This window comes from Mus caroli, chromosome 15, assembly GCF_900094665.2.
Source record: "Mus caroli chromosome 15, CAROLI_EIJ_v1.1, whole genome shotgun sequence".
NCBI classification, from domain to species: Eukaryota; Metazoa; Chordata; class Mammalia; order Rodentia; family Muridae; genus Mus; species Mus caroli.
In genome coordinates this window covers 71,912,971-71,982,667 of record NC_034584.1, presented here as the reverse complement: position 1 = coordinate 71,982,667, position 69,697 = coordinate 71,912,971, and the positions used below count along the sequence as shown (strand labels likewise).

At 50.2% G+C, this 69,697-nt stretch overlaps 3 protein-coding genes across 4 annotated transcripts; all 3 read left to right on the top strand.

The window, feature by feature from the left end:
- Window positions 1-11,683: 11,683 nt before the first annotated feature.
- On the top strand, window positions 11,684-23,890 carry Eif3d (eukaryotic translation initiation factor 3 subunit D). The gene is made up of 15 exons (XM_021183377.2): window positions 11,684-12,089; window positions 14,210-14,342; window positions 14,577-14,622; window positions 15,370-15,506; window positions 16,043-16,128; window positions 16,614-16,686; window positions 17,766-17,878; window positions 18,785-18,917; window positions 19,613-19,760; window positions 20,337-20,467; window positions 20,948-21,033; window positions 21,136-21,265; window positions 22,808-22,950; window positions 23,109-23,392; window positions 23,769-23,890. Exons 2-15 carry the CDS (start codon window positions 14,220-14,222, stop codon window positions 23,780-23,782), a joined length of 1,647 nt encoding a protein of 548 aa, XP_021039036.1. The 5' UTR covers window positions 11,684-12,089; window positions 14,210-14,219; the 3' UTR covers window positions 23,783-23,890.
- Window positions 23,891-26,228: 2,338 nt separating this feature from the next.
- On the top strand, window positions 26,229-42,409 carry Foxred2 (FAD dependent oxidoreductase domain containing 2). Its single transcript, XM_021184008.1, has 9 exons — window positions 26,229-26,378; window positions 26,849-27,349; window positions 29,314-29,565; window positions 30,290-30,556; window positions 30,715-30,881; window positions 34,169-34,334; window positions 35,383-35,624; window positions 36,888-37,058; window positions 39,521-42,409. Exons 2-9 carry the CDS (start codon window positions 26,850-26,852, stop codon window positions 39,751-39,753), a joined length of 1,998 nt encoding a protein of 665 aa, XP_021039667.1. The 5' UTR covers window positions 26,229-26,378; window position 26,849; the 3' UTR covers window positions 39,754-42,409.
- Window positions 42,410-53,585: 11,176 nt separating this feature from the next.
- Window positions 53,586-67,756, top strand: Txn2 (thioredoxin 2). 2 transcript variants are annotated; one of them, XM_021183901.2, is made up of 5 exons: window positions 53,586-53,690; window positions 54,629-54,891; window positions 57,935-58,058; window positions 65,558-65,695; window positions 66,802-67,756. In XM_021183901.2, exons 2-5 carry the CDS (start codon window positions 54,629-54,631, stop codon window positions 66,913-66,915), a joined length of 639 nt encoding a protein of 212 aa, XP_021039560.1. In that variant the 5' UTR covers window positions 53,586-53,690; the 3' UTR covers window positions 66,916-67,756. The 2 variants fall into 2 exon arrangements, with proteins under 2 accessions (XP_021039560.1, XP_021039561.1); XM_021183902.2 differs by lacking the exon at window positions 65,558-65,695 and having other exon boundaries at window positions 53,587-53,690.
- The last annotated feature ends 1,941 nt before the right edge of the window (window positions 67,757-69,697 follow it).

Sequence of the window (69,697 nt, the reverse complement as noted above, 5' to 3'; positions counted from 1 at the left end):
GACTGCACGGCAGATGGAACCAGCTAAGCAGGCGAGCTGACAACGCAGGAAGCCCTGTACCAATGCTAATGCTGTTGCTCATATTAAGATTATTTATATGTGTTAACACAGCAGTCATAAGCGCCAGTGACTCACTTTTAAAGGGTATCCGATGCTTTGAATTGCAGCCCTGGAGCTGGCTGTTTTCCTGAATTGAGCAGCAGCGCCATCCTGTGGCCATATTGTAGAATGCATGACCTTCTGATGGGCAGCCCTGAGGTACCCCGTGGAGGGGAAGCCGATGAGGTCACATTAGAACAAATACAAAGGAAAATCAGTGAGACACCGAGGAGAGACCTATTCACCCCTGGAGACAATTTTTGTCAGGATATGTGTCATAGGAGTTTGAAGCGATATCGAGAACGTTTCTCTACATAGTTTAAGAGAGAAACGGCGCCCAAAGGGCAGCCCAACATGCTCAGGTCTAGCCAGACCCTGCAGAAAACGCTAACGCTGTTCATTCTCCACCTGAGAAGACTTGAACGTGCCTTGTTGCTTGCACACGGTGTGACCTTGAGTGCCGTGACACTTGAATCTCGGGTTTTGTTGTTTTGGTTTGGGTTTTTTTTTTCTTTTTTCTTTTCTTTTTGAGACAGAATCTATTGTAGCCCGGGTTGGACTTCAGCTCATTTACATAATTATAATGAGCTTCTGATCGTCCTGCCTCCACTCCCACCACCCCCAAGTGCTGGAAATACAAATGGGCATCACTGCGCCTAGCCTCCCACTCTTACATCAAGCTCTACTGAAGGGGGTCTTGATGGGAGTCTGACACACAGAAATGGATCACGCCTGTAGTCCTGACACCCAGGAGCCTGAGGCAGGAGGATGGATTCAAGTTCAAAGCTAGTGAGGACTACGTGGTGAGATCCTATCTAGATACACAGACTGGAGAGTGGAGCACGGCTTCACTCCTCTTGTGCACAGCGTCTTGCTTCCCTCACATCCCCCAGTCCGGCCTTTGACCTTGACACCTTCTAGAAGAAGGGGGCCCTTGGTCTCTGCACCTACAGCTCTCCTCACAGCCAAGCTCAGAGGATCAAACACGCTTTCAAAGGTCCAAACCTAAAAAAAAAAAAAGGCCATGTGCCCTAAGAGGGACCAGTGGGGCAGGTGTGGGGATGGGCACTTTCAAGGCCTCTGTTAAACAAATGGCACTAAGTCTTCTGGAGAAGGTGGCTCTTTTCCAACTGTCATAGTGACCCTCAAATGTCTGTAGTGTCCACAGGCCACTTTGTCAGTGTTTGGCCCTTGTTCTGTCAAGCCATCAGACTCCCAAGTCCTGTTGGCACAGGAAGACACAGGTTCAAGGAGAGGAAATGGCTAATCAGAGGTCACACTGCCAGTGAGTAACGGGCACAAGCCTTGTGTCCAGGCCCCAGACCTTCCAACCTCTAAGAAACCCAGAGCCAGGGAGGCAGGGCCCTAGCTGCTCCAGTTCCAGCCTGCAGAAGGCTGGACAGCCACAAGCAAGCCATTGGCCTCAGCTCTCCGTGCAGATGTCCCTGCCATCTCTGACTTTGTGTCCTTGGTCCCTCTCCTTGAGCCATAAAGAGGAGGGCATTGAGCCGTAGCTGCAGGTTTTGCAGAGCAGCAGCTGTGGCTCTTCTCCCTGGAGGAGCTTTTTCTGACCGCCCTGGCTGAGTTACTGTCCCTCTCGTAGCACCCACGGCACAGCACTGCAATTTATCTGCTAATCCCCAGAGGACCTCGGGGAGAGCATACAGGAATCTGAGGAAGTCTGGGACTGGAGTGATAGGGGGTGGTGGGGACTGCAGCACATTTGTAAGCCCCAGGCCGAGGGACAGGTCCTCTTCAGATATCAGGAATGACTGAGTAGTCTGGCCAGATTTTAAGGGAATCCCTACCAGGAGGTGGTGGTGCACACCTTTAATCCCAGATCTCAGAAGGAAGATGGATCTCTCAGAGACCAGGCCAGCCTGGTCTACATAGTGAGTTCTGGGACAGCCAGGGCTATCTCCAAAAACAAAGAGAGAGTGACAGAGAGAGACTATACCAAAACCTGATTTATGTGTGAAATACAGAATTTAGATGTAAACTCAAAGTATACTTCATAGCTAGGAACATGGCTTAGCAGTAGAGCATTTGCCTGTCATGCACAAGATCCTGGGTTCAATCCTCGGTACCACAAGATAAACAAGTTTGTAAGTTATAAAATGCATTTCACGAAGCACCTCTCAAGTCTCATATCCCTAGCATGAGCTACGTCTCCTCCCTAGACTCTGGGCTGCTCAGGGGCTTGAACTAAGTTGTTGGCTGCGGATGACCAGTGATTGCTTTTAGAATCTCTTTTCAAGATTGCGCCCCGGGCAAAGTTCTACCCAGGCTCCAGTCAACCCGCTGACCTGGACTCACTGTCTGAAAAAAAGTCACCATCCTCTGACAAGATTCTCACCCTCTCCCTGAGAGAGGAGCATTCCAATTTCTTGCGTTCTACAGACAAGGTTCTGAGGACCTTATAATTTGCCCAAGGTCACGTGGTTACTAGAAACCTGGGTCCAAACTGAGCCCCTCACACGTGTAAGAAGAAGATCCCCAAGTAAGGTCTTGCAGTTACTTGGCCTTCATGATTAGGCTCTGCACAAATCTGTCAGGAGAGTGGGAACCAGGTTACATACCACAGCAAAGATGAGGCCAGCCTTGTGCTGCTCAAAGCAGGACTAATGCCCAGCGAGGGGGCCTTCTTAACCCGACCCAGCACAGCCAGATAAAGCCGACGATGGCTTGCCTTTGGCCTCGGGACCCCGAACCCTGCTTCCAACAGAGAAAACTGTGGGAGGCCTGGTTGTTGCTCATCCCACTGAGACGGTCCAGCTCTGTAAACGAGCTAGATGGTTCTGAAGGAAGTAGGGATCTATTTTGTCCCCTGTCGTCAGGGCTGAGCATCCTGATATATCTTGGGCATAACAGAGAAGTGGATGGCTCAGCAGTTGGAGAGATGCCCAAAAGGCAGGAAGTGGGGAGGATGGCCCAACAGGTGCCTCTCTATTCTGAGCACGGTCCTGTGATGGGTGAGTGTACATCCAGCTGAAATAAAAAATAACTTTCAATACCCGTCACCGGCGTGGATGGCCAACAGCCTCCCTTTCTCCTGAGGACAAGGACTGCGCTCCAAGGCTTTGCACCCTTTTGCATTGGCAACTTTGACTGTTTTGCTGGGGCAATCCACCCACCCTGAGGCTGAGGTGGGCTGGTGAACTGAAAGCTTCTCTCTGCCTGCATGCAGCCTCCCACGGAAAGAGTAAATGCTGCATGTTTCTGGGCTGTCTGCCTGGGCACTGTGTCCTCAGCCCTGAGTCTTCTGTAAGGACAGAGTAGGACAGAGTTCTGAACTCAGAAGAGGGACAGGAAAAGTATCCTGAGGGAGAGGGGGAGACAGAGTCTCTCCACTGAAGTCCTGGTGGTCTGATTTGCTTCAAAGATTTAAATTCATTTTTAATGTGGGTGTGGGTGTGTAGGAGTGTGTGTGTGTGTGTGTGTGTGTGTGTGTGCGCGCGCGCGCGCAACGCAGTGTGCATGTAGAGGTTAGAGGACAACTTGAGAGGACTCAGTTCTCTCCTTCCACCATGTGGACTTGGGGAATCAAACTCAGGTCATCAGACTTGGCAGCAAGCTCCTTAACCTACAGAGCCATAGTAGCCAGCCCTAGAGTTCTCAATTCTTTGGATGGCAGAACATTTTCCAGTGGGCTGACCTCATTGCTGATGAACTCTCGGTGAGTCCCATGAAGAACTCCATAAGTCTTGGGTCTTTTCTTCAGCAAAAAAATATATAAACATTCACACTGTGTGGGCTTTGACATAGATTCTACCTACTATCCACTTTACCCCAGGGGCATAGCCAAATGCTCACCCAGCCTTGTGAAGAAGTCCTAGCTTCAGAGTTTGGGGACTTTGATGCCGCAAAGGAGTAACACCTTAGTCCTAGTGGCCTGGGCTCAATTTCTAAATCACCTTGACTAGCTGTCCTTGAGCAAGGCCCTCCTCTTAGAGCTTTGGTTTTCTCATTAATTGAAAAACCTACCCCGAGAGCCTTAAGAAGAGCAGAGGAGATACAGGTTGGCTCTCTATAAGTAGGGCTGCCCACATCAGCAGTCCCACGACACATCAGTGAGTCTGCTGTAGAACCTGGGGCCTGTCTGCTTAGGAGGCCGAGCCTTTCAATTAAGCGAATAAGGCTGGCACATAAATACCAGATCTGTCAGTAATGAAGAAAAAAGTCTAGCCACAGGGCAGCTGAGACACTCTGTCACCCTGACTAGTCCAAGTACCATGACACCTAAAGAGCTAGGAGATTCCCCAGGCTCACAGGGCTGATTGGCAGGAGAGATCAAATTGACTAGTAGCTTTAGCCCAGGAAGTGTTTGTCTACAGACCAGCATATGTGCCCCCCACACACACACACTTCAGAAGCACAGCCTTCCCAGGAAACAGTGATGCTAGAGCCATTGGAGCTCATGTCCTAGACAATGGCAGATGGCTCCATGGCTGTCCTGATACTGAGGGGACACCTTCTTTCACACTGGGTTGCTTTTCTCATTTGAGGCAGCTCGCACACTGTGTCCACAACCTGAAAGCCAGAGAGATGAATGGTGATATTCCACTCACTTCTTTTTATTGACACCAGGCCTCTAACCCAAGGGGGTGTGGGGGATGCATCTTTACAGTGTGTCCTCCTAATAAGTGCCCGACAGACACCCCCAAAACACCCTGAGGCTCTAGATCCTGTCATCAGTACTGATCACAACACGTGCTTTCTCTAAAGGGGATACCAGCTAAGAAGCCAAGGCTCCCTAGATGTGCTCTGGCCCCAGTCCAGCCTCCTCCCTGGGAGGAACTCCTGATAAGCTACTGTGTCCCAAACCACTCAGTCATGCATTTGCAGACAACCAAACTGATGATTCTTAGGAAAAGCCATATTATATAACCCCAAGCAACACCGCCTGCGCCACCTGCCCTCCAGGGCCTTGTACCTTACACAACATGACACCTTAGTCTCTTTTCCTATGCTAAAACACTCTAGCAAAAGTAACTCCAGGAAGAAAGGACTTACCTTAGCTCACAGTCTCAGGTTACAGTCCATCATGGCAGAGGAAGTCAAGGTCTCATGGGTTTGAAAGGACTGGACATGGCGAATCTACGATCAGAAGAGACCAGGGAATGTGCCCATGCTAATGTTCAGTGCTCTCTCTATTTTATACAGTCCAGTATACTCAGGGTACAGTCTCCTTCGTAAGCTGGGCCTTTCCACAGCTGTTAGTATAATCGCGATGATCCACCACAGCCCCGTCAGAAACCCATCTCCCAGGTGACGGTATTGCACCGAGCTGACAGTTAGCACGGCCTTCACAGCACCAGTCTTCATCCCTTTCCTTTGACTCTGGAAAACTGTTGACTCACTTGTGACCTCAAGAACCTGAGAAACTGCAGAGGCTACGTGGCAGAGGGTGGGCAATGCAGCTTCTGGCTTTGAAGTTACCAGCGCCCACATAAGTGGTCTGACCACCCCAGGACGCCATATTGAGGATGCTCAGACACACATGGACTCAACACACCGGCAGACTCATAACCAAATGGAGGGAGGGAAACAACCATTATCTGTCAGCTACTCTATCTCTATCAACTTTAACCCAGCAGCATCAGACACAGCAGGCCAGAGTCTATCAGCCAGTGCTCCCAGGCCCCAGCCCATGGGAACTGAAAGGCCAGGACAGGCTGGTTGCTATTTAAGTGACCAAATTTTGGAATGGTTTGTTGCACTGTATAAATTTCTATTTATTTTTTTTTAAAGATTTATTTATTTATTATTATATGTAAGTACACTGTAGCTGTCTTCAGACCCTCCAGAAGAGGGAGCCAGATCTTGTTACGGATGGTTGTGAGCCACCATGTGGTTGCTGGGATTTGAACTCTGGACCTTCGGAAGAGCAGTCGGGTGCTCTTACCCACTGAGCCATCTCACCAGCCCCTAAATTTCTATTTATGATGGCAGACCTGGAGGCAGAGGGAGCCAGCTAGGGACAGAGGAGGATATGACCTTCAAGGGTTCACCCTCCATGATCAACATGCCCCAGTCAGATAGATGCCATCTCTGAAAGGCTCCACAGCCTCCCAAAATATTGCCACCATCTGGAAGACACAAGCCTGTGGAGAACAGTCCAGGTTCACACGCTCACACACTACAGATAGCAGAACCTAGGGTGACCACATATTGTGGGAATTCTTTCCATGGGAGACATAAACAAGGATGTACCCACTCCTTATAAGGCCTCAATAACAAACAAAGTTTAATTCCACCAAAGTCTACCCTGAGGAACCAATGAGTTGCTGGGCTTGCTTACAGAGCATGGGCCACCTCAAAGTGGCCTCACCCCAACATGGATGACAACTTCCATACAGCTGCATAGATGGAGCCCACCCCTACTCCTTCCTTCTAGCCACCTTCTATGACCTAGCATCACCTGAGTCCATGAGGCCACCTACACTTAGAGGCAGAATCACCTATGGTCCAGGTATTGGAGAGAGCAGCTGGAACCTCAGGTGAAGGTCCCCACCTCCACCTCCACAGGTAACAGACTGGATATCACGGGTCTCTGGTAAGTAGTCACAACTGCTCTGGTGCTCAGAAAACAGCACTTTATACCACCACTCCCCACCCTGGACATCTTTTTCCTAAAGCAGTCATTCACAGTGATATGATCATGAGATATTCTTTTCAACTGTTCTAATCTGGTTGATAAATTATATAGTTGTCCTTCATTAGGCCAAGCCATTCCCCTCACAACCCAGAATGACAGAGTACAGGACACAGCTTGAATGCAGATAGTTCAAGAAATTGATGCTCGGGCTGGAGAGATGGCTCAGCGGTTAAGAGCACTGACTGCTCTTTCAGAGGTCCTGAGTTCAATTCCCAGCAACCACATGGTGGCTCACAACCATCTGTAATGGAATCTGATGCCCTCTTCTGGTGTGTCTGAAGACAGCTAAAGTGTACTCATATAAATAAAATAAATAAATCTTAAAGAAAGAAAGAAAGAAAGAAAGAAAGAAAGAAAGAAAGAAAGAAAGAAAGAAAGAAAGGAAGGAAGGAAGGAAGGAAGGAAGGAAGGAAGGAAGGAAGGAAGGAAGGAAGGAAGGAAGAGATAGAGAGAGGAAGGGAGGGAGGGGGACGGAGAGGAGATGGAGGAAGGAAGGAGGGAGGGAGGGAGGGAGGGAGGAAGGAAGGAAGAAAAGAGAGAGAGAGAGAGAGAGAGAGAGAGAGAGAGAAATTGATCTCCGACCCACCTACATGGTGAGTTCTCGTGGGCAGCCTAGGCTTTGAGTGGTCAGGGGACTCCTGTAGGTATTGGCAACTTCAGAGCTGGAAAGTGAATTACCCACTCACCACCGTGCGGCCTCAGAAGCCTGTCAGCATTCTTCTATTCCAAAACTGAGCTCTGGTTTCTTGAACTCTGTATGTGATGCCGGAGTGTGGGGGCAAGAGGAGGGCAATAAGAAAGAGCATCGGGAATGAATGTGATCTGATCGATGTGTGCTCGTGTGCATGTGTAGAGATGTTATAATAAAGGCCACGGTTAGACAACTGCTATGCACCAGTTAGCACTTTTTTAAAGATTTTTTATTATATGTAAGTACACTGTAGCTGTCTTCAGATACTCCAGAAGAGGGCATCAGATTTCGTTATGGATGGTTGTGAGCCACCATGTGGTTGCTGGTATTTGAACTCAGGACCTTCGGAAGAAGCGCTCTTAACCACTGAGCCATCTCGCCAGCCCACCAGTTAGCATTTTAAATACAAATTTCAAAGCAAGAGCCAAGCATGATCGCTCACACACATCATCTCAGCACTCTGGAGGCTTGAGGCAAGAGGATTACAAGTTCAAGGCCAGCCTGGACTACAGGAGTTGAATCAGCCCCTAGACATGCCAGAATGTCTTCTTCCACAGATGACACATGCATGCCACCCATAGGACACTCCTATGGAAACCCCAGAGTTCCCTTCCCATTGAATTTCAGCCCCTGAGCCCAGCCCATAGAAGTCACTGGAATTGTTCACAGTGAAGAGTCTATGTGTGGGAGGGAGAAAGTGAGAGGCAGAGGGCACAGAGATAAGAACCATACCACCCAGGGAAGGCCTCCTCCACCACACCACCTGGGAGATTTAGAGTCCATAAAACCACTGTCTAATTCTGCATCTGATGCCTGCCCTGTGAGCCATCTACCCAAATGCTCAGAGCCTCCTTCTCCATCTATTAGAAAACTCATAGAACGGTCATTTTAAAAGTCATTTGTGGAAAGCACTTAGCACCTTGACTGGAATACAGTCAGCCCTCGGTAAATGCTATATCCCTACAGCACTGTAGGTTCCATTAGAACATGCACTTCCCTTATCTAGACAGATGTTTTATCAGAACAGAACAGTATGGCACAGGCTGGGCACTCTCACTTCCAGATGTGACTTGTAGGGATGCATAGGAGGGCCTGGCAGGCTCTTACAGTTTACTTCCATCAGCATGGGAGTTCTCTGAAACAAGAATCAGTTCTGCCCAGCGTTAAACATGAGATCCTAATGCAAGGGGGGAGCTCTTAGCCATTCAGAGAGAATATCTTCTTGTCTACTGTCTCCAGTCCTTTCATTTCTTTACTTAGTCAACAAATCCTTATTAAGTGCACACTCTGTGCCTAAGGTTCCATGTACTGCCAGAAACACGAATCAAGTAAGAACTCCGGTAATACAAATGTCAAAAGGACAAGACACCGGGAGACGATAGGATCAAGAGTAGACACCTGCCTTGTTTGCCTGCTTTCCGCTCCTGGTCAAACATCACTTTTTAAAATATTTTTAATATGTATAGATGCTTTGCCTGCATGTATGTCCATGCACCACTTCCATGTTTGCTATCCACAAATGCCAGAAAAGAGCATAGGATCCCCTACAGCTGGTTGTGAGCCAATATGTGGGTACTGAGAACCAAACCTGGGTACTCAGAAAGAGCAGTTGAGCCATTTCTCTGACCCCCAGATGTCACTTCTTAGGAGACACCCTCCCTTCCACGCCAGTCTTCCTCTCATTTCACACAGAACACCCCAAGGGGATGAAGCACACCTCTCTCATTTGCTAGAAGAAACCCTGATGGAGCAGGTACAGGGAGTGTCTGCCTCTCATACCTTTTGGCCAAGTGTAAAGTTTATATTAAAGCCTGCTAAGCTGTGCTAGTTTGTGGCACATGTCTTTGATCCCAGCACCCAAGAGGCACAGGCAGGTGAATCTCCATAAACAGGAGGTCATTTTGATCTACATAGCAAAATCTGGGCTGGCCAAAGATACAAATTGAGACCCTGCCTCAAAATAAATAAATAAATAGAATGATGTAATCATAAAACTCGAGGCTTTGAAACATAAATCCCTATGCTAACCTTAACCATTATGAGCCATAATGAGTTCTTTACTCAATTTCTCAAGGAGATTTTGTGCCTTTCCAAGCTAGACAGACTGTGAAAAACCTTTTACTAAAAAAGGCCCCAGTTTCCAACTTTCTGACAAGAATGTAAACTTTGGCTTGAGACAGGGTCTCATATAGCCCAGGCTGGCCTTGAACCTCAGGCTGAAAATGGCCTTAACTTCTGATCTTCCTATCTCTACTTCCTGGGTGCTGAGATTACCAGTATATACCAACATGCCTGGCTTACTCAGTGCTGGGGATCAAACCCAGGAGGGATGTAGACGAGTCTTTTTTGTTGTTATTTCCTGTCTCTAAAAGCAGGTTCTAACCGCCTTAGGTCCACAAAACACTTCTTGGGCACACTCTAGAAAAATGCCACCCCACAAGAGTGACACAGAACTGCAGAATTGCAGTCGGGAGGAGGTGTGGCAGGGACCCTCATGAGAGAACAAGCTGCGTGGTGTGCGGAGAATGAGGCAGGACCCTCCAAATCGCTCTCCATTTGAGAGAGCAGAACAGCTGGGCCACAACAGGGGAAAGATAACTAAACTCCAAGGACAGGCTGCAGCAGATGGCCTCTGGGAGCCACGGCAAAAAGAAAGGGGAAAGGAGAGAGGCATGATGGGAGCAATTCAGCAAAGATACATGCCTCTTTATATTTTAAGGCATTTTGATTTTCTACTGACCTGGGTTCTTGCTATGGAGCCCAGGCTAGCTTCAGGTCTGCCCAGGCTGGCCTCCCGTTTGCAGCAATCCTTGTGTCTTGAGTTTTCAGGTGTGGGGAGCTCAGGATCAGCTGGGCAATTCAGTGAGAACTTGCTTAACAACTGTTTAAGTCCGAAGGATGGCTGTTTTCAAAGCAAGTGACTTTTCTCACAATCTCCAACTTCACCAGCTTCTGTCGTTATAATCGCTCCCCTTCAGTTTCAGAGTAGAAGGATCCCAGAACATGCTGCTACTAACTCTTAAAGACATATACACGATAGGACCCAGGCAGTGACAGTAAACCTTCGGGGCAGAAAGAACAGCAAGTGTGGGACCTGCTGAGAGAGGAATGAGAGCAGGGTTGTGGTGGCCACAGCAGAGGTTGTGCAGAAGGGCAGGGAGATGTCAGGCCACAGGAAGCTAGTCCTGCTTCCGTTAAGCTTCCCTCGGAAGTGTGGGAAGAGCTTTGAGCATCCTGAGGAGCAACCCACTGGGAGTATGAATGGTTCAAACAATGAGGGAGATAGCACTAAGAGGGGAGACAGCACTCAGGTGCGGCTGAAGTTACAACAGACAGGCTAGTCACGAATGTGGTGGGAAATATAAATTAATGACGAGGACCCAGCAGGATCCACCAAATCCAGGGAACACAAACTGGGGAAACGGGAAGGCAAGCTCATTGGTAAGTTAGTGAAATGGGTAATCCCACCAACATTACTATTTCCAACACAGGTAGAGGCCAAATCACCTGATCAAGTTCATCCAAGCGATATCCGCGGTAAGGACTCGAATGTGGAAATGTTCTTTGACAACCATTTATTTTACAACTTATTATCTAGCATTTCCAGTTTACATTAAGGGAGGAGGGGAGAGAGATGTCAGATATGAAGGCCATAAAACTACACCTGGCTGACCCTGGACAGCACATGTGTCTAAGATGTGGTTTTTTTTCTTTTTTCTTTTCTTTTTTTAAAGATGTATTTTCTAATCAAGGAGATCTGCTGAGAAACAATCAAGGAAACATAGACAGCAGGCAGAAGGGACCAGCTTTAAAAAAAACACCCATCCCGAGTCTCTTTCCGGGTTTCACAACTGCCTGGCACTCTAAGGCTGCAGGGGGTGGAAGATGCCAAGAGGTCACACTGACCCGCACCCTGTGAACTGTGATGATCAATTAAGAAGCAGCTTGGATAGCCCCGATCTGAATATCGATTTAGAGCGAGGCACTCTAAATCTGCTTTAAAAAATAGCGACCAGAAATCTCGGTTGAAAGACGCTTGAGATCTGTGGGACAAAGGTTGGAGTCCTGGCGGGCACCCCGAAGCTCTAGCAACCCTGCGTTGGGGCCACAAGTGACAAGCACACGAAACGCGCCGGGCCACCCTCCAGATAACGATGAGCCAGACCGACAACCACGCTGGGGCCAGCGAGCGCGGAGGGGCATTGTGGGAGGCAGAGTAGGCGAGCCTGGCGCGAAGCATTATGGGACACCGCGGGGACAGCTCCGACTCCCCGCCCCGGCTTCTCTTGCCCTGAAGGTGACCACGTTTCACTTCTGGACCTCTCCGGGCGTCCCCAGACGCCGTTGACGTAATCCCCTCACTTGTGTCTGGCACCTCAGGGGCAAACGAGGATTTTTTTTTTTTTTAAAAGCCGAGAGCTGTGACACACTTCCGGTTGTGTCTCACTTTACGGCTAGACATTTTTCCGCTGACTAAGAAGGAAGTGGTAGGGCCATTTACGACAGCGCTGGTCGCCGTTTACGGCACCGGCCCCTGCGCGCGCATCTTCCCTCCTGCCTTGGTTCATCCGAGTATCGGGGCAATCGCAGTTTTTTCCTCGGGCCATCTGTCGCCATCCGGGCCCGTGGAGGCTGTTGCAGGTGAGCGGCTTGTTTCGTGGGATCCTGCGGACCTCCCGAGCCAGCCTGGGTAGACGTGGCTTCGGGAGCTCCCGGAAGAGCCTTCCTTTACGTCCTCTCCTGTCGCCTGTGCCCCTCCGCTGGGCGGGGCGGGAATTGGCCCCCGGTGGTCCCAGGCACGACTCTGAATGCAGGACACCGGACCTTGTGTGTGGATCCCTCTCTCGGCGCTCTGCTCAGCGCCGTGGGGTGGGTTGGGGGACGAAGTAGCCTCCTCTAGGGGTTCGAACAGATTGTTTCTGTGCTCCGAAATAGGGGACTGAGAGTAGGTTCCAGCTCTGGTCTGAAACGGAGCCCAGGAGTTGATGGCACCCACCTGTAGTGTCCCCAGTGACCCACACTGTATTGTGGTCAATTCAGCTGTCGCGCCGTTTTACTTTTCCCCTACTGCTTTCTTTCTGATTCACATGTGCAGTAGCCGAAGGACCAAGCCCTGTCCATCCAGGGAGATAGATAATGATGCACGTCAGGCCTTGAGCCATCTTTAACTTGTGACAACTCAAGTTTACAGTTGCTTTGGGGGCAACCTGTTGGGTATGGCTTAAAGCCCCAGATGGTCAGGCTACCAGCTAACTACAGTATAACCAGAAAGAGGTCGGGCTTAAGTAGACAGCCTTGGAAACTGTTTTTGAAGGGATGGGCAGATGGACTCCTTAAGTTAGCAGAGCTAACTTTGTGTCTCAAAGATAGGGTGTGTGGTAGCAGTCGGTGGTAAGGTGTCCGGCACAGCACCCCGACGTCCTGGAACCTCTTACTTCATGTCAGCTGTTTGAAGGCCACCACCACCCCACCCTCTCTCCCACAACCCCGTGTTCTTCCTACAACTTAGCATACGTTCGTATTTGGAGGGTGAAGCTCCCAGGTTTACTCCTTGTCCTTGTCACCTAAGTATCACCAGCCTCCCTGTGTCAGAGGAGAGGTTACCGAGCTCTCTAATGGTGGACAATTTCAGGTTTCTTGTGTATGGTCAATGCATGGGTTTTTGGTTGTTTTTTTTTTTTTTCTCCTTTGTTGTTTGCTTTGGTTTTTGATGGGAAGTGTCCAGCAAGCCCCTGGATTATACAGCTATTAGCTTTTACTTTCCTAAAATGAGCTGTAGTGTTAGACGCTGTACTAGATACTAGATACTGCGGGGCCAAAGCTACAATTTGCCTGTGTTCAAATTTCCTTACCCAGAAAATGGGACTGGCCCCACGGGATTGTCCGAAGGGTTTAGTTAGCGCATGCGCTGTAAGCGGTCAGAACAGTGTCCTGGTGCTCCTGCATATGGACATTTAACACTCGGCTGCTTTTGCTCTGAAGTTTGTGGTGACCTTGGTCACCAACGGTCCTTTTGCTTGGCTGCATGCACTGTACAGGACTTGTGCTGATAGAAAATTGGAAGGGTGGGGTCTGATTGAGGGTTCAGGGGATGGTCTTAGTTTGGTTGGTTTTAGTCCTTTATTTTTGGGATTTTGTTGTTGCTGTCTGTGTATGCACGTGTGTGGGAGTTTGTGCTGTGGCATTCTGCTGGAGGTCTGAAGGCCACGTGTGGGAGTCTGTTCTCACTTTCCACTTTGGTTCCACCTTTACCTGTAGCACCATCTCAGCAGCCCGAGGGTCTTTAAAGCACTGTGTGCCGGTGCCTTTGTGTAACTGAGTGGTAATTGTGCAGGGCAACAATCACCAAGACTTTGACCGAGGTCCTCTGATGGAGACTGGGTTTAGAGACATTTGCTGTTGGGTGCTTTGGTGAAGGTGTTTCAGGGGAATTCAGTACTTCTACCACCTTGAATAATTGAAGACACCTTTATCATATGTTCTACTGAGAAAGATGTGACACCCCATCGAGGAAAGGCACAGCTTCATTGCAAAGATGTTCACCAAAGAACCTGTCCTAGAATTAGTGAGACATAGGAAAATGTCGCTGGTGTTGGCAGGGTTCTGTGTTTTGAGTGTTCTTTGAGCAGTTTACAGGAAGACCCTGTCCACAGTGCTCGAGAGCCAGGGTGCACCTCTGCTGTGCAGCTTCAGTGGAGGGTGGAGTGTTTGGGACTTGATGGCCTTCCTTCTGAAACTTCTCACGCTGCTTGTGTTCACAGGTTTTAGAAGATGGCGAAGTTCATGACACCTGTGATCCAGGACAACCCCTCAGGCTGGGGTCCCTGTGCTGTTCCTGAGCAGTTTCGGGATATGCCCTACCAGCCATTCAGCAAAGGAGATCGGCTGGGGAAGGTATTGGGTCCCTTCAGCTGGGGCAGCTACTCCACAGTTCCCCACTGCTTTCTAGTCTCTTGGTGGATATACTTCCTGTGGGGCTACCAGCCAAGGAAGGCCCTGACCTCCAGAATGAGTCAGAGCTAGGGCAGCCACGTGCAGAGCATCAGAGGCGACACCGATGCCTTTTGTCGCTGTCAATGTCAGCAGAAGCCTACTCGCCTGACCTGTTGTCTTCCTTGTCCTTCACAGGTTGCAGACTGGACAGGAGCCACATACCAGGACAAGAGGTACACAAGTAAGTGGTCCTCGGCGGGCCGTCCACATCTGGGCCTTGGGAAGCTCATTACTCTTTTCAGTAGGCCCCACGTGAAAGGTTTTTAGGAAGGAAAGGAAATGGTAATGGTAGTTGTTGGAAGTATATTCTGGAGTACAGTGTACACAAACCATGGTTTTTAGTCCCAGGGTGGCCAGAGACTCCTGAATGCTACTTTGCATTCTGTTGCTTGGGACTTCTGGAGCCATCAATCCATGGACTCTCGGCTCTGAGCCTTAGTTTTAAGGTTCTGTCTGGTAAGGGAGACCGATTTCCCTGGTGCCAGTTAGATGTTTGGAAGTGACTGCCTAGAGTACCAAGTTAAAGTGGATGAGGTCCGAAAGAAAGGCTGTTGTGGTCGAAGGCTGTGTCCGCACGCAGCTCTTGGTGATGGCTGGGGATGGTGGTACAGCTCAGATTCTTACGTGACCACGCAGAGGTAAAGTGGGGTGGTGGCATCCTTAGGCTCTTGGTAAGTTGTTTAAACCCAAGCTCTTAAACCTTAAATGTGAGTGTGAATCATGAATCACCTGAGATCATGTTTAAATACAGGTTCCCATCTGTCAGGTCTGGGCAGGGGCGGTGAGTCTACCCACCTCACAAGCTTCTGGCCAGTGCTTCAGGTCAGAACCACGCTTGAGAGAGTGGGGTCAAAGCCTGGCGTGCACCATGAGCACGACACTCACTGTGTAGGTAGCACTTAGCACACACTGTCACCTTTGCCTGCAGACAAGTATTCCTCTCAGTTCGGTGGGGGAAGTCAGTATGCCTATTTCCATGAGGAAGATGAGACGAGCTTCCAGCTGGTGGACACGGCACGGACGCAGAAGACCGCCTACCAGCGGAACCGGATGAGGTTTGCACAGGTAGGCCACGGCTGGCAGCCCGCACCTCAGCTCTCACTGACAGCAGAAGTTTCTGCTGCTCAGCCGCCATCTTGGGAATACTGATGAGAAAGGAAAGGCTTACAGGCCTTTGGCCAATCCCAAGTGGCAGTTTAGTGACCAGTTGTATCAGAATAATGTGTAATGGGTCTAGGAATACATTAAAGGAGTTTAGATTTTTGTTCACAGTAGTTCAGACATCACACAGCTGTGCTGGGAACCCAGTGCCTTGCTGACTTGTCATGTACAACCTTTGTTAATTACATGGTTTGGTAGGGTGCCTCCTGCTACATAATGTTGTAAACTTTGCAACTCCAATAAAACTAGTATACCCACATTAAAGTAGGAATGACACTCCAAGCTAACACAAGTGCTACTCCCCTTAGCCCAAATTCTGTAGCCGCTGTAGAGTAAAAGTAAAGAGATGTGAAACTTAGAACTCATGCCGTAAACTTACTCTAAAGATACCATGAGCCTTGTCTCCAAGGGGTTAACATGGGTCTCTTCCTGCTCCCCAGCGGAACCTCCGCAGAGACAAAGATCGGAGGAACATGGTGCAGTTCAACCTACAGACACTGCCCAAGAGTGCCAAGCAGAAAGAGAGGTGAGCATCCCTTCCTGCTAAGTCAGAGTCATGTTCCCAAATGGGCTGTGTTCAGAAATCACAGAGCCAGGGCGGGGACTGGCTACCTTTCACTCTTGAAAAGGAAACCAAAACCTCCTCACCTATTGCTGTCCAAGACTGGGCAATAGCAGACAGGCAGGAGGTGGTTGAGGCGGACATTTGAAGGGGCTCTGTGGCCTCTAGATTCTGGATGCCTGGTTCCAGGCAGCACCACTTATGCTATATCTGATGGGCCCTTGGGGATGGGCACAGCAGCCACTGCACCATAGCCAGGGCTGCCATGGGAGTAACTGGGCTGAATGCTGGTTGATACTAGTAGTGCACCTCTGCTCGAATCCCCAGTGTGTGCCTACATGGTGTCTGCATCTAAGCCCCTATTTTCTATCCTGGTAGCAGCTAGGAAGGGTGATGCAATTCAGCTAGAAGCCGACACTGAAATCACAGCATTTTGTCTGTCTTTTCAGAGAACGAATTCGCTTGCAGAAAAAATTCCAGAAGCAATTTGGAGTGAGGCAAAAATGGGACCAGAAGTCACAGGTAGTGTCCCTCCTGGGACTCTGTGGGGACTTGGATGGGTTTGTTTTCTTTGACCTTAAGAGATGTCTCGGCACTCGTCCCCTGATGCCCGCGGGCATTTCATGTACAATGGGATCATACTCTGTGCCCTTTAGTTAGTGTGCCACTCTTAAGGTCACATCACAGCCCGTGTTAGCACAGTCTTTTCACTTTTCCTTCATGTCTGTTAAGGATTGGTTCCAGGTACCCTCAGAGATCAAGATTTGTGTGCACTGACCTTCTCTGCATGTATCTTATGTGTGTCCCCTCGTGGACTTTAGCTTGCCTCTGGATTATATATTGGGTTGAAAGTATCATTTTAACTCTCGGGTGATCCTCCTCTGTCAGCCACCCAGTAGGTGGGATTTCCAGCATGCTGAGCATCCAAGGATTTTCAGTTTACATGTGACTGGGTACAGACCTGCTGGTGTAAAGCTCGCAGACATGGAGTCTTTTTGCCCAAGAGTGGTTTTTTGTATGGGTTGCCACATTTCCTTCAGCCATTCATCTTTCCACTTTGGCACTGTTAGGTATAACACTGCCATCTTTGTGGGAGCTGTGAGCATAACAGACATGACCAGAAGTGGAGTTTGGGCCAGGAGTGTTGCCAACAGCAAAGCAGCTGTTTTTCGGGCACAGAAACTCGGCTTCACTCCCTAGTGTTGTAGGGTGATAAAGTCGTGAAGATGCATGTTGACTTAGCTGCTTGTTGTATCAGGCATGTGCTTGACACCCTGAGAAGCCCCACACTGAGGCCCTGCTTCCTTCTCTGAGCTGCCACGAGTCACGGACCCTGCTTAAAAACAGCTAGGACCAGGCTAATGAGATGACTCAGCTTTTCAGAGCACTGGCTGCTCTTCCAGAGGTCCTGCGTTCAATTCCCAACACCCAGGTGGTAGCTCATGCCCATCTGTAAAGGGATCTGATGCTCTCATCTGGCCTGCAGGTGTACATGCAGCAGAGCACCCAGACATAAAATAAATACAATAAACAAAAATGAACTTAAAAAAAAACAGCCGGGACCATATTGAATGAAAGCCCTTCCTGTGTTTCCTCTGCAGAAACCCCGAGACTCCTCAGTTGAAGTCCGCAGTGACTGGGAGGTGAAGGAGGAGATGGACTTCCCTCAGCTGATGAAGATGCGCTACTTGGAAGTGTCAGAGCCTCAAGACATGTGAGTAGCCTCTTCCTGGTGCCCACCCGGGTTCCAGTGTCTGCCTGCAGGGGTCAGTGTCTCCCTAAGTCCGAGCAACTCCAAAGCAGGTTTGAAGCCACTGACAGTGCTAGGGACAGGTAGGTATGTTTTTGAAAGATCAAGACCCACTTTAAAAAATGCATTGTTAGCCGGGCGTGGTGGCGCACGCCTTTAATCCCAGCACTCGGGAGGCAGAGGCAGGCGGATTTCTGAGTTCGAGGCCAGCCTGGTCTACAAAGTGAGTTCCAGGACAGCCAGGGCTACACAGAGAAACCCTGTCTCGAAAAACCAAAAAAAAATGCATTGTTTACTAAAAGTCCCAGTTTCTTTCCACTCTTGGCATCCGAGAAAAAGCCCAGTAGTTCAGTCACTAAGCTTTTGGGGCAGGAGAGGCATGACAGTTGTTCAGGAGACTCCGTTTTGTGTAGCATCGTGCACCAGAGGGCAAGGACATAGAGCTAAGTCAGTGGAGAGCCAGAGCTTCAACCCAGAAGTCCATCTATCTGGGAGCCTCTATAATGGGCTCAGTTTCCCAGGGAAGGTTCACTGTAAGGGCTTTCCCTGTGTTCTACAGAGGAACATTGGAAGCTGCGAAGACAAGGAAACTAAACTAACACTAAAGATTTGTCTCATTTTCAGAGAGATGAATGCCATCTCTTTCATATATACTGAACTTCTGGGTGAAGTTTATTTTCTGAGATGGACCCTCCAGTGTAGCTGAGGTTTTTTAATTTGCCATCCTCCTGCATCTGCCTCCCTAACCCTGGGATTGCAGACACGCACCCTGCAGTGCCAGGCATGCCCAATAGATCTGACTTCCGATTCCATGGCATAAAAGAGGAAGGAGGATCTCTGTGATTTTTTTTTTTTCCCCTCTCCCCCCAGCGAGTGCTGCGGAGCCCTGGAGTACTACGACAAAGCCTTTGACCGCATCACCACGAGGAGTGAGAAGCCCCTGCGGAGCATCAAGCGCATCTTTCACACCGTCACCACCACAGACGACCCTGTCATCCGGAAGGTGTGCACCCTTTGCCCACCTTTGGGAATGTTGCTGAGGCCTCAGAAAGAACAGGGCACAAGTCGTGCAGGTGTCCCTCAGTGTTCACAGGGTCTGATTCAGGACCACCCCATGATACCAAAAGCCATGGGTGCTCCAGTACCGGTGATGTGACTCGCCTGTCAGCCCTAGCAATCTTCCATGCTTCAGATCCTTCTGGATTGCCCACCACACCTAAGACACTGGATGCTACTACATAAGCAGTTGTTACACTGTTGTTTGAGGAACCTGACAAAGAGAAAGTGTGCATGCTTGTCAGGCACGTTTTCTCCCCTGAACATGTGGATTGATTGCCGAGACCCCACAGGAACAAGTGACTGCATAGCCCAGCCCTTAGATGAGGTTCTACCACAACACACTTAGAGTTTGATGGAAGTGGATACACTTAAATATGTTGAGCAGAGGCGTGCTCAGATTCCAGCTCTGCCAGCCTGAGTTTGCTGCCCTGGAGCCTTAGCTTTCTTACCTACAAAGGTAGAGGGGTGGCTTGGCTGGAAACTAGTGAGTGGAGTGAGGGCCATGCTTCCACCACGGCCTGCTACAGTGACAGCCCAGCCTATTTGCTGCAGCCTCCATGACTGACTGGGCATGTCTTCCTTCCCAAGTGACCTCAGCATCCTCAGTTCACTCTCTTGTCCCTCTCTCCCTGCTTTCAGCTGGCAAAAACGCAGGGCAATGTGTTTGCCACCGATGCCATCCTGGCCACGCTGATGAGCTGCACCCGCTCCGTGTACTCCTGGGACATCGTTGTCCAGAGAGTCGGCTCTAAACTCTTTTTTGACAAGAGGGACAACTCTGACTTTGGTAGGCATGAGTGTTGTCAGTTCTTACGAATAAGAATGAGCAGTGTGATGATCCCTCCCGTCCTCTAGAGTCCAAGCAAAGAGACCACTTCAGTGCTTCTGTGCGCTTCAGCTCTGAGTCCTCACACCAGCGCTGTGGCTGTGTGTTATATGCATAGGACTCTTCCTCCTCCTCCTTCTCTTCTTCCTCTTCCTCCTCCTCCTCTTCCCATTTATGAACTATAAAGAAAAGGCATATGCATATACACAGTCAATAAACCACAGAATTACAGCTTGAAAACAAAGCAGTCTAATTCTGTTTGAGTTGCAAGCCTCATTTGTTAAAATGCCAAGAGAGACACATTCTCTTGAGGCTTTCTTACTATATGACCAGTGTTGTTGGGTCACACCTAATGTTTTCTGTGAGCCACCCACTTCCTGTGCATGCCACGCCCTGGGGGAGTCCTCTGTCAGCAGAAGGCAGTTATTTGAAGATGGGCCCCTATGATGTAGGTCTGTATATCTCCCCATGCCGCTGTGCACACTGCCAGTGGCTCGGCTGCATGAGCACGTGACATCCATGCTTGGGTTTTTCCAGACCTCCTGACTGTGAGTGAGACAGCCAATGAGCCGCCTCAAGATGAAGGCAACTCCTTCAACTCACCCCGGAACCTGGCCATGGAAGCCACCTACATCAACCACAACTTCTCCCAGCAGTGCCTGAGAATGGTGAGCAGATGCACTGCCCTGCTGGGTTAGGTCCCTGCCGCTGAGCCTCTGCTCTGCACTAGACGGTAGTGCAGTGGTGCAGGGTTGGTCAGGTTCGCTTGCCCACCTGGTAGCAGGGATCCGAGCCACAAAAAGGTCTAAGGCTTCTTTCCTCTCTGGAGTTACTGGGAATGCCTGTGGATAAAACCATTCCTTACTTTGAGGATACGGTACTGAACAATAGTCCCACCTTCTACTGTGATGGAGGAGGGAGAAAGGGCATTGCTTGCTGTCCTGTTAGCTACCGTCTGCCTGTAGTGAGGAAGGAAGCAGGGAGTGGCGTGGTAGCTCTTACTCAGTGAGTGTGTTGGGCTTGGTCCTTAATACACAGTGAGCCTACACCCTTAAGGACAGAAGCACCAGCCAGGGCAGTCAAAAGCAATGCTGGGTCTGCCGGCTTGAAGTCAACCCCAGCTCCTGAAAGCTTTGTCTTTTTTGCAGGGGAGAGAAAGATACAATTTCCCCAACCCAAACCCATTTGTGGAGGACGACATGGATAAGAATGAGATCGCCTCTGTCGCTTACCGGTAAGTCAGCTCCAGGGGACAGGTGACCCTGTCCTGTGCTGTCTGGGGTGGTCCATCCACAGCGGTGGATCTTGTAGTGAGTGCGTCTTGCTGTCCTCATAGTTACCGCAGATGGAAGCTTGGAGATGACATTGACCTTATCGTCCGCTGTGAGCACGATGGCGTCATGACCGGGGCCAACGGGGAAGTGTCCTTCATCAACATCAAGACGCTCAATGAATGGGACTCCAGGGTGAGGCACCGCTGCAGTGTGTTCCTGCAGTGTGGAGTGGGGTGGGCTGGAGTACGCTGGCTTATTCCTGGTGGGTACTCACACAGCCACTGTCAGTGCTGACAGAGTAGAACAGTCTAAGTTAAGGTCTCTACCTCTGTCTCCAGTACTTTGGTCTATTCATTCTGGCTCCCATTGACTCCTGTGGTCTCCGCATCTGATCTTGACCTCACCTTTTCTTTAGAAGCACAGTCTCTCTGGCCTCTTTACTCAGCCCCACTGCCACCTATGATCTCTTTATGCAGCTCTGTCACTGCTGACCCCAGAATAAGATCTGGACAAACACGCACACATAGTCCTCTTTCCGTTGTCCATTTCCAGTGCTGCCGGACCGTCAGGTCAGGCACCGTCCTTTCTCCCTGGCTTTATGTGTGGTGCCCTATATTAAAGCGAAGGGCACAGAGGTAGGTGTTGCCTCTGTACAGGATAAAGAATACTGATAAGGACAGCTCTGAGGCCCAGGCAGCCTGTGATGATTGGCTTGCTATCAAGTGGAGCCATTGTCTTGGGGCCAGTGACCTTCTAGACTTCTACTGTGGTGTCTCTGTTTCCTCACATCCCTGCCCCACTCATGAGTGGGGTTTGCCCTGGTGGACCCTTAGGCTAAGTCCTCATGCAGCGTGTGTCCCAGAGTACTTCAGTTTTCTCATGCCTCACAAACACATGACAAGAAATTTAATGGCTTAAAACAGCACCTACAACTGGGCTTTAGTGGGCAGACGTCCAGCATGTTACGGTTTCGTTCTCTGTTGAGGTGTTGTGAGTGGCAGTGACCATGGCCATAGAATGGAGTGTGTTCCAGAAGGTCTGCTGGGAGTTCATTCCGGGTGTTGCATAAATCAGGTCCTTGCAGCAATCCAGCAGAAGTCCCCATTCCTTGCCAGCTTTCAGACACCCCTTTGCCCCAAGTCCTCACCCTGTCCCCACTGCAGTCCAGGAACCAGGCAGCTCCTATCTCACTCCGGTGCTTTTTCTTCTTAATGCATTTGGGAGTCTCATCCTGTGCCTGTCATTTGGTATCTTCTCTTCAACTGACCGCTGTCTGCTCTGTTCAGTCCTCTCTGCATGTAGCTGTCAGGGCTTTTCAGTACCACAGCACTCTAGCAGATTTAAAGGGAAACAGAATCTGTTAGTTGCTGTTCTTGGGACTCCCTGCCTATGACCTTAGCCCACCCCACTCCTTGCATCTGGAAGTCAGTATGCCTGTGAAGCATTGTGGTGGTGCTGCGCTCCTGCCCCTCAGACTCTGACTGTCGTCCTTCTCTGCGTGTTTACCCCTTCTCACCACCCAGCACCCTCGCCACTGAGTTTTACCATCACTCATCACCATCAGGATGAGGGGCTGCTGTACAGAGATGTTTGTGTCTTTGTCTCTTGGGTGATCACCAGTTTACCTCGGACTCAGGCATGCTCTTCCCTCCTAGTGGTCTCTGTCTTCCATAGGAGGCCCTGGGGCCCCATGGGAGGTGCCACCCTCACCCAGTAACCAGCTTTCTTCTGCAGCATTGTAATGGCGTTGACTGGCGTCAGAAGCTGGACTCTCAGCGTGGGGCTGTCATCGCCACTGAATTGAAGAACAATAGCTACAAGTTGGCACGGTGGACCTGCTGTGCTTTGCTGGCTGGATCTGAGTACCTGAAGCTTGGGTGAGACTCCTGTGCGGGTCTGGGGTGGGCCCGGATGAGAGGCCACTGCTCCAGCTCTACTCTGGGGAAAGAGCAGCCCAGGCGTAACCATGGAACTGAACCCAGCCTTTGCCGTCTCTGTATGGCCTAGTATGACCACCCATCCTCCTCCCCAACAGGTATGTGTCCCGGTACCACGTAAAGGACTCCTCACGCCATGTCATCCTGGGCACCCAGCAATTTAAACCCAATGAGTTTGCCAGCCAGATCAACCTGAGCGTGGAGAATGCCTGGGGCATCCTGCGCTGCGTCATCGACATCTGCATGAAGCTGGAGGAGGGCAAGTACCTCATCCTCAAGGACCCCAACAAGCAGGTCATCCGAGTCTACAGCCTGCCTGATGGCACCTTCAGCTCTGAGGAGGACGAAGAGGACGAGGAGGAGGAAGAGGAGGAAGAAGAAGGTGGGCAGAGCAGGCCTCTTAAGCCTGGGGTGGTTTGAGAGCTGCTGAGGGAGCCAGGCTAGCTCTGGTCACCTTCACCTTGGCAGCACATGGAGAACTCCCTGGAACTTGATGCGGGGTGGCACTCCAGATCAGCAGAGGGGCTAAGGAGAACATCAAGGGAAGGCGTGGGCCACTTTGAGAGGAACCGAGGCCATATGGTCAGTTAGACTCCTGAAAGCCTCCCTGGTAGCTACAGAACGTTACTGAGCCCTGCAGGGGTTAGGAGGGCTCAGCAAAGCGGGCATCTTCAGCACTCAGGTCTCTTCAGGGTCCAGAGGGAGAAGGTCCATTGCATCATGGGGTGAATTTATTTCTCTTCATTGTTTTCTTTCAGAGGAAGAAACTTAAATGAGTTGGCCTGGCGCCTGCGTGTGTTGCACCCAGCTGTGCTTGGGCAGTGTGTGTCCAGCTCCTGTTCTCTAGCAGAGGAAATAAAACTTAATTCCCTTTGGTTTCTTCCTTCGTCCTGTGCTCCCATTGTGATCCACAGCCCCTGGGAGAGGGAGACCAGAGGCAGCCGTTTGTGTGGCCTTGTGGCTGCTGTTGAGTGGTTCCATCACTGCTGGAGCACGGAGGACCACACTCTATGGAGGGTGAAGGCCTTGGTGTTAGCTTCAGAACAGGCCCTCTCGTGCAGTTTGAGATGCCTTGTGGAGGGAGAGCCCTCACAAGAAGTCCTGTTCCCCAGTGCTGCTCAGCCTGTGGGTTATAACCCACTTGGGGGCTAAATGACCCTTTCACAGAGGTTTTCTAAGACCATCAGAAAACATTTACATTGTGACTCACAACAGTAACAATCACAGTTACAAAGTAGCAATGAGGCAGGCAGTGGTGGCCTTTAATCCCAGCACTTGGAAGGCAGAGGCAGGCAGATTTCTGAGTTCAAGGCCACTGGTCTACAGAGTGAGTTCTAGGACAGCTGGGGCTACACAAAAACACTATCTCAACCAAAACCAAAAAAAAAGTAGCAATGAAAATAAGTTCATGGTTGGGGGTCACCACAATATGAGGTGTTAAAGTGTCCCAGCCTTAGGAAGGGTAAACCTTGCTGTCTTTCCCTAGAGTGACCTAGGTATGCCTTTGAAACTGTCTCCAAGGACAAGGTATGGTTGGGAGGTAGCCCTTGAGGAAGACATCTTCAGAGTGTCTGTTGGGTAGTGATAATAGTAGCTGACAAGGTTGACTTGGGCTGGAGAACGTCTCAAGCCAGTCTGCACAAAGCAATGTGTCACATAAGAACAGGTGTTTAAAGGCTGTGTGGACTGAGTGCTCTCCTGAACACTTAAGTAATTGTCCCGCCTGCCTGGGCATTCTCACCTGCCCCTTCAGAACTGGGAAGTGAGTGGGAGCAGAGCTATGTAGGAAAGGAAACAGGATTGGATTGTCTTCCTAAAGAGGCAGGTTTCAGCAACATGATTGAACTTAAAGAAGCCAGCAAAAGATGCTGAATCTGAAGCTTGGAGCAGCCCTGACTGAGATTTTAATGTAGAGTGCAAACAACATAAAGTAGTGTGGCAAATGTCTTGGGCTTCAGGAGTGGCCCAGAATCCAGATCTCTTGGTCCAATCCACCTACAAGAAGCTCCTGTAACCCTGCGCTGTGGGCGGTAGATCAATGGCTAGGAATCCTGCACCTCAGCCAGGCGTGGGGCTCCTGATCAGCATTCCATTCCCATCACCAAAGGCAGACCAACTTTCTAGTTCCTTTCGGTGCCTGCCCACCCTCTCCACAGTATCTATGAAATGCTCGGCTTTATTTTTGGTGAGATACCTTGCCTACCCAGGATAGCTCCAGACTAAACCTGTGGGCTGAGGTCTCCACGGTGGCAATAAACTAAAGTTTATGTCTGCCCCCAGGGGGGATTTCTTTTTTTAGTGCAGGCTCTAAAGAGAACACCAGCATTCCTGGGTGTGCTTTCTTTCACCAGGAAAATCATAAAGGTACATTTCTAAGGGCAAATGAGGGAAGCTGCAAGTGGGCGAGGTCCGGATTAGGCTTCCAGGAGCACGGCTCCCTTTTAATGGGAAGTAGCTACTGTCACGCAAAGCTGGAAAAGTCCTTCCCAGATGTTTTTCCTAAGAACCCTCGGCTTCTGCATCGCCTTGTGAAGGTCGCTATCCTTTCCTCCAAAAGGCACACAGTATTCTAATTAGCCAGGTGAGTAACTTGGTCTAGGGAGCTAGCCTGAATATTCAAATCCTCCTTCCTACACAGAATTGCAGTTTGAGCCTCTGGGTTGGGGAGTTTGAAGCAGGATTTCACACAGTCCTCTTGTCTCAGTCTCACGATTGCTGGACATACAAGAGTGAGCCACTATGCTGTCTCAAAATCCACTTAGCTTTATCTTTGTTTTATGCAAACCTTGTCACTTTTTATTGACGAGTCAGTTACAAAGTGCTGGGAATCGCTTCCCTTGGCAACCCTTCGTACAACTGAACGATCAAGTCTCTTAAGACAATAATTGGTTCATCTGACTTGGCCTCATACTCTCCTCAGTCCCACAAAACTGGCCAATTAGGTTCAGTCTTCTACAGTAATAAAGGGATATAAATGGCAAGGTTTTCTCCAAAAATCTCTCATCTTCTGGCACAAGGATTAGTACAAATCAAAAGGAAGGGCCAGGCGTCCCATCATGGACCTGCTGTTCCCCAGGGCACCTCTACCCTCAGAAACAGCGCTCACAGCACGTGTGAGCCACTCGCGCCCCGGCAGCCCCACCAGTCCCGGCGTGCTGCGCGTGGCACACGTGACCCGCCCCCTGCTATTGGCCCGGAGTGGGGAGGGGCGTGGCCGCTGTGGCGCGAGTCAGCCGTAGCTTCCCTCCACTGCAGCCTGCCGTGGGAGCATCGCTGGACTATCGGTGGCGGCAGCGTGCGGGTCGGAAGCTCAGCCTGGGCACCGCGCACGCGCCAGAAGCAGTGCGGGATTGCGGAGACCGCGGCAGGTGTGCCGGGGCATCCTCACGTGATCCGGGGGGGCTGGGGCGGGACCTTAGAAACCACACCTCCTTCAGGGTCCCATTCCCACCCCAGGGTGAAAGGTGGGTAGACCAACCAGAGCCTCTGAAGGGTCCACCTGGGAAGACCTCCTCCCAAAATGCAGGGCACATCCAGAATGAGTGGAAATTGGGGAAACTGCCTCTCCCTTGGGGTGGAAATTACCATGACAATAAGGGAGTCTGACACCCTAGGAAAGAGGACTATGGAGATGAGCTGGGGGTTCAGAATTCCTGTGGGCCCTTGATCCTACCTGAAAGAGATGGAGACGGGATAGATGAGTCCCTAGGTCCCAGGGTTCAGTCCTGGCCCCGCTCCAGATCCCTGGGAGGCTCAAGCGCTGGTTTCTCGTTCCTCGGGAAAGCCTTCACCAGCTGCCAGCCACGAGGTGCGAGGCCTCTCCTCTACTGTGCCGCAGGATGGGTCCCTCGGGGCTGCTGGTGGCCCTAGCCTTGCACCTGGCAGTGTGCTCCCGTCCGCATCGGGACTACTGCGTACTGGGCGCCGGTCCTGCGGGCCTGCAGATGGCCGCCCTCCTGCATCGAGCCGGCAGGGACTACGAGGTATTCGAACGCGAGTCCGCACCTGGCAGCTTCTTCACTCGCTACCCGCGCCACCGCAAGCTCATCAGCATCAACAAGCGGCACACGGGCAAGGCCAACGCCGAGTTCAACCTCCGCCACGACTGGAACTCGCTGCTCAGCGACGACCCACACCTGCTCTTCAGACACTACTCACAGGCTTACTTTCCTGACGCCAGCGACATGGTGCGCTACCTGGGTGACTTCGCGCGGCGCCTGGGGCTCCATGTGTTATACAACACAAACATCACCCATGTGACTCTGGACAAGGATCCACAAGCCTGGAACGGCCATTACTTCATTCTGACGGACCAGAAGGGCCAGGTTTACCAGTGCAGGTAAGGAGCCTCAGGACACAGCCGAATTGCCCTCGAGATTGGAGAGAATGAGAAAGGGTCTACTCCTTGCTCCCAATGAGGTTCAGTGCCAAGCAAAACTTTTTTAAGGTGCGTCCTTACAAAGCTGTGGCTGAGTATGTTTGGGGAAATCTAGCAATTTATCCTACAGGATTTGCCAGGCTCTATTGCCTTCACTATGATCCTGTGGTGATGAATACTGTGTGTGAGCTTAGCTTATAGCCAGCAACCCATGCAGGCAGGTCCGGCCTTTTGACACTACTACACTACATTTTCTTTCTTTCACTACTACACTACTCTTTCTTTCTTTCTTTTTTTTTTTTTTTTTTTCAAGACAGGGTTTCTCTGTGTAGCCCTGGCTGTCCTGGAACTCATTCTGTAGACCAGGCTGGCCTCGAACTCAGAAATCCACCTGCCTCTGCCTCCCAAGTGCTGGGATTAAAGACGTGCGCCACCACTGCCCAGCACCTTTTACATTTTCATTCACAGGATTCAAGTTCTAAAACCATGCAACCAAGTTGTGAAACATACATATACAAAAATCTCATATTTTAAGTAAGTTTGCAAGTTGTACTGGGTCATGATCATAGCTATCCTGGATCCCATGTGGCCCAGAGGCCACGGGTTGGACACATCTGATAGTTTTCTAAAATAAGTGTCCCCAAAACCCATGCTGAGATAGGCAGGGTGAAGTGTCTGGGCAACGTTAGTCACTAGCCAGTAGGATTTCAGAACAGAACCAGATCGAAAGGCCAAACAAGCATGGCTTCCAGATACAGATGTCACCTTGCTTTGGTTTAAGAGACATTATGTGGGCATCTCAAACTTGTTCAGTCGTCATAAGAAACCTAGAGAACATGCTCCCTAACACTCATTTAGCAGGCACAGATCTGAGGCTCTGCTCTGAAGACCTTGATCAACAAGCTGTGTCTTACCACTAACGGGGTGGGGCTACATTGGGTTGGGGTTTTGCTAGTACCTAAGCCTGTGTCCTGTCTGCTACTCCATGTTCACTTCCTGGCTGTCAGCTTCACTCCTGGCTCCAGACAAGCGTGTAACTATTGTTCATCTGTTCCTGCAGCTCAGAAAAAAAAAGGGGGGGGGGGTGTCTTGACTGGGACTCTTAGATTTTAGGTAGCTTCACTGGAGTAGAAAGGAGTGAGGCACAAAGAGGAAAGGGGTCAGAAAACAAAGGAGTGTTTGCCATATGCATCCCTTGTGGCCAAACCGTTCTGCAGCCAGAAAAAGCCACCCCATTATAATCCCCGCCAGTATAGAGAGCAGAGCTGGGCATAGTAGCACACATGCCTGTAACTCCAGCATTAGAGAAACTGAGGCAAGAGGATTGCTAGATCCAAGGCTATCCCAGGCTATAGATCAAGCTCACATCTCAGCAGGACTTTGGAAGCAGGCCCTTCTGTGCTCAGATTGAGGCTTTCCTGCTTTAAGGAGTTCTGATGCCCCGACTCTCAATGTCCCATGTCTCCTCCCTCATGAAACGGGGCAGGGGATACCAGCTGGGGAGTGGGAAGATAGAGGAGTAGATAAGATCTAGATGAATGTACCAGCACAGTATGGGTAGAAGATGTGTGTGCCTGGCTTGCCAGCACGAGAGGACCCTGAATGCCAGAGTGGAGTGCATACCCCCTGGGGAAAACGAAGCTCATCGCTGTGTGAGAGATTAAAGGAGAGAGTTTTGCTTTATCATAGGATCAGTGAGCAAACTTAATCCCTAGGTATGGTATCCCTCCAATAAAGCATGAAGCTCTGTGGCTAGCTTAGAGAGAGGCACACTGGCGTGGGTCAGTAACTGGAAGAGTGAATGGGTAAACATCTGAGTGGACGTGTCCTTGAGGAGCCTGGAATCTGGATGAGGCAAGGAGATCCACACTGAGTGGTTGTACAACTGAAGAAATGAGTCATCTTTCTGTGTCCCCCACCTGCAGCGTCCTGCTTGTAGCCACTGGTCTGGCAGTCCCCAAACTGGTTGACTTCCCCGGCTCTGAGTATGTGGAGGGGTACGAGTCTGTGTCCGTGGATCCTGAAGACTTTGTGGGCCAGAATGTGTTGATCCTGGGCCATGGGAACTCAGCCTTTGAGACAGCAGAAAACATCTTGGGTGTCACAAACTTTGTCCACATGCTGAGCCGTTCCCGGGTCCGCCTCTCCTGGGCCACCCACTATGTTGGAGATGTCAGGTAGGCTACATTCCTGCTTACATATTCTGTACCATACATCCTGTACTAAGCTGTTTCTTGATACTATAAGAAAATGCCTGCGGCTGAGTTCATGATTTCAGAGGCTAAGTCTCCCGTCTATTCCTCTCTCACCAGCACCCCATAGCAGATGGTATCACAGCAGCAGGCACACATGTCAGACAGTAAGGTTCCATAACAGGATGGGAAGCCAGAACAAGGGGGAGGTCGGGCTCCCTTCTATAGCAAACCTCTACCTGGAACTTACAGGGCTCCCAACAGAACTGTCTTCATCTCTTCCGAGGGCATGACCCAGTGATCTGCCACTAGGCTCCACCTCTTAAGGATCTACCACGGGGGCCTGGTGAGTGCTTGACTCCCTGGGTTCAGTCCCCAGCTCCACACAAGTAAGGCGAGCTGATGCACACCCGTAGTCTCAGCTCAGCACTCAGGTGGTAGAGGCTGGAGGATCAAAGTCTAAGGTCAGCCTTGGCTACTTAGTGAATTTGAAGCCAGCTTACACATCATAGGACCTTATCTTTACCAAAAGAAAAAAGAAAAAAAAAAAAAAAACAGAAAGAAGTTCACAAACTCCTGGAGTTATGTCTGTGGGGTTGAAGCTTCCCTTGAGTTAGAAGGTCTCAAATATGGGCGTTTCCCCAACCTCGGCTGCACCCGACAGCCCTCCTGATCCTCTGTCTTCTCTTGCCTGCTTTTGGGGCCCCAGAGCCATCAACAATGGCCTACTGGACACCTACCAGCTGAAATCACTAGACGGCCTCCTGGAATCAGACCTGGAGTATCTGGCCCTCGTGAAGGACAGCAAGGGCAAGTTCCACATCACCCTGAAGTTCCTCCTGGAAAATAACAGCAGCCAGAGTGCCGACTCTATTCCCCTCCCCGAGGATGACAACGACAACTTTGCCATGCGGGTGGCCTACGACCGTGTCATCCGCTGCCTGGGATGGACGTTTGACTTCTCCATTTTTGACCAGTGAGTCTAAGTGGGGTGGATGTGGGGACCCCTCAGGAGCACCTTCAGGCCTCCCTGGGGATTATGGAAGGCTTCAGGAGAGCATCTCAGAGTGCAGGAGGGCGCCAGGGGCCTTGTCCCCAGCAGCTCTTGTTCCTAACAACCCTTCTCACTGGCAGGTCCCTCAGACTCTCCTCGGGGACTGAGTTCAGCAAGAAATACCCACTGATCAAAGCCAGCTATGAGTCCAAAGGAAGCCGGGGTCTCTTTATCCTAGGGACCGCCAGCCACTCAGTGGACTACCGGAAATCCGCTGGCGGCTTCATCCATGGATTCCGATACACAGGTAAGCCTGGCTAACGGACCACTGTCCCAGGGCTCCTGACTTTCAAACGCATCAAAAGGATGTTTTCATGATCTGGAGATTTCGCCTAGAAGCAGCATGATAGTAGATACCTCTGAGGGTGGCTGTGACATGCTCAGTCCCATGCAGTTAAGTGAAAGTGTGGTCAAGGGGATGGGTTGTCTAAGATGTGCCAGTCTCACAGGGCTAGATAAGGTAGTACCCTTCAATGTGTGTGCCCATGAGGCAGCTCATGTACCCGGAGTGTAGGAACCCCTCAGTGAAAGTTCTAATTGATTATGTCAGCTCTTCCTGTGAGACTTTCAGTAGTAAAAATGGCACTGTCTTAATAATGATTGCCTGTAAAATACAAAATTAATTAATTAATTAATTAATTAATTTGAGGGCTGAGGACACAGCACAGTGGCAGAGCATTTAGTGTCCCGGAAGCCCTGTGTTCGATATGATGATGATGATGATGATGAGGGTGAGTGTGATGAGGGTGATGGTGATGATTTGATTGTTGCATGAGAACAATCCCCAACCAGAAACTGATACTTTGTAATGTGAAGGAAAAACAGAAACAAAAAGTGAGGAAGAGAAATAAGATTGCTGCATGTTGAGTATCATCTGGAAGCTGAGCCCGGGCATCCCTAGCACCTTGTGGTGGCTAGAAAGCCTTTGCTTTTCTCTTTTTTATTATAATAATGTGTGTGTGCACATGTGTGTACATGCACACTCACACATGTGCACAGAACAGGTACCATGGCATGCATATGAAGGTCAGAAGACAGCTTGCAGGAGTCAGCCTCCTTCCACCATGAGTTGTGGAGTTCAAACTCAAGTTCTTCAGCTTGCATAGATAGCAAGCGCTTTGAGCCACTGAGCCACCGGGCCAGCACAGCCTTTGTCTTTTCCTGAGGAAACAGCTGAGGGCCAGAGAGTGTTGCTTGTGTTTGATTTAGTCTCTGGTTTTTAGAAGGCAGCTTCTCCTGCCCTTTTCTCCCCTCCATGGAGGAAGCAATGGCCCAAAACCACTGAGTGAGCTGTTTAGCTCTTACCCGCATTTCAGGAGGGTCAGATGCCATGGGCTTGGGATGGAGTTTGCTTGCAGGGCCTGCTTTGCACTCAGTGGGTGGGAGATCGAGTCTGTCCTTGTTCTCAGGCATCCAGGGGAAGCTTTTACTCGGGGGGCCTGAGTCTTGTTGGTCCGTGTATCCTCAACCCCAGTCCAGGGTCCACAGTACTGAGCCAGGGGGAGAAAAATGACCTACAAGAGGTAACGGTAGTAAAACATTTGGAGCAGGCTGTGATAGCCCAGGCTAGCCTCAAACTCCCAATCCTCCTGCCTCAGCCTCCCTGTTTCTGAGATTACAGATGTGCACTACCACACATGGTTTGTGCTTTGTTTTCTTCATGCAGGCAATAAGGCAGATGATGTGGCGCTCAGAGGAGGGGCCCCTGCACAGATCTTGATGCAAAGAATTATGTGCTTATTGTAGAAAAGCTGAAAAAGACAAAACCACACAAAATCTGTAATCACTTACTGGGGTCACACATGTGCCACAGCGTATGTGTCCACGTCTGGGGACGGCCTTTGGGGAGTCAGTTTTCTCCTTCCACTATGTGGGACCTGAGGATTAAACTCAGGAATGATGGCAGGTCAAGCCTTCTTACCTGCCAAGCCACATTGCCAGCCCGATGAGTTTCTCTGTAGCATGAAAAGTAAGAGGTGATAGCAAACTTGGCATTGCCCTCTGCCTGGGGAGATCATGCCCTCACTCCCAGGTTAGAGTGGGCACTGTGGGGATGACGCTGCTGGCTGATGCTTGAGAATACATCCCCGGCTCTCCTGCCTGGCAGGTGACATTAAATACTTAAGCTCATCTGAGCAACCCTGGAGATCAGCTGTCAGTCCCCTGGTGTGTATCTTTAGAAGCAAAAAAGGTGTTACTGGGAGATCCTAGCAGGCTCACAGCTCCTCAGGTGGTGACACCTAGAGAAGTCCCTTTAGCCCATGGAGTGGGTGCCACATTGCCTGGCTACCACTACGTGGGCCACAACCAAACCCTAAGGGCCTTGAGTCCACATCCTCCTGTTTCCATTTAGTTTGATGGCTTTTGTCACCTCAGGCCCAGAGTTTACACTTCAATGCCCTTTCTAGTTGACAGGGAAAGCTACATAGTGAGTCCAAGGCCAGCCTGGGCAACTTAGACCCTTCTCAAAGTAAGAAAAGGGACAGAATGTAGCTTAGTGACAGAACACTTGTTTCACATGTACAAGACTCCAGGTTCCTTCCACAGTACCAAAAGCAATGAGGAAATTTCGCCATTTTCTGAGTTTGATCTTTCATGGTTTCTCTTGCACCCCCTGGAAAGTCCCACGCCTCAGCATGCTGTCACCTGCTCTGCAAAGGTCTTGCATTCTTGAGGTGCCAGGCTTGTTCTCCATCCCAGACACCTCCCAGACCCCTCTATTTTTGCCGCTGTCTCCTTTCTTATGAGCAGCTGGCTTGTGGCCCAGCCTCATTGCATTGGGTGTTTTATTAACTTTGGAAGAACAAGTAATTGTGTTGGCTGGCACATTCCACTATAGGTAGAGCAGCCCCAGGTGGGAAGTAAACCTCCTGAGTACTGGCTTGGGCGCCAACAGCTGCCTTCTACAAGAGATCTCACAACAAGACAGTGACGGGTAGATTTGAGCTGAGAACAACAGAAGCAGCCAGAATGTCCATGAGGCCTTAGAGATGACCTCCAAGGAGGATGGAAAGCTCTGTATCAGGGTTAGATACAGTGTATCTCACCCAGTGTAAAGGATGACATTGGCAGGGAAACTTCCATGTACAGATAGCCTCAAGCAGGGGTAAACCACTCACACCCAAATCCACCGCACCCATACTCTGCCTGATACCCAAGAGACAGAATGGAGCAGGGTCCCTGACTGCATGTGACTATGAAGAAGAAATATTTGCCACCTGGCCTTGTATACTCTATATATACTTTATATATAGTCTACATTTACTCTGTATACACTCTCTATATATACCCTGTATATACTCTACGTATATACTGTATATACTCTACATATACTCTGTAAACACTTTACATATACTCTGTATACTCTGTATATACTATATATACACTCTACATATTCTCTGTATATACTCTATGTCTGTATATACTCTACATAGACCTATACTTTTAGCTCTCACTGCCACTGTTCTCAGGCCTGGGCCTCTCTCCACTGAGCCAAGATAAAATCTTGGCCCTTCCTCCCTCTGGCCATTTCAGTGCGTGCTGTCCACCGGCTACTGGAACATCGGCATCATGGCATCCCCTGGCCATCCATAGAGTACCCCATCACACAGCTGACCAGCTCCATCATTCGGCGTGTAAATGAGGCTTCTGGGCTGTACCAGATGTTCAGTGTGCTGGCTGACATCATCTTGTTGAAGGAGTGAGTAACCCTTCCCACTTCATCTCCCCCAACCCTGCTTTACCCAGACACCCTGCCCCTTGCTTCTGGTACTATTCTGTGTGCTAAGTGGTCCGGTTGTTTCTTGTGCAAAGGAGGCCTGCAGAGGCTAATCTACTGTGGCAAGGAAGTCAGCGAGGTAAATACCACAAGGTCTTCGAGACAGCCCACATGTAAACCCCGGATTTTAGGCATCTTACTGTATGGTTTGGGAGGGGGGGTTATTTAAGCTCTGCACTTCTTGCCTCATCTACAAAATGAGCATAATTCCCTTGCAGCATTGAAGGGTGAAGATAAGAGTCCCCTCAGGCAAGGACCTGCTTGGCCCTTTTAGATCAAATGATTACTGGCACATCCAGGACAAACAGAGCCCAAGGATACAGTACAGGACGTGTCAGGAGAGAGCAAGGGAGGACTTTACAGAGGACAGGCAGGTGAGACACAGGAAGATGCCTAAGTCAGAGGACACCCCTTGATCCAAAGCCCCGGCTGCTCAACCCCTAGGTCAGGGACACGGGGAGGCCAGGAGCTCAGCATACCTCCTTGCCTTCCCCTCAGCACCCCTTCCGTGAGTGCCAGAGCTGTCTAGAGCAGGGGCTCATGCCAGAACCCAGGGCTCACTCAGCATCCTAGTCCCAACACCCACAATGGCCCAGTGGCCTCCCAACACAGTCACTCTGCCCTCGGTAGCCACCAGCCACCCTTTTAAAAGGATAGTCATACTGTTGTCCCTGCCCCCCACGCCCCTGGGGCCAACAGCTCCCCTTCTCCATCCACTTACGCATACATTCACCCCATACCTCCTTTACTCAAATCCCCTGACCTCCCTGACCTCATCCTGGAACACCCTTGCCCCTGGCATACTCTCAGGTTGAAGAGAGCTTTCTGGAACCTGCCCCAGATATTCCAGAAGGCACAGCTGCCACAGCGGTATTATAGGGTGGAAGGTTCCTGGTCAGTCCACAGCACTACCCCTGTGGTGAACCTGCACCCCTCCCTGGTCCTGAGTGCTCCCGGGTCCCACCCACAGGAACGCCACAGCCTTTGAGTACCTGGAGGAGTTCCCTATGCAGATGCTGGCCCAGCTGGAGATGCTCACAGGGAGGACAGCACGGCATGGGCTCTTTGTCATCAACATGGAATATGGCAAAAACTTCTCTGGGCCTGAGAAGGACGTCTTCTATTATGACCGGTCTGTGGCACACATAGAAGATGCCTGGATGTCTAACTTCCTTCACCCTGTCATCTACTACTACAGACACCTCCCCACTGGTAAGCTGCCCTCCACCCTCCCTGCACTCAGCCTCTTCAGAGGCCTCTTCCTGGACCACCTCTATCTACAAAGCAGGCACCACAAGGACATTCAGAACTTCTACAGCTGACAGAGGGCACTCGGGGTACCCGAGTAAGCCACACATGGTCTCTGGGTACTATGTAGTGAAAGGAGTGCTGTCATGTTGTGGTGTCTCAAAGTGGGGGGAGGTACTGCAGGTGAGTTGTAAGAAGAATGGTGGGTAAGATGACTGAGTGGTTAGAGGCACTTACCATGGAAGCCTGGAGACCTAGGTTCAATCCCTGGAACCCACGCAAAGGTAGAAGAAGAGAACCGACGGCCCCGATGTGTCCTCTGACCACCACACAGGCTCTGTGACATGTGTGCCCACACAAACAACAGTAACAATAAACCGGACAAGGACAAGAACCCAGTACAGAATCGCCAGGCCAAATTCACACTTCTGCACTGACATCACTTTGACCTTGGCCGTTTTACTTAACTCTGCTGAGCCTTGCTTCCTGGTCTACAAAGTGGGATGCTGATGGTCAGTCCATGTAGGACTGCAGGAGGGGACACACGATCTGCCGGTGGCCCAAAGGCACAGCCGAGGTATCAAGCCTTTCAGTTCAGAGCTTGAAAGGTCTCAGGTTGATGAGGGGTGCTCCAGACAGGTGCTTGTCACCCCAGGGCTAAGGAGGCTGGGGCAGGTTTGCCATGAGCTCAAGGCCAGCCTAGGCTATCTAGTGAGCTCCTGTCTCAGAGCTGAGTGTACTGAGCCACCCTTCTGTAATCTCAGCATAGGAGAAACAGAGGCAGAACAACCTCGGGCTACTTGAGACCTTGTCCCCCAAAAAGGAAGAGGTGGCCCAGCTGGGGATTGTTCCCCAGGGCAGAGGCAGCTTCAGAAGGTGGGGAATGGGGAGTGCAGGTCTGTAGTCGGCAGCCTGAACACTGGCCAACTAGGATTGGCCACCTCCTAGAGTCTGGTTTCCAGGGATGGGCAGTGTTGGTCTAGTGGCCTATGGGGTGGGCGCTTAGAGGGCAGGGTGAGTCTAGATGAACACTCTATGCTCACTGGTCCATGTGAGCACTCAGAAACCACAGGCAGCAGCTCTGGTTCCTCTTCCTCCAGCTACATGAAGGTGGCTGGTGGCCAAGCTGACCACAGCCTGGCAGAACCACCACAGGAAGGCAATCATGAGAGAAGGGGGATGTGCCAGCATGAAGGGCCAGGCCCTGATGCCTCCCTCCTCCTACAGAGCAAGATATGCGGTTCCGTCCTGCGCAGTGGCCCCTGCCTCGGCCTGTGGCCATCCATCACATCGTGGAGGACTTCCTGACTGACTGGACAGCCCCAGTAGGACACATCCTCCCATTGAGGCGCTTCTTGGAAAACTGTCTGGACACAGATCTGCGTAGCTTCTATGCAGGTAACCAAGTTTCTGAGAGGGCAGATGGTGGGATGTATATCTTAGTGTTAGAGTGCTACCATGCGTGGGTTTGAGGCCTAGCACAGGAAAAGGAAAGGGAAAAAGAAGGCAGGAGAAAAGTAAAGAAGAGCTAGAGAAAACGAGGCAGATAAAACTAATGGAAATTATGCTTGAAGTGAGAAGCTTGATATAAGGAGTTGATGGATTAGACAGAGGTAAAGAGAGAATTGGTAAGTTGGAAGGCAGAACTGACGGCTAAATACAAAGAGGGACCTAGGACAAGAACTCAAATGATCTAGAAGAGAAAATGACAGAAATAAGCCAATATTTTTGTCCTTTGAAACCCCCGGATGTTTTGAGTCCAGTGCTTTTTCTGTCATTGAGAGAACATGTCAAACAGCTGTCAAATGTCTGACACCATTCTCCAAGTCAAGTTAGAGACCGCCTCCAGCCAGTCAAAGAGCATCCTGCTTTATCCTGAGTCTACTTTGAAATGATAGCTTGGGAGCTGACTTGCTACTGTGTGACACGCCAGTCCTAATCAGCTAAGTATCATCCTATCTTGGTTAACCCACAGAGCAGAGCCCGAGCTGATCACCTCTGCAGTTCCTATAGTCTGTGAGCAGCCAACCTTGATCATACAGACTCCTGAAATGCCTAGAAAAGGGAGCCCTTGGCTTCAAACTGCCTGCCCATTCCTCAAGGCTCCAAGAGTCCACAAAAGACCAGTGGCTTATCCCCACCCAGCCTTTGTTTGGTACCCTGGATGTGTTTCCATCCAGACCATGCAGGATGTGGGCCAAGACCCCCAGTGAATGCCTGAGTGAATATAGCCAAATCTCTACTTAGAGCCAGGGGCTTGGGCCCACTAACTTTGGGGAATCCCAAAATGAAATCTCAATTAGATTTGATGATTGCTGGCAGAACACTTTGATGTCAGAATATGAAAGTGTATCCATGTGTTAAGTGTTCCCACACAGATTTAATGTCTGTTTGTTTTATGTGATATTTATCAGTGCCCCGAGGATTTCTTTTTCCCTCTCCTGGGTTCCCACATGCAAGATTCAGTTTACCACAGCACTTAGCAGCTGCATACAAGGCAACTCTTTCCTTATTCTGAATAGAACTAGCGCATTTTCACTTTATGGCTTCCCTTTAGCTTTCCCAAATTGTTGCGTGTCTGTTCTTAAGCTCTGAAGCCATTACAAACAAGATAAGATATCCTAGTTTGCTTTCCATTGCTGTGATAAAATACCAAGACCAGCAGTGTGGGGGGTAAAGGTATATTCCTCCCTCTTACACTTCCAGGTCACAGTTCATTGTGAATGAAAGGCAGGAACTGAAGCAAGGGTAATGAAGGAGCACCCTTGCTGGCCTGTGCTCCCCATAGCTTGCTCAGACAGCTTTCTTATGCAACTGGGACCACCTGCCCAGGGATGCACCAACCACAGTGAGCTGGGCACTGCCACACTAATCCCCCACAGACTTGCCTACCAGAAATCAGATGGAGGCAACCCTGCAGTTAAGGTTTCCTCTTCAGCCAGCATGCCTTTAATCTCAGCAGCAGGAAGGCAGAGGAAGGCAGATCTTATGTTTGAGGCCAGCCTGGTCTACATTGTGGGTTCCAGGATAACCAAGGCTATGTAGAGAGAGCACTCGGGAGGCAGAGGCAGGTGAATTTCTGAGTTCAAGGCCAGCCTGGTACAGAGTGAGTTCCAGGTTAGCCAGGGCTACACAGAGAAACCCTATCTCGAAAAAAAAACAAAATAAATAAATAAAACAAAATAAAATAAGCTGGGTGGTGGTGGCACACGCCTTTAATCCCAACACTTGGGAGGCAGAGATAGGTGGACTTCTGAGTTCGAGGCCAGTCTGGTCTACAAAGTGAGTTCCAGGACAGCCAGGGCTATATAGAGAAACCCTGTCTCGAAAAAGCAAAAAATAAAAAAATAAAATAAAATAAAATAAAATGGGGCCCTCTTCCCAGATGACCCTATCCTGTGTCCAGCGGACAGAAAGCTAATCAGCACGTAAGGATTACCCAACTCAGGTATAATATACCACTGTGATGGTCCTGTTGATAGTGATGGCTAAGTGCAGGGAGTATAGAGTCGTATATACCATATGAAAACCAAGATGGGAGACTGGTGAGATAGCTCAGTGGGTAAGAGCACCCGACTGCTCTTCCAAAGGTCCAGAGTTCAAATCCCAGCAACCACATGGTGGCTCACAACCATCTGCAACAAGATCTGACGCACTCTTCTGGAGTGTCTGAAGACAGCTACAGTGTACTTACATATAATAAATAAATAGATCTTAAAAAAAAAAAAAGAAAAGAAAACCAAGATGACTGCTAGGTAGAAAGTATAATATGTGGTTACCTAGGTCCCCAGCATTGCCTCAGCTCCTCTCCATGCTTGTCTCCCAAGCCTGGCCTGATACCTCCTTTTGTCTTCACATAGAGTCCTGTTTCCTGTTCACGCTCACACGCCAGAGGCTGCCGCCCTTTTGCCAGCAGGGATACCTGAGAATGCAGGGGCTCTCAAGCACCAAGAGCCTTTGGCAGCATGGTGTGGAAAGCAGGCTCCTGCAGGACTACACGGCCATGGAGAACAGCAGTCGGTGGCTTGGTGACCACTCCTCAGCTCCAGGGCCTCTGACTCAATCCCTTGACAGCAACAAAGAGGAGCTCTGAGCATCCTTCCCCAGACTATGGTGACTGGCACCTCTCCAGAAAACCTCTGCCAGAGAAGCCTCTTCTCCCACTTTTCAGGCTGCTCAGGACCATCACAGAGATAACAGACAACGGGACTGCCCATAGAGTGCAGAAGGCTGGGTTAGGGTCACATAGCGGTGTCCCTTCCTGGGCTGGCCCCTGGTGCTAGATGCAAGGTCAAGAGGAGGATACCTTCTGTCAGGTATGAGCTGCCTTCCACATCCAGCTTGTGTCCAACTTGGACCATCACTAAGTAAGCACCATGCTGGCCTTGTGTGTCTGCGTCTAGGACCAGCCAAACTCCTTTTCATTTTCCTTCTGGTTCACTCTGCAGATGGCCTTCACTCTACCTGGGGAACATCTCAAAGCTGAAGGCCCTTTGTTTCCACAGTGGGCGTAGGAGAGTCAAGGCTTAGAGTCTTCAGCAGTGGGGCAGACAGTTGGGATCTCTGCTTCCCAATACAGATATGGACCCCAACTCAGAAGCATCAGATATCTCCTAGTGTCCTTATCCAGGAGGCCTGCCCTTATGCCACCCTTCTTTTCACACTGTGATGCCTTCCCTGGAAGTCAGGCTGGGCATCACAGGCCCAGAGGGCTTGTATGGGGCAGAGACAGGAAACTCCTGCAAGGTCATCTGTCCAACTGACTTCTCGGGAGCAGGGCACCTCAGTGCTGCCCTGTCCCCAAGATCACACTCCCAGGCATCGGCAGCCTGTGTGTCCCTCTCCCACCCTGCTGCCTGGCATCCTGAGCCATGCCTTCCTTGATGCCTGCCTGGGCAGGTTTAAGGTGATGCTGTGCCTGCCGCCGTGGGCACGGAAATGTTGACACTTGCCCAGCTCTGGGCTGCCCTGATGCTCCTCTCTTCCTTGCTTTCCCTCCCAAGTCCACACTCAGCCAACAGATTAGCAAAGAAGCCACGAGGAAAGCATTGCCCACAAGGACAGCATGGTGATCACATCATGATTTCCCATAGCCCCAGAGTGCAGGTACTACTGTTCCTCACCAGCCTCCATCGGTCGTCATGGAGGTCACTCAGACGTCCAGGGACACAACCCAAAGCCCCTTCCTGGGATCATCCTCTCTCCCTAGGAGAGTCGTGGCTGGGTCCAAGCTCTCCTAGCCATCTGACCTACCTGCAACCATCTTCCTTTCTGGCCTACCAGATCCCAACAGGACAATTCAACACCTTCATGTCACCAGGGGAACTGTGTACCCTGTATCTATTTGGGGTAGTTTGCACAGTGCCAATCCTCCTAACTAAGTCATCATCCAAGCCCAGGATGTCAGTGTTGCCATATTTCACACAGATTGATTGGCAAGCCAAACTGGGACCCTGCCACCCCACCCTCTTCTCCAAAGCATTTTCAAATGAGTCTTTGATTTAACACAACAAAATCGAAACCTGCTCCTTACACCTCGCCCTCCAGTCATCGAGGATGGCTGAGCCACTTGTTTGGTGCCTTAGCAAGTAGCTGGCTGACACCCTTGTGTAAGACATCTGCTGCTTCCTGTCATCTGCCAGATCGTTGATTCCATCAAAATATCAGGCAGCCTTATTTGTTTTCAACACAGAGTGTTCTGTTCTTGCTCAGTTGACTAGAGATGTCTTCTGCTTCCCCCACCCCATAGGGATTCCGTGTCCTGGCCTGGTACTTATTATATAGCCCAGCCTGCACTTGGACTCACAGTCATCCTCCTGCCTCAACCTCACAAGTATTGGGATTACAAGCTTGAACCATAAAACTTTCTTTTTTAAGATTTATTTTTACTTATGTGTACATGAGTGCAGGTGCCCAGAAACCAGAAGAGGGTGTCAGAGTCCCTTAAAGCTGGAGTTACAGGAGGTTGTAAGCCACCATGTGTGGGGCTGAGAGCTGAGCTCAAATCCTCTGGGAGAGCAGTAAGTGCTGAGCCAATTGCTCCGGAACCCCTTCCCCATAACTGTTTTGAAGAAAAGATTAAAAGTAAGGCAAGCTAGATGTGGCACACATCGGTATCCTAGCATTAGGGTGGCCAGGGCAGGAGAATTGAGGTCTAAAGCTAGCCTGGGCTACATGGAGAGTTCCAGTATGGGCAACTTAAAAAGATCCTATCTCAAAGAAACTTTAAAAGAACAAAAATAACTGGGCATGGTGGTATATGCCTTTAATCTTAGCATGCCCAAAACATGGGGTGGAGAATCTCTTGTGAATTCAAGACCGGCCTGGTTGACTCAGTAAATTTCAGGTCAGCTAGAGTTATATGAGACCTTCTCTCAATCAATCAATCAATCAATCTTCTCTCAATCAATCAATCAATCAGTTAGTCAGTCAGTCAGTAAGCAGGAATAATTATGGTGAAGAAACTGGTTGAAATAAGTGAGAGACACGAAAAGGAGTTATGTAACTTCTCATGATCATCCCTTGAGGGTGTAGGGAAGGGCTGACAAGTTTTCCCCACAACCCTGCATACGATGTGGCACCCAGTGAGAGGGGGCAGCAGCTGCTTGAAGCTGTGACGATAGGAAACCACGGTGGCTCTGCTGGGACTGTGGGACAAGGTTCTTTATTCCTCTTTGGATCAAATTTGTGTTTATTTTTCGAATGTGATTATATGCTACTGAAATAAAAATACATTTATTTTTAAACAATTTCTGCTCTGGCATTTTGGGATGGCTGGGAAAGAGTAGACATGGGAGTCTTGCAAGAGGCTGTGCTGGTCCGTGTAGTGGCCAGAGTGGAGGTGCCCTAGAAGGAATCACTAAAAGGAAAGGAGCACCCTGCATTTTGCATTGGGCGCAAGCCTGCCCAGAGACAGAGTAGGGAGAGACACTTGTAATCCTAGCACTTGGGAGGTAGGGGGTAGAGGCAGGGGGATCAGAAGTTCAAGATCATCCTGGGATACAAAAGACATCTTTTTTTGTTTTTGGAGACAGGTTTCTCTGTGTAGCCCTGGGTGTCTTGGAACTCACTCTGTAGACCAGGCTGGCCTCAAACTCAGAAATCCGCCTGCCTCTGCCTCCCGAGTGCTGGGATTAAAGGCCATGCACCACCACGCCCGGCTAAAAGACATCTTTTTTTTTTTTTAAGACTTAATTATTTATGTCCTTTATGCACATGAGTACTTTGTCTGCATGACATCTGCGCTCCAGAAAAGGGCATCAGACAGGTGTGAGCTGCCACATGGGTGCTGGCAGTTGAACTTAGGACCTTTGGAAGAGCAGTGAGTACTCGTAACCACTAAACCATCATCTCTCCAGCTCCTATAAAAGGCATCTTTAATCCCAGCCCTTGGAAGGCATAAGGAGAAGCAGGTGAGTTTCTGCAAGTTCAAGGCCAACCTGGTCTACGTAAGGAGTTCTACTCCAACAGCTACATTAGGAGATCCGGCCTTGAAACAAAAAACAATAAAATAGGATGTGAGTGGTTGGAAGGAAGGCTAAGGGAGGGAGTGATTGATGTACTCCTGTGTGGAGTCTGAATTCACTGAGACGACATAGCATGGCCATCCTTGGAAGCATCTTCTCTCAAATGATAGGAAATCAGAGAAAAATTCCTCATGTGGGAGAGACACCCCCACCCTACCCCCGGGCTGGTCTCCAATGCCTTGGACAGCACCAAATTCCTTCTGTCTGATAAAATTCCCGGAAGTCTACTTGGAAACCAGCGGGCCAAAAAGCAAATCTGTGGCCAGGGGATGTGGCTCAGGTGGTAGAATGCTTGCCCAAAACACACAAAGCCCTGGAATCATGGTGGTCCAGCATGGTGGCATACGTCTGTAATCCCAGCACCCTTAGGAGGCAGAACCAGGAGGATCCAAAAGTCAAGGCCGAGCTCTCAACTCTACACTGAACGTAGAAGCTAACCTAGAACACATTAAATGATATCTCAAAAGAAAAAAAAAAAAAGCCCATATAAGCCAAGTATAATGTTACAGGTCTATAATCCCAATTGAAAGGACCAACCTCAGCTATATGTGAGTTTGAAGCCACCCTGAACTGCATGAGACCTACCTCAAACTGCAACAGGGCCCCAGACCTTAGCACAACTGACTTCATTATGGAAGAGCCATTCAGGCTATAAAACTCAGAAGTCGATAGTAGCATCAGCCAAATGAAGACAAAAACCTAATCGACCAAAGTCCATAGTTATAGGAAAGTCTCTAAATGTACTAACCTTGCTTTTTAGCTTCTGTAGTTCTGACTTTAGCTAACTGTTTGTTAACTCAAGTGTGTCAACCCAGAACACGTTTTTGGTGCTTAACAGCTCATCCTGAGAAAGGCTCAATGCTACATTGGGATCCTGAACACCCATTGTAGTCGGTGGCCAGCTAATAAAGACTTTCCATTGGCTTATACCCATGTCTGAGCAGTCTTCTCTGGGGAATACCCCACAACGAAACCACACACACAAGAAACCATGTGGCACAGAACTGAGACCTTCCTACAGCCACAGGTGACCTTAAACGTGGAGCCTGCCCTAAGCAAACCATGTAACTGTGACACCTGTGTTAGTAGTTAGCTCTGAGTCACCAACAATAAATGGTGTCACACTAAAGGAATAGAGCACTGCCCCTTGGTGCCGTTTCATCAAGAGTGAGATTAGTCTCGGCTTCATGCTCCCTCTGTTTCCCACCCTGTCTCTGTGGTATGAGTCTGGATTTGAGCCTGCTTGAAGGCTGCCTTGTGAATCCAGCCCTGTGTCTGTCTCTGCCGTGTACATGCGTCTTTAAGGAAGGGCTTTGCTCTCTCTTTTATTGAACAGTGCAGAACACTGTTTAATGCGGGAAGAAATGGGACATGTTTCAAAAATCTACAACAAAGTTTTACAAGGGATTAAGTCATTGGCTCCAACTGACCCAGAAAACAAACACTTCTGCCAACAGCAGCGTTCTCCAAGCGATCTCTGTATATTGCAGTCAATGTTTATGGAGAGTTTTATAAGACTGCTTTCTTCCTCTGTTCACCGTGTCTAGCCAGTGATTAACACACTTGCACCACTCTCGTATCAGGGGCATGGGAGAGTACTTAAGATCACAGCTGTGCATCCCTTTAGGTCGGAAAGGTTGGTTACATGGGAAAGCCAAGGCAGTTATGTTGTGAACCTTGTTCTCTTAAAGGCAGGTTAAACAAGCAGGCTGAGTACACAGCGGGACGCCACTCAAGTGAGGGACTGTAAGGTGTGAGGTTCCAGTCCCTAGAATGTGAGGAGGTGTTTTTAACATGATGCAGGGCCATAGCCACCGCTCTGCCAGGACAGTGCTTGAAGAGAGGCACCCAGGCCGGCAGGTGAGCCCTACAGATTCCTGATTGCAGAAACCTGCGGACAGGCGGTTAAAGATGGGAAGTTGTTGCATAGTATCTGAGGACTAATACCCACTCCATGCAGATTCTGCCCCCACCACAGCCACATGCAGTAGAGATGACTGTCCTCACTCTACAGGGAGGGACCAAGGCTTAGAGCAGCCACACAGGAAGACCATGGCAGGGCCCTGGGAAAATGTCCTCTAGACAGAGGCAATCCACTCAAGAATGGCAACTGTCTGTGGAGAGATGGCTCAGCGGTTAAAAACACTGACTGTTCTTCCAGAGGTCCTGAGTTCAATTCCCAGCAACCAGATGGTGGCTCACAACCATCTGTAATGGAATCCGATGCCCTCTTCTGGTGTGTCTGAAGACAGCAACAGTGTACTCACATATATAAAAGTAAGTAAGTCTTAAACAAGAGTGGCGACTGTCAGTCATTCTTCTTTTTTTTGTTGTTGTTTTTGTTTTCTTTGTTTTTTGTTGTTGTTGTTTTGAAACAGGATTTCTCTGTGTAGCCCTGGCTGTCCTGGAACTCACTCTGTAGACCAGGCTGGCCTCGAACTCAGAAATCCGCCTGCCTCTGCCTCCTGAGTGCTGGGATAAAAGGCGTGCGCCACCACCACCCAGCATGCCAGTTCTCTTAACTGCCATCTTTCTACCTTCCGAGGGCTTTGGTTTTGGCTCACAGCCTGAGAATAGAGTCAGTCATGGTGGTTAAGGCGTGGTGGCCTCAAAAGTATGAGGCTTCAGGTCACATTGTGTCCTTGGTTAGGAATAAGATAGAACTAAATGCTGGTTCTCCTTTTTCATTCAGCTTAGGAACCCAGCCCATAGGCTACTGCTACCACATTCTGGGTAGGTCTTCCATCTTCCTTAAATCTTTTGATGATGAGTTAAATTGATAGGAAGATTAACTATCATGGTAGCCGAGTCTTTACCATCTTCCACACGGCTTCCTTCGAGGGAACAGCGGCTGCCACTTCCTTTTTTCCCTTTGTGTGGTGCTGGGTTTTTATGCTTGTCTGTTTTCTCTCCTTGGATTTATTACTTTTTTTTCTCACCAACTTCCATGGAGTTTTTGTGGGTTTTTTTTCACCTTTTATTATTTATTTTGTGTGCATGGGCATGCAGACCGCAGCAGACACATGGGGATAAGGGCAACCTGAGGGAGTCAGTTCTCCCCTCCTCCCAGCTGAATCCCAAGTACTGGGCTCAGAGCATGAAACTTAGCAGCGGGCATCTTTATCCACAGAGCCATCTTGCCAGCTCAAGAATTCTCAAACCTAAGAAGACATATGGTTCCCACAAAGGTGGGGGTGTAAAGGGACAACTGGGTAATATTGATTAAATAGCAGGTGCCAAATGACCCCTCTTCTCCACAAGGGCATGGTAGGTAGTTCTGAATGGAAAGGAGAGACTGGTAGACTCGGAACATCAGCCCTTGGCAGGCTTTGGTCTCAGCACTCTCAGCTCTGCAGCCAATTAGAACGATCAGCCACCAAGCCAAATTGGATTCTTCTCTCAAAAAAAAAAAAAAAAAAAAAGCCGTCAACAGTGTCTTTGCGCTGTGAATGCTTATTTTTAAAATACAGGGGAAATGCTGACTGGATAAAGATCTCCATCAGACGACAGGCTTTAAAAAAAGCATTTAATTCAATCTGGCATCCCAGACGGAATGCAAATCTGCCACCGAGCAGGGCTGATGGGCAAGGAGGAGATGCTGCAGACCCGGCGCATCATCCGACCAATCCATCAACCCGAAATAAAAACAGCACGCAACAGATGGGCATCAGCAAGGAGGAAAGGACCAACCGTCAATCCTGTCTCTCTCCTTCCCCTGGGCTGCACAAAGAAGGCTGCTCTGCTGGCTCTTCCTCAGAAGACCCGCTTGGTCTCATCGCAACATCTTCCAAAAGTCTGTCACCTGCTTCTTCATTTCTCTCAGAGATGCTAGCATCGCTAACCTAGTCTCTCGAGATGGTTCAAATCACCAGGAAATAATTGGATGCAAAAAACCCTCAGGAAAAGACGATGGTGAGATGTCTCAGAGCATCCGGTGCGTGGTATCATCTGGCCTTGCAGTCTTGAAACAAAGCGACAGACAAAATGCATGAGACCACCCCCACCGCCAGCTGCACGGAGTTTGAAACAAGTCTGCTGGGGGGAAGTACCCAGAAGCCCTCGATCTAAGACACTGCAGGAGATTAAATATCGTCAAAAATCTGGCCACCACAGGGATGTATCCTCCTCGCTCTCACATTGAATCATGGTAGGCCAAAGGATAGAGGTAGAAACAGTGACATCCCAGGTACCCTACCCACCTGTAACTGATTGACAGCTCCTACGTCTAGGCACCAAGCCCCACCCTGAGAGGAAAGGCCCACAGGAACAGGCCTGAGGCACCTGCTGAGCTGCCAGCCAGCTCCACAGCAGGCAGCCTGCGAGTGAGCTTCATAGGAACAGGCCCTCTGGCTCACTTGACTCTCCCTGCTGCAGTGGCTCTCAACCTGTGTGGATTGTGACTCTTTGGCAAACCTCTGTCTCCAAACACATTTACACTATGCTTCATAACAGTGAGATTCATAATCTGTAAGTCTCACTACTTGAGAGGCAGAAGGATTTACTAGAGGTTCAACGACACCCAGGGGTACATAGCAAAGCCTTGTCTCAAACACAACCTTAAAATAGGTCGTGTGCCCTGACAGTGAGCCTGAGGGGAGGACCACAGACTGCCACTCATTGTTCTTCACTCTGAAGATCAGGCCTTTCTGTAACAGCAGCACTGCTACAGAAGGGGACCGATGTCCTGAAGCCTGCGGGGCTGGCCTGAGCCACGCCCTAAGGTAGGGGGAGAGAAGAACCCTGGGTGGAAGTGGCTCCCTTTCTCCAGCACAGCCCTTCTCTGCCCACAGCTGCCTCCTGGTGATGGGCCAGGAAGGAGGAGCACGCTAGGCGAGATCTAGCAAAGAGGAAGAAGCCTGCCCCCTCGTCTCCTCACAGCTGCAGGTTTGTCTTGCCCTGCAGAGTCCCAGCCCTGACCCCAAGTACCACGCAGGCAACCTGGGCCGGGAGTGAGCCTGGTGCCAAGCCAGCTCCATCACGCATATACTGGAGGGGGCATTGTGCAACCGCTGGAAACAGCACGTGAGCCACAACTGGCATGACACTGACTTAGATTGTTCTGCAGTGGAGCTAGAAACATCGAAGGTGACCCTCAGAGTGGACACTAGGCCAGCAGAGACTTTGATCCCTTCACTCTAAAGGCAGAGGCAAATGGATCTCTGTGAGTTCCAGGCCAGAGCAAAACAACACAATGACTCCCCTGTCTCAAAACCCAGAATTAAAACAGATTGGTCCTCTAGGGGCACCCCTGTAGGTGTGGTGTGCCACCCAGAGTTTCGTTTGCTCCTTTTGTTTTCTCAAGGTGTCTCCTTCGTACCCTGACATCTTCCAGTGTCCCAGTCACTGAACTGCGACTGTCCTGCTGCAGCCCTGTCCTCCGCAGTCCGGTCCTGCAGGGTTTAGGAAGCGTGTGTCCTGCCAGCTTCTCCAGGGGGAAACCGTGAGTACCACAGCGCCATCGTGTGGTAGCCTTGCTTAGGGCATGCTGCCAAGAGCGCTGTGCTTCGGGCCAGGCAGCATCACCCTCCCCGGCTTGGCCTCAGATGGCCCGAGCTGACTGGCAGGATTCTGGGGGCTGGGAGAGGAGCCGAGGCAGAGTCTCCTGGGGGCGGAAAAGCCCATTGAGATGCCACCCCCTGTTCTCTCTGTATCCCAAGAAGCTTCATGGTTTCCACATTCCTCTGTGTCTTCCTTTACATGAAGGTTGTGGCAACAGGATGTGATGAATTAAGCACGCAGAGGCTGACAACAGGCTTGGGTATATTGGGACATTTCAAACTCTCTGAGCATAACCCAGAGTAAAAACATTTAAAGGCTGTCATCTCAGCATTTCTGAGAAGAATTCTTTTTGGTCACAAAGCCATGTCCTGCATCAACAAATGCCACGCAAAGCACAGCTGGCGACAACACCTGGCGTATTCTGGCATTTTCAACTCCATTTTGTCTTGTTGTTTTCTTTCGTATGAGGCGAGGTCCCAGGAAGCCCAGATTGACTATGAACTTGGAATGTAGCCAAGAATGACCTGGAATTTCGGATTCTCCTGTCTCCACCTCCTGAGTGGTAGGATTCCAGGCATATGGTACCATGATGCTGGGGATCAAACCCCAGACCTTGTGTGTGCTAGGCAGGCACTCTACCAACTGAGCTACAACCCCTAGTCAGACCTACCTACCTACCTTTCTTTAAAAAAAAATGTATTTATTTATTTTATGTATGTAAGTACACTGTAGGTGCACAGATGGTTATAAGCCTTTATGTTGGGGACTGAAGTTTTAGGACCTCTGCTTGCTCCAGTCAGCCCAGCTCTCTCCAGCCCAAAGATTTATTTATACACATTTATGTATATTATTATACTTAAGTACACTGTAGCTGACTTCAGACGCACCAGAAGAGGGCATCAGATCTCATTACGGATGGCTGTGAGCTACTGTGTGGTTGCTGGGATTTGAACTCAGGACCTTTGGAAAAACAGTCATTGCTCTTACCCACCAAGCAATCTTGCCAGCCCTAACTACCTTTTCTCTCTCTCTCTTTCTCTCTCTCTTATTTTTTCTTTTTTCTCTTTTTCTTTTTTCTTTCTTTCCTTCTTTCTTTCTTTCTTTTTTTTTGAGAGACAGGGTTTCATTTAATAGCCCTGGCTAGACTGAACTCTCTATATAAACCAGGCTGTCCTTGAATGCACAGATCCACCTGCCTCAGCCTCCCCAGTGCTGGAACCAAAGGCATGTTCCTCCCAGGCCCAGCTAATCTTGACTTTTTAAAAACTGATCATAGAGGGCTGGAGAAATGTCTCAGCCGTTAAGAGCCCTTGTGGTTCTTGCGAAGAACCTGGGTTCGGTTCCCAGCACCTGCATGACACGGTTTCCAGGAGATCGGGCACTTTCTTCTGACCTCGGCAAGGCACCAGGCAGGCACGTGGAGCTCATCTGTACATGCAGGCAGAATCCTCAGACACAAACAGTAACCCTGACAACAAGCAAACAACCTTTAAGCTGACCATTGCGTTGATTCCACCAATGCTCGCAGCACATAACCTGGAAGACAGTTGTGGCTGTCTGCCCTGACTCCCGTCCCTCTGCTTCAAGCTTATTCCCTGAATCGGCTGGTGGGCGCACCTATCCCCAGACATAGGTACTACCAAGCACATGGGGGCGCTGAGAACTAAACCTAGGCCTCAGGCTGTCACCTGCTGGAGGAAAGGGGACTGACTGACATCATGCCAGCTCCCGTAGGCGCTGCCTCCTGAGTGCTGGGATTGAAGGCGTGCACTGCTGAGCTAGCTCACAGCCCCTCTTTGAGGAAGTCATACTGTTCTCAGATGAGAAGCTCCGGCCAACAACGGTAAGGTGACTACAGAACAAACAGAAACAGGGCTGGCTCTGCATTAGAATTCAGAATGTGGATCAAGCAAGGAAATTTGGCTCTCAAGAAACAGCTCTGAAAACGCTGAATAGGATGGGTAGGTGGCTGGGGAAGAGAAAGTGCTGGAGACAAGAGAAAAGCAGATATGGAAGTGGGAGGGGCAGGAGCACCCAGGCCAGATGGCTCCTGGCATTATCAGCAACAGCTGCAGCGAGGGAAGCTGACCTCAAGAGCCCAGGGATCTGGGTATCCCACCGTGGGTGGGTCGTCATCCCGGAATGAGGGCAGAGGCTAAGACAAGAGGTCAGACAAGGTAGAGAGGCCACTCTGCCCACATCTGACCTCGTCTGCCTTTGGTGGATAGGAGACTCTACTAAGTGGAAGGCTGACACGCAGTGGCTGGCTGGAGTTTGTTTCCCACTCTGTCCAAGAGGAAAGGCCCTGCACAGCCCTGGGACCTGCCAATTGGACAGAGGACAAAACAGAACAGGATGTGGCCAAGATGGGCCGGATATGAGCATGACAGTGGGTTTTGGAAGGGTACAGCAGGGCTGTGGAATGGATCTGGAGGTAGAACTTATTCTGGGTCACTGCTGCACCTCTAGAGTCACTGGGTACCTCCTGATGTCAGGCCCTGAGGCAAGTAATGGAGATAGACCCGGAAGTGTGCGAGGCACAGACATTCCTGTGCTCACAGATAAGCACTACAGAAACCAAGAATGTTAACCAAGCAGAGTTGTCTCTTCAAAGGGAGAGATGTATAAACCTGTTTTCTACCTAGAAGGCTGGGAGTGGAGGTGGCTAGGAGAAGAGGTGGCGACCTCTGTACTATCTGTCTGATCAAGACCACACCAGATCCTACCCCCAGACTCTTAAGATGTCACGTGTAAGTTAATCTATAGAACCCATCTTTATGGAAGACATGACGTGTACTTTACAAAAAAAATTTCAATGTAGTCATGTCTTAAGCTTTATTGTGCACCTGGGACTGAGCTAATTATCACCAGGAAACTTTGATCAAATTGTATTGTACTTAAATATGCCTAAAATAAACCTCCCAGTGTCGAACTCTCAAAGTCTGACCCAACACCAGCTACTGAGTCGTGTTGAACTAGGCTGCCTTCCTGCCTCATGCAGATCTTGGATCATTACTCTGCGAGCAAAGTGTTTGTATACACACACACACACACACACACACACACACACACACACACACACTTCAGGGCTGACGAGTGAGAAATAAAGACACTGGGGTTGGGGATGCAGCTCAGTTGACAAAGTGCGTGCTTAGTTCAGTTCCAGCACCACCTAAAACCTAGTCTGGGTTAAATGAGACTCTATCTAAGAAAGAAAGAAAAAAAAAAAAAAAAGAGGTGCGGAGGATGGAGGGGAGATGGAGAGATAACAGAGGTAGAAAGAGAGGAGGGAAAAAGGAAGTAAGGAGACAGAGGGAGGAAAAAAGTAAAAAAGAGAGGGCTGGAGAGATTGCACAGTGGTTAAGAGCACTGACTGCTCTTCCAGAGGTCCTGAGTTCAATTCCACCACATGGTGGCTCACAACCATCTGTAATGAGATCCGATGCCCTCTTCTGGTGTGTCTGAAGACAGCGACAGTGTACTCATATACATAAAATAAATACATCTAAAAAACAAGAAAAGAAACAGATAACAAAACAATGAACAGAGACTGGTGGCTGACAGTTGCAAAGACAAGGGCTGACCTCCACTGGAGGAGACAGAAAAGGGACCCAGAGACAGTGCAGAATCTAGTACCTAGTAGCACTTTTCTCAAATGGAGAGCCCTGGGAGAGCCTTCCAGCCACAACTGCAGATGTAGAACACAAAGACGCCTCAGCAAACCACTAATTATTGAGAGAGTGGGTTAAAATAGGGTGGTAGATGGAGTCCATCTGCGTGGACACATCACATAACCCCTCTGACAGAAACCACTTGCTGAGATGTGCAAAGATTCTCAACTTACTAAGTGTCTATTGAACGGCCTCTCTGTGCTGGGCACTGTACCAGGTTGGCGCTAAGTATATGCAGATGAGACAACCACAAGTCCCTACTCTCAGAAAGTGGTCCTGGTGGGGGAGACGTTGTCCATGTGTTCTGGAGGGTTATAAAGCAGGCGCTAGTGAGAAGAACGCAGTACTATTCAGAGAAGATAAGGTGGGCAGGTGTTCTAAGTACCCAGAGACAAAGTTCAAAGTGAGCAAAGGTATGGAAGGGAAGGTGGACAGCAACGTGTTCCCCGATCGTAAGGGGCTGGAATACTGGTTACAATATGCATAAATGAGGGACTTACACTTCGGTCACTCATGCCAGTGGGAATGGAGAGAAAGCCCTACGCTTTACCTTGGATGCTGCTTCCTTGACAGTTCCAAAAAGTTAAGACATGACAGTACAAAAGGTAAGGGCTTCAGAAGTACCGCCAGCCCTTAGGGGCAGAGGGACTTGCTCAACCATAAGAAGTTAGGTTGGGCAGAAAAGAATCAAAAACGGCAGAATAACCCCTTAATGCCACATGTACACACACACACGACCGGATCTCTCGTAGTTCCTAAGTACCGAGGATGACTTTGAACTCCTGAGCCCTTCGGGGTCCTGGAATTAGGTGTGTGCCATCACACCCAGTTTACTTGGTATTGAGAAGCCAGGCTTTGGGTGTGCTAGGCAGGAATCCAATTGAGTCATAACCCCAGCCCGGGAATCTCTTCCTTTTAGCACTAAGCTTCTGTCGAGAACAGAGCTTCCTCGGCGTTAAAGTGAACACAGCCCTTTCCAGAGCTCAGATCCAAGGGTGGGCAATGCCAAGAGGGCGCAACACAGAAGGAGCTTGTTCCAAAGCCACGCCTTCCTTCCCGCCCTCTCACCCATCTCCTGCCTCACTGGGTCCCACACATCTTCCGGTTCCTCCTCCACGATCCCATTCCTTCCGGTCGCGCCCCTTCAGCCCTACATTTTTCCGTCCTCCTCATTGGTGAAAAAAACCGAGCCGCCCCCAAGTTGCAGAGAAACGTCGTCCGCATAGTCTTTCCCGGAAATGACGCTAGACCCGCCCCTGAGGAAGTGACAACAGGAGTGCCCTTGACGGGCAGGCCGGCTGGGCTCTGCATCCCTCTACTCGCACTGCCGGGAGGTAGGAGCCCATGCAGGGTGGGGTGAGCCGGGCTGGCGGCGCGTTTCTATGCAGGAAGGCGATCTGCAGGGGGATGCCCCTAGAGGGAGGAGGTGGCCTCGGCAGCTGCACGTCCTGTGCTCCCAGTCTCCCTGTCCCCCACCCTCCCCAACACGTGTCCCTTCTTTGGGCTTCCCTCCGTACACATGCCACCCGCTTCACTTTGGTACCCCATGGCCGGTTCCTATGCCTCTCAGTTCCTCCTTCCGTAGTTGGGAGTCTTCTTCGCTCATTCTTCGACAGCTTCCCTTTCCTTAATTTCCCATGAAAACACTTTTTTAAAAGAGTGACTGATAAAAATTTTACAGGCGGCCTTGGGTTCCAATTAGCTGTACTTTAAAAACTGGCCTACGTTGGGCATGGCACTTAATCTACCTGTTGCCCTGAGTGTGGACGGTATTATAAGGTTTCTTCAGAGTTGATCAGAGAGAGCCAGTGATGTGTGTGGGGTATTGGGCTATACACAGTTGAGCCTTGAGCACTTGAGCCTTGTCCCTCCCTCCATCGACCTTTTATAATTCCACCTCAGCCTTGATTTCTTTTTGGCTGTCAACCCAGTTTTTCTGCCCTTCTATCTTAACGTCTATTCAGTGATGCTGATTCCTTACTCACCTCTAGATATTTTTTTGTTGTCGTGGGGAGGTTTTAGAGACCAGGTTTTATTGTATAGCCCAAACTGACCTTGCCTTATATCCACCTGCCTCGCCTCCCAGGAGGAGGATTGACAGGTGGGCCCCACCACACCTGGCCTTCGAAAATCATATATTACAGTATTTCCATGCATCTTGCTTCCAATTCTGTATGTTCCCAACACCTAATTATTCCAGAATTCTTTGTTTTCCTAGTGTGTTGACTTCCTATTGCGTGCCCCCAGCGCTTCCTACCTCTTTCTCCCACAGATGGCTCAGCGGCTCCTCCTGCGGAGGTTCCTGACCTCAGTCATCTCCAGGAAGCCTCCTCAGGGTGTGTGGGCTTCCCTCACCTCGAAGACCCTGCAGACCCCTCAGTACAATGCTGGTGGTCTAACAGGAATGCCCAGCCCAGCCCGGACAGTACACACCACCAGAGTCTGTTCGACGACCTTTAACGTCCAGGATGGACCTGACTTTCAAGACAGAGTTGTCAACAGTGAGACACCAGTTGTTGTGGACTTTCATGCACAGTGAGTACTGGGGACAGTAAGAGATGGAGGATCTTACTTAAGTATTTATTGAGGGCTCACTATGGCTCTCTACCATGTGTAATGCTTTATCTACATACACTCATTATGAAGACTTTTGAGACCCAGTGCCTGTCCTTAAGTATGCAGTGTGGTAGGAGACAGATGGATAGTCTTCCTAGCACACTAGGAGACATGCTGCCTCATGCCTGCGTCCTGTATCTCAGTGCCCGAAAAGCTCAGAGTCTGCTCCAGTGTGGAGCAACATCATATTTTAACATCGCAACTCACTAAAACTGTGGGAAGGGCTGGGCAAAACATTATCAGTGCCACCATAGCCGTCCCCAAGTACGGATGGGGTGGGCAGGAGGTGTACCTTCTCAGTACTGCAGGAGTGTGTTTTAGAGATATATAAATGCCTGCATTGTAGCCTGGTCTTCATTTCCAGACCTTTACACCAGATTCAACCAAAAAGTCCAAGAACCCGATTGCCATCAGGTTTTCTGGACAAGTCTCACCGATTCTTTTGTTTTCTTCCTGGTCCTTTCTCTGACTCACCTCGTTGCCTTGACCAGGCCAGTGCGTGTCCTTGTCATCTGAGATAAGACCTTGCAGGCTGTCTTTCTAGGTATAGATCTATTAACTGATTGACATTTCCAAATGGGAGTTTTGGGGTAGGGGATAGGGGTCGAGATAGAGTCTTGCCATTTAGCCTAGGTCAGACTTGAACTTCTCTCCTCCTGCCTCCACCTCCTATATATGAGATTACTGGTATGTGCCAGCTCAGAAAAGGAGTGAATGGCCAGGGACCTCTGCCTTCCTGTGATGGTGGGGGGCTTCCGAAGGGATAATCAGTGGGCTAATCCTTCTTTTTTTTTTTTTTTTTTTTAAAGATTTATTTATTTATTATGTGTAAGTACACTGTAGCTGTCTTCAGAGACTCCAGAAGAGGGCGCCAGATCTCNTTACAGATGGTTGTGAGCCACCATGTGGTTGCTGGGATTTGAACTCTGGACCTTCGGAAGAGCAGTCGGGTGCTCTTACCCACTGAGCCATCTCACCAGCCCCGGGCTAATCCTTCTTTTGTCCTACACCAGGTAGTTAATCGCATGGTTCAGCTTTGTTTCATTTAGTGCCAGGGACACGTCCGGTACCACATACAGAGATGATAGCACACTGTCTGCCCTAGGAGAGTTCCTGCTCCCCAGCCAAGGAGGGATCGCTCCAGTGTGATCCTCGGCCGCTGACACAAAGTCAGAGGAAAGTTCGGGAGTGAAAGGGTCACCCAGAGACACTTTGTCTAAAAAAAAAAAAAAAAAATCCCAGGGGCTGGAGAGATGGCTCAGTGGTTAAGAGCACTGACTGCTCTTCCAGAGGTCCTGAGTTCAATTCCCAGCAACCACATGGTGGCTCACCACCATCTGTAATGGGGTCTGATGCCCTCTTCTGGTATGACTGAAGACAGATGCAGTGTACTCGTATACATAAATAAATAAATCAATAAAAACAAAAACAAAAAAACAATTTTAGCGGCTGGAGAGATGGCTCAGTGGTTGAGAGCATTGGCTGCTTTTCCAGAGGACCTGGGTTCAGTTCCCATAACCCATATGGTAGCTCACAAACTGTCTGTATCTCCAGTTCTAGGGGAGCTGACACCCTCACACCAGTGCACATAAATTCAATTTATAAATAAATTTTAAAAAAAGGTTAACTTTTGTTTAGCTGGGCAGTGGTGGTACATACCTTTAATCCCAGCATTCGGGAGGTAAGGACAGGTGGATTTCTGAGTTTGAGGCCAGCCTGGTCTACAGAGAGTTCCAGGACAGCCAGAGCTACACAGAGAAACCCTGCCTTGAAGAACAAAACAAAACAAAAACAATTTCAGCACCTAGGAAGTAGAGACAAGTGGATCTCTGAGTTTGAGGCTAGCTTTGTCTACAAGTCAAGTTCCAACCCAACAAGGGCTACAAAGTGAGACCATGTTCCAAACCACCACCTCCATCCCTCTTCCCCCACCCCCACCCCCCAAAAGAGGAAAGAAAGATTCCTGGCTCTCTTGTTTTATCAAACAAGACTGGGCTTCACTATGTAGCCCAGGCTAGCCTCAACTTCCTGTTCCTCTTTTTTCCTGTCTTGGTTACTTTTTTTTTTGTTGTTGCTATGACAAAATATCCTGACAAAAGAAACCTAAGGGAGAAAAGGAGCTGGCCCACAGTTGCAAGCAGGGTCCATCACAGTGGCAGGGGCTTGGGGCAGCTGGCCATATTGTATCCATAGTGAAGCAAAGGGATGCTGTGCTCAACTCCCCAGCTCCCCCTCCCACCCCCCTCTTTTTTTTTTTTTTTGGTTTTTCGAGACAGGGTTTCTCTGTGTAGCCCTGGCTGTCCTGGAACTCACTCTGTAGACCAGGCTGGCCTCGAACTCAGAAATCCGCCTGCCTCTGCCTCCCGAGTGCTGGGATTAAAGGCATGTGCCACCACGCCCGGCTCTACCCCCCTCTTTTTAAACATTTATTTATCATGTGTGTGCATACATACATGCTTGTACCATGTTATGCATGTGGAGATCGGAGGTTAGCCCTCTGAACTTGACTCTCCCAGCATGTAGGCTCCCAGCGGCAAGCATCCAACTTGCATGCTCACATTCTCCTTCTCAGAATCCTAGCTCAGAGCCACCCACCCACCCACAGCTGGTGGCTCTATCCCACCTTGGTTTACATCATCAGAATAACCCTCCATGGCATGTCCAGAGACCCCTCTCCTGAGTTCAGGAATTACTGGACTGCGCCCCATTGCCAGGCTGTGCTTCTTGCCATCCTGTCATCTGTAAGAACTCCACTTGCCTTGGTTCTGTCGGGGGCTGTCCTCTCTGAAGGTTCTGCCTATCTCTGAGAAGGTTCCAGCACGAAGGCTGGCCGTTGCAGACGCTCCTGGGTTTCCATCCCTTCCATTCCCCCCTCAGAGTCCATGTGGGGCCCGGGGAGGCTCTGGGGAGAAATGTGGAGCAGCGAGCACTCAGGGCTGACTGTCCCTTCTCACCTCTCGAGGTGGTGTGGCCCCTGCAAGATCCTAGGACCGCGGCTAGAGAAGATGGTTGCCAAGCAGCACGGGAAGGTGGTCATGGCCAAAGTGGACATTGACGATCACACAGACCTTGCCATTGAATATGAGGTAGGTGTTGGCAGAGCGTTGCCTCAGGGAAGCCAAGGCGGGTACGCTGTGACCAGTAAGTGACGTGTCTGCTATTGTTCTGGAGCTCTTCAAAGGTCTCGGGGCTTTGCGCGCATGGCTCTGTTGATCCACTGACACCCTCAGGAAGTGGATTATGTGACCACTAGGTCCTCCTCTGTCATTGTTCTTTTGAGATAGGGTTTCATATCATGCAGGCTGTCCTTGAACTCCGGATGCTCTTGCTTCAGCCATTCGAGCGTTAGTGTTACACAAGTGTCCACCATATTTGACTACAAGCCATCCTCTCAAGTCTTCCTGTCCTGTCCACCTCACTGGCATCCAGCCATTGCTTTATGAGCCTTGGCTAACATGCCAGGCATGTGTGATCGAGGTAAGGGGACAGAAGGGGAGACCCTTGTCCCCAGGTGTCCCTTGTTCTGTTGGAAGATGATCATTTTACCCTGAAATGAAAAGTTGTCTGAAAAGAGACACACTGCAGGTTGTTCTGAGGGGGTGGCCAGGACAGGGAAGGTGTCACATTCCAGAGCCTCTGACCTGAATTGTGAGTGAAGGGTGCAGAGAAGAAGAGAGCTGAACACCCAAGTCCTGAAGGAGCCAGAATGGTGCCTTAAGTCTCACTACAAAAACAAGGAAGACAGGAAGGGATTGGCCTGTGTGTGTGGGCATCCTACTCCAGCACAAGACCTGGGGACAGGTGCTGTTGCCTGACGTGCAGGAAGGGGCAGCAGACTATACTGAGCTTGGGCCTGGAGAGATAGCTCAGCAGTTAAGAGCACTGACTCGTGTTCAGGGGACCTTGGTTCAATTCCCCCAGCACTCACATGGCTGTTCACAAACATCCGTAACACCAGCCCCAGGGGATATGGCTCTCTTCAAGCCTCCCCTAGCGTGGCATCCCCAAGGTGTATTTGACATGACATACAGACAAAACACCCACCCACATAAAGGGAAAATAAAGGGGAAATTTCAAAACAAAACAGACTCTGACCACACCAAAGAGCATTCAGGAAAGTGGAGGGGTGGGAGAGATGGCGCAGTGCTTAAGAGCACTGGCTGCTCTTCTGGAGCACCACACTGACCAATCACTCCAGTCCCAGAGGCTCAGACGCCCTCTTCTGGCCTTTGTTGGCAAAATTCCCATACCCATAAACTTTTTTGAAGTTTAAATAAGTAAAAACATTCACATACAGCCAGGCTGTGGTAACTCATACCTCTAATTCTAGCACTCAGGAGGCAGAGGCAGATAGGTCTCTGAGAGTTCAAGGCCAGCCTGGTCTATAGAGCAACAGGCCGAGCTACACAGGGAAACCTGTGTTGAAAAACAAACAAACAAACAAACAAAACATTAAAATAAACAATATCAAAGTTAAAAAACAAGTTTGCAATTTTTTTTTCTTTTTTTTTTTTTTTTTTGGAAAAAGAGCTTTGAGTGTCTGAGGGGCAAGTGGCAAACACATGAGGCTTTTCAGAGCAGTGAGGGCTGAGCCTTCTCTGAAGTTCCCAGCCACAGAACAAACTAAAGGCCACAGCATGTTCCAGCCACAGTGTTTACAGCCGCGGGCAGCAAGTGGAATTTAGCCCGAGGGACGTGGTCCACTCGGTGCTTTCAAGTATGGGCTCCCAGTTCAGAGGCCTTGGCAGTCACGGACACACACTTTGGCTTCCAGTGTTCAGATTTTTGGCTTGGGGACACCCAGCCAATGACGTCTGTGTAAAGTCCAAATTCTGATGGATGCTGTGGAGAGAGGAAATGGGGGGAGGAGAGGAGTGGGGGAGGTCTTTCGTTTTCCTTTTTGTTTTGTTCTTTGATTTGGCCTTTTGAGGGAAAATCTTTTGAAGCTCAGGTTGGCCTTGGCGTCACCACCTAAGAATGGCCTTGCATCTCTGATCCTCTGCCCCCTTCTAAGTGCAGTGCTTACAGGCACGCATCTTCACATCTTTCAGAGGACTCTCGGCTCAGAGGAAGTAACGTGAGAACAGAGACCTGAATGGAGCAGTGAGTGAAGCTTGCGTGTCTCAGGAAAGAGCCCCTAGGCAGGGCAGACAGAGGCCCTGGGCTGGCCACAGACCATGCGAGGTGGGGGGTGGGGGTGGTGCAGTCTCCTGTGGGCCCTGGACCACCACCGCAGTTGAAGAAAGAGAGGTTCTTTGTGGCTATGGGCTGGGGGAAAGGAAGAGCAGGGTTGGGAGGCCCAGTGTCTGGGAGAGCAAACCAAACCGGAACAGGAGCTTCTAGGCGCCGACAGTGACACTCTGTCAGAGCCGAGGTCACACCTGGCTGCCTGGGGACCAGCTCTGCTTCACAGACATGTTTGGTCTGGCTCTCGGAGAGTTTTAAAGAAAAGGAAACGTGAGTGCTGAGATTTAAAACTCGGGACTCGTGCGAGCCAGGCATGGTGGTACATGTCTGTAAGGCCAAGCTGAACATTAAGTCAGCCTGGGGAGAGGTAGCAAGACCTTTTCCCCCAAGAAGAAGTTCTTGGAAAACTCCACCTCTCTTGAAACCCCAAGGCCAGGGTAAAACTTTCCCACCCTCTGGATTGGAGAGGCTGAGAGGAGGGGCAAGCTTTTGCTCAGAATTCAAACACACAGGCTTAATTAACCAGGTTTACCTCCTCAAAAGCATCAGGAGACGCATCCTCTGACCAGAGCCCATGGCGGGAAACGGGTAGACAGTGTGGGTAAAGTTGCCCATCCCTTGAGCTGGACGGAGAGCGGGATGATGAGTCGAAGGGAGGAAATAAGGCTGCCTGGGGCAGAAGAGAGGAAATGCATGCTGGGAAGACAGGGCTTCCTATAAGTGCTGCTGATGTAAGGTCATCCTTGAGACTTTATATATAGCACAGGTCACTCTGGGCCTTGGGTAGAGGGAGTCACTGCTTTTTAAGCCCTCCCACCCATGGCTCAGTCAGTGGGGGTGGGGGCTGAGGGGGGACAGGGCCTTCAACCTTTGAGACACCCTTGGCTTTCCCCGGCTTACCCATTCACACCCAAGGCCCTAGCAGGTGTGAATATTTGGCCTTCTGGTAAGAACTCAGGACTGGAACCACACAGGGACACGGGGCATGGGTCAACCTACGATTTCCAGGCCACCTCCCGGGACCTCCAGGTGCTCCCACGATGGCCTCAGCATTAGCATCAGCATCATGTGTTTGGCAGAAAGCTGCAGACTAGCCACCCACGTGCCAGAGCTTGGGAACTAGTACCGCACAAAGCAGACTTCCACCAGCAGGGGTCCCGTGGGTCCCACGGGTAACTGGAGTTCCCAGCACCGGAACTCCTCCTCCGTTCCAGTGAGACCGGGATGGGATGAGTGGGCAGCCTGTGATGAGGAAGGGGAAGGGGTCCTTTGGGACCCTTACCCTCTGCCTGCCCACTGTCCACACAGTGCCCGGGTTACACAGAAAGGCCCCTGCACCAGCTTGCATCTCCTCCTCTCGGCCTCCTTGTTTTGTCAAGCCCTGAGCTGGGGGGCCACTGAGGTCCCATGAATCCCAACAGGGTTATCCTGTCTCCTCTTTGCCCTCCCTTCCCTTGTACCTAGCCTTTCTAAAGAGAAGCCAAGAAGGAAGTTGCCACCAAGTGATCCCCAGCCCCCCTGGGATGACTCCTACAAGGTCTCAAGCCCTCTCCCAGATGTGTGGGCAAGCTTGTCAGAATTGCTCAAAGCAGTTCTTAGAGCCAGCTCTTTCCCAAGCCCTCCTGACCCCTCATCCGTCCTCCACTACCCCAGGACTGTACTGAAGGAGGAGGAGGGAAAGTCCTGGGGGTTCCCCGACAGCCCCCACTCCTATTCTGCATAGTCTCATCTTGGGGAGCCCAAGGCTTTCACTCTGTCTCTCTCCTGACCACTGAGACCTTGCCAGTTGCTGGGGACAAGTAGGGAGGGAGCAGTTGTTTTTCCTTTTTACTGTGTATACCCCTATAGTCAAGTCACTGCTGTCCCCTTCAGCTCCTCTCTCAGCCTTGCACTTGAAGGTGTGATCCTTTCGTGCAGGAGAACAAGCGGAGACTCCTGTAAACTGATCACTGTTGCTCCTATGGCTCATCTGAAACTTTTTTTTTTTTTAAGATTTATTTATTTATTACATGTAAGTACACTGTAGCTATCTTCAGACACACCAGAAGAGGGAGTCAGATCTTGTTACAGATGGTTGTGAGCCACCATGTGGTTACCAGGATTTGAACTAAGGACCTTTGGAAGAGCAGTTGGGTGCTCTTACCTGCTGAGCCATCTCACCAGCCCACGTCTGAAACTTTTATTTATTGTTATTTCTTCTTCTCTTCCACCTCTTTTTTTTTTTTTTTTTTTTTTTTGGAAAAGGGAGGGGTGGGGTTTGTCATGTTCTGTGTGATCCAGACTGGACCCAAGCCCAGAAGAGTATACCACCGCTCCTAGCTTAAAATGGGATGAACCTGAGGGCTTTGCTTGGTACATGGTCATGCTACCAACCGATCCATGTCCACAGCCTGGTTTATCTTTTTGTTTGGGTTGTTTTTCTTTTTACTATGTATACCCCTATAGACAAATCACTAACTAGTTTAAAACTATGTGCTATTTTAATCCTTCCTACTTCCCCTGTTTGGAAATAAGTGCCTCTCAATGCTGAGCGTGGTCTGTATGTGTGTGGGGTCAGAGGACAACTTGTGGCCATTGGTTCTCTCCATTACGTGGGTTTCGGTGATTGGGCTCAGGCTGTCTGGCTTTGTGACGCGTGCTTCTACCTACCCAGTGACCTCCCTGGTCCTCCTGGAATATTTGTCCTTTCTTTTCCTTCCCATGTTTCATTTGTGCACAATGCGTGGCTATGCTTGTGTGGAGTCTGTGTGCATACTCCCGTGCATCCATGTAGAGGTCCCAGGTCGACGCTGGGAACCACCCTCATCACCTGTCCGTGGAGGAAGGTCTCTAACCCAGGGCTTGCTAGCCAGGTCGCTGTAAGGATCCTTTGTCTCTGCCCTCTGAGGTTGAATCAACAAACCACATCTACCATTTATGGAATTCTCAAAGAGCAGACTCTGGGACTTGAGGGCGTATGCCAAAAGCCCCGGGTTTCTTCCTGAAGAGGGGGAAATAAAAAGAAGATTATGACCCAAGAGTTTCAGGAAGGATGTAAATTCGTCATTCCTAAATGGCTGTGTGTACAGGCGTGTGTGTGTGTGTGTGTGTGTGTGTGTGTGTGTGTTGTGTGTGTGTAGTAGGTGCCTGGGCACATGCAGCCTTAAAGGTGCTGTTGGGTGTGTTCGTTGTTTGCTCTCCAGTTTATTTATTGAGGCAGGGTCCCTCAGTTGAGCCCAGAGCTCACGGATCAGCTTCTCTGCATCTGGAGTGCTGGGAATGTAGGTGGTCACCATACCCACCCAATATTCCGTGGGTGTTAGGATCCAAACTCTGGTCTTCATAGCTGCATGGCACCCGAGCCATCTCTCCAGCCCCATTCTGCACAGTTTTAGGATGACACGCATGAGTCTGTTTTCTCCTTCAGCTGTGTGGGACCAGTGACTTAAAGTCAGGCCATCAGGCGTGGTTGGTGCCTTTACCCACTAAGCCATCTTTTCAACCCTGCTTTGTTAGTTAAATAATGGGCTTGGGTTTTTCAAGACAGGGTTTCTCTATTTCCTAGCTGCTCTGGAACTGACTCTATAGACCAGGCTGGCTTTGAGCTTAGAGATCTCTGTGCCTCTGCCTCCTGAGTGCTGGGATTAAAGGTGGCATGCCTGACAATAATGGTTTTCCTGAGAACGCTCTTATATTCGCTTTTACAAGACTTGCTTTGACGTTTTTCATTTAAAGCATGGTGTCGTTGGATGCGTCTCTGAATTGCCTTTACCCTGCTGGAGTCTCCTTTCCCTCTGCCTCTTACCCTTCACTCTCCGGCAGAAGCAAAGCCAAACAACAGACCGTGTTTCCTGTTTGGAATCCCTGCTTAACTTTCTGAGTCCTCTTGAAATTGGTGCTTTGAGCCCCAGTCTTCTCATATCTAAAATAATGGCATAGGAGGGTTAGGATGTCATTCTTGCGGTGACAGCACCACGTGCAAAAATAATAAAAATGGACCAACCTAGGCGTCAGCATTCTATGTGCTTGCTTATATGTATGTAGCTAGGATCTTCCATGACATTTAAAACATCCTCCGCACTGTGCTCCTCAGCCACAGAGGTCACCAGCTTCCTGTGGTACCTGCTGTCCTGACCTTTGATGGTCTCCTAGCAGAGTTGCTAGCGGGTATGTTAGGGTGAGACCCGAGTTATTGCAGGATTCGTGTTCCAGGCTAGGAGGCTCCAGTGGCTTCTTGGAGCAGGACAGCCAGCATGTCTGAGCATGCCCTTTCCCCAGCTCTTGATTCCTGTTGTCCTGCCAGAAGTGCAAAGGTGTGCCTCATCGATGTCTCTGTGTTCCCAACACTTTTAAGATTTATTTATTATATGTAAGTACACTGTTGCTGTCTTCAGAGACACCAGAAGAGGGCATCAGATCTCATTACGGATGGTTGTGAGCCATCGTGTGGTTGCTGGGATTTGAACTCAGGACCTTCGGAAGAGCAGTCAGTGCTCTTAACCACTGAGACAAGGGCTATGTACAAGGGCCCATGCATTATCGCTGATGGTCTGTCCTAAGCCCCGAGCCTCCATGATTGCACAGCAGAAGCCTTGGCCTCCTGTCGTCGCCCAGATGCCCCTCTAGAAACGGTGTTCTGGAGCCCACAGCTGCGTGTGCTGCTCAGACTTAGGAGGAAGCCCTCGATGAGTAGTGACCAGGCCTCAAATGTCATGGACACTAGCCTGGTCTCTGTGTGTCCCAGCACACTCAGAGGTTTGCACACACAGCACAACCGTAGTGGAGGGAAACTCCATCCACTCTCGGAGAGGAGAGGCTTGCTTAGGCAAGCCAAAGGGACCGGACAAAGGGAAGCTCCTTATTTTGTTTTAGGGTTTGGGATGGAACCCCCGGCCCCATGCCTACTAGGAAAGTACTCTACCATCGAGCCACACCGCCAACCCTAAGCCACATCTTAAAAATGGAATATTTATTTTAAGGGATAGTATGTTTCAGCCAAGTTAAAAGCTAGTGGTTGAGCTTGCATCCCTTTAATTAAGCTGCCAGCTTCCAGGTGTTGCAGCTCATTCACCAGCCACTAGATGGCGCACGAACACACTTAACGGGGTTTCCTGGTGCCTCTTTTGCTGGTCCCTGCCTTTTCTTGGAGATACTGCAAGCCTGATGCTGGGCTGTTAATGCCACCACCTGTGCCAGAGTCTGACAAGAGCCCGCAGGAAGGCTGTGACTGGGGACACTCATGGTCAGCACAGTTCCTGGTGCTGGCACATATCCTGTGCCACCCACATCACCCCCAGGACCGTCCTTAAAGGGACCAGAGATACCAAAAAAAAAAAAAAAAAAAAAAAAAAAAAAAAAAAAAAAAAAAAAAACATTCAAATCAAGGACTGTGTCCTCTGTGCTGTGCTTTTCTCATTAGGACCTGTCACATGATGGGCAAGGACTGCAGGATGGGGCCCAGTGGCCTTCACTTCTCTCTTCGGCCCACTCTGATCATCATCTCAGTCTGGCCTCTGAGATGACTCACCCCACAGCCCTCAGGCTGTGTGAAGACCTGGTGGGTTTCTGGGCATCACTCTTGTTGCTTTCTAGTTAACTTGTAAGCTAGGTCCCCGTTCATCTTACTGTGTATACAGGTTCTCAAATACCAAGCACTGGGCAGCCCACCGTGCCAGGATTTTTTTTTTTTTCTTTAAGATTTATTTATTTATTTTTATTTATATGAGTACCCTGTAGCTGTCTTCAAATACACCAGTAGAGGGCATCGAATTCCATTACAGATGGTTGTGAGGCACCATGTGGTTGCTGGGAATTGAACTCAGAACCTCTGGAAGAGTAGACAGTGCTCTTAACCATTGAGCCCTCTCTCCAGCCCCAGGATTTCAATATACATAAAATCCTCACATACATTTCGTGTAATCTGTCTGAGTCTCCAGAGCTGTGGAAGCAGTGCCTCACGGAGCAGGAGTGCCCCTTTCCCTCTGCCAGCCCGAATTAAAGCCTCCAATCACATAGGACTCTCCCCATCCACTCTGTGCATGTTAGCTGTAGCCCACCAAGGTGGTCCTGGGCAGGTCAAGCTCCACCATACCCACAGTGTGCCCTGCGCCCTGTGCCATCCTAGCACGTGTCTCTTGGCATTCCTGTATTCAACTGAAAACATTGTCGGTGTCTCCACAAGCCGAGATTTGAGGTACTAAAGGGCTCACCAGGTTCCCCCAGGGTAGGAGTGAGGTTGGGTTGCCCAGTCCTGGAGCTGGCATCCCCGACCCCTGAGCTCTGTCTCAAGCATTCAAAGTAAACCATGCATGGCCAGGACCCAGAGATAGGCCGTGAGGCTTGGGAAGCAGCCTGGCCCACAGCACACAACACACACACACACACACACACACACACACACACACACGGGCTGCCTTCATCCTGTCAGTCCAGCCAAGCCGCTGGATCATCAAGTCAGTCCTGTGGTCCAGGGAGGAGGAGGATGCTGGGAACTTGCAGTAGAAGAAGCTCTAATGGATGGGTCTCCTCCAGGCGCCGCACCAAGCAAAGACCCCACTTCCTTTGGCCCTTCCTGTGACCTTGGCCTTCTCCACAGAGGCTTAGGGAAGATGCACGAGAGACAGGTCAACTCCAAGTGATTGACCCTGTGATTCCCTCACCCAGGTGTCAGCTGTGCCTACCGTGCTGGCCATCAAGAACGGGGACGTGGTGGACAAGTTTGTGGGGATCAAGGACGAGGACCAGCTAGAAGCCTTCCTGAAGAAGCTGATTGGCTGATGAGCAGGGAGGAGGCCTGGCTACCCTTGCCTGCTGGAAGTCTGTTTTGGGGAGGAGCCTAGTAGAACTCCCAGCCCTCAGCTGTCATCCTTCCTGCCCTGCCCCTCTGTTTTGTCCTGGTGGGTCTTGCCTGTGACAGCAGACCCTCCAAACCTAGGAGCTACCAGCACTTCAGAGCCAGCCCTCAGCCGGGGTGGCCAGGAGAGGGCCAATGCTACCGCTGGTGTGGGGGGCATTCTTGTGCACCTCCTACTGTCTGCTCCTCCTGTGCACCTACTGTGTGCTTCTTCCGGGGCTTGTTGCTATTCCCCTAGATGCTGGAGAAAGCCTGGACCAGCCTGTAGCCTGACCGCACTGATGGTCGCCCAGTCCCCATCTCCGTGGCCCTCTGAAGCCCCAGCCCCCACACATCAGCCCTGACCGCACTGATGGTCGCCCAGTCCCCATCTCCGTGGCCCTCTGAAGCCCCAGCCCCCACACATCAGCCTCTGACCGCACTGATGGTCGCCCAGTCCCCATCTCCGTGGCCCTCTGAAGCCCCAGCCCCCACACATCAGCCTCTAGCACATCTCCTCTCCTGCCTCTGCTTGAAAAGGAAACCAGAAGCCGAACAAGTGAGAGTAATGGATAATTCTCTCATTCTTTTTGTAGGTCTCTAATAAAGAACTTTGTGTGGCCCTTCTTCCTCTTGCTGTGAAGAACAGAGCCCACCCCATAACCTAAATCTGTCCCTTCTATTCCTTGTTCCCTCCCTGAGTTAGCTGGGCCTTGGTTCTGGGTCCCTGAGCAGGAGGAGGAGCTGTGAACAAGTCAGACCAATAAAACCAGCTTTGCACTGCCACTGGCTGCTGTTCTGTGGGCACTGAGCACTTGGGATGGACGGGTATTCCCAGGCCCACCACTGTCCCCAGTTCCTCTTGGGTTCTCCACCCCTCTCGTGATTTGTGTTGCCGTTCTTCATGGCTCCTGGTTTGGGTGTGCCATCAATAGACATCCTCTCTAAGGTCCAGAAGTGGTTGTGCTGTTTCCCAAAATGCAGACAAGGGCTTAAGGAGTGCAGCCTGGGCTCTAGCCAAAGGGGTTGTCTCAGAGACCTGGATTCCCTCAGCCTTTTGGGACCTTCTGCCTGGACTGGTTTCTGGCCCCTCCTGGCTGGGTGGCACTTCTTCCCATGTATGCCCACAGGAAGGTCTAGTCTTTGGGACCGGACCCTCCACCCATCCTGTTCCCTCTCTAGCTGCTCCCTTGTCTACAGAGTGCCAAGCTGCCCAACCAAGAAAGCCCAGCCCGTCGCTCTCCCAGGGGTAAGGGGACACTGTCACTTGATGATGCCTGTTTTCAGCAAGTCCCCAGTCCTTGATGGCAGAGGGCTCTCATGCCCCCTGAACTGAGTTTGCAGCGTCCTTTGGTGTGTGCAGCCCTCACAATGACATATATTTTTCCATTATCACTTTCTGAGAGATGGGCATCCACCTGAGGACAAACAAAAAGGCTTGGTGAAACAGAAGCTGGCCTAGCAACTGTTCTGCGGAGACCACAAGCAAGGTGAATGACAGCCTTTGGTCAGGGGAGCCCCTCCTGAGTACCGGGCGTGGTCAGTGTCTTCATTCGCGGTAGCCTCCAAGAAGTACATTAGGGTCAGAGGTTACAGAGCATGGCCAAGGCCACAAGGCTCACCCCAGTGGCCAGGCATTTGTCTTCCTTGCCCTCCTGTTGTTTTGAGACAGTCTCATGTACACCCTGCTAGCCTTGAGCTTGCTAAGGATGACCTTGAACTCCTGATCGCCCCTCCTCTCCCCCCCCCTGGAGTTTTAGGGTTACAGGCATGTACCACCAACCCTAGTTTTATGCAGTGCTGGGGATTGAACCCAGGTCTTCATACAGGATAAGCAAGGATTCTACCAACGGAGCTATATTCCTAGCCCCCATTACTATATAAAATGTATAGCTTTCATGTCACAAGTCAAGAAGGAGCGTGGGCCTGTTTTACAAAAGACTGACCCAGCTGAGTTGAGTAACTTCGGATACTCCATAAGGAAGGAGGTGTGTCCAAAACTCAGAGTCTGCCCTACTGTACCCCACTGCCACCCCTTAAAAGGTCCCGTTCGCCAAGCACTTTAACATACATTACCTCACTTGATTCCACTCCGATGAGGCAAGGATCATTTCCGTATATAAGCAAAGGATCCAGTTCGGAGAAATGGGCCTGCCCAAGGTCACATCTCAAAACTGACTGGCTGATGATACAAACCCAGGTGGGAGTATGACGCCTAGAGATGTGGAAGGCCTGGCCGAGGGCAGGAACCAAGTTACCCCTCCTTAGAAGGTGCTTCCACGGGCAAGGTGAGCCCGGGACGAGAGACGCAGCTGTCCCACGTTGGCAGCCTTCGCCGGTGATGATCCGTGAGTCACCGGCTGTGAGCACAGAGTGCACTAGGTGAGCTACCTAACTCTGGGTGCTGACCTCACCAGGGATGTGGCAGTCCCATGGTGGCCTCAGAGCACCCATGGGGCTTCAGGGTTATGAATCTGGGGGTGGGCAACCCAGGTGCAGTGTGGAGAAAGACAAACTTTTCACTTTGCTTATTGACTTAAGAGTCTTATCCTAGAACTCCAGGTGGTCCCCCTACCTCCCCTGAGTGCGAGAATTACAAGTATACACCACCATGCTTGATGATACTACTGAAGGCCTTTTATCACCAGGTGGGAAGCCTGTGAGAGACAAAGAACCACAGGCTCCCCTGCACACCGAGCCAGGCGCTGCCTGCCTGCCTGCCTGTGG

Bases quoted from the DNA above. Each gene is read 5' to 3' on its own strand.
- Eif3d (XM_021183377.2), top strand. From the start codon at position 14,220: ATGGCGAAGTTCATGACACCTGTGATCCAGGACAACCCCTCAGGCTGG. The intron at 19,761-20,336 runs GTAGGCATGAGT...GGGTTTTTCCAG, and splicing joins GAGGGACAACTCTGACTTTG to ACCTCCTGACTGTGAGTGAG. The intron at 21,034-21,135 runs GTAAGTCAGCTC...CTGTCCTCATAG, and splicing joins ATCGCCTCTGTCGCTTACCG to TTACCGCAGATGGAAGCTTG.
- Txn2 (XM_021183901.2), top strand. From the start codon at position 54,629: ATGGCTCAGCGGCTCCTCCTGCGGAGGTTCCTGACCTCAGTCATCTCC. The intron at 54,892-57,934 runs GTGAGTACTGGG...TCACCTCTCGAG, and splicing joins GTTGTGGACTTTCATGCACA to GTGGTGTGGCCCCTGCAAGA. The intron at 58,059-65,557 runs GTAGGTGTTGGC...TTTTCTCATTAG, and splicing joins ACCTTGCCATTGAATATGAG to GACCTGTCACATGATGGGCA.
- Foxred2 (XM_021184008.1), top strand. From the start codon at position 26,850: ATGGGTCCCTCGGGGCTGCTGGTGGCCCTAGCCTTGCACCTGGCAGTG. The intron at 29,566-30,289 runs GTAGGCTACATT...TTGGGGCCCCAG, and splicing joins CACTATGTTGGAGATGTCAG to AGCCATCAACAATGGCCTAC. The intron at 35,625-36,887 runs GTAAGCTGCCCT...CTCCTCCTACAG, and splicing joins CTACAGACACCTCCCCACTG to AGCAAGATATGCGGTTCCGT.